This window comes from Pleurodeles waltl, chromosome 6, assembly GCF_031143425.1.
Source record: "Pleurodeles waltl isolate 20211129_DDA chromosome 6, aPleWal1.hap1.20221129, whole genome shotgun sequence".
Classification (NCBI taxonomy): domain Eukaryota; kingdom Metazoa; phylum Chordata; class Amphibia; order Caudata; family Salamandridae; genus Pleurodeles; species Pleurodeles waltl.
This window is the reverse complement of record NC_090445.1, coordinates 134833981-134906069: the sequence shown is the minus strand read 5'-3', so window position 1 is coordinate 134906069 and position 72089 is coordinate 134833981.

Genomic DNA, 72089 nt, shown 5'->3' with positions numbered 1-72089 from the left:
CACCACTGACTAAATGGCTGGAAAATCAAGATATATTGTAAAAGTTGTTAGCTGTTTTGATATGTGATGTATACAACTGTCTTCTTCCAGGCCCTCTTTCTTTTTCTTTGCTTCTTTTTTTTGGATATATTATGTCTTCTTTTGTATAGTCCTCCCCCTCTGACATATTAGAAAAATTAAAGAAAAAAAAAAAAAAAGGAAAAGCATATCCCCAAAACTGAGACCAATCTTGGAGAAATGCATCTGTCTTCAGTGCATAAGGATCTGGGCGCCAACTGTAGAATTTTGGGATCTGGAAGTTGAGCAGAGAAGCAAAAATATCCACTTTGCAATTGCCCCACTCCTTGATTACCTGGGAGAAAATCACTGGATCTAGTTTCCAGTCGCTGGGATCTGTCAGGTACCTGGAATTCCAATCTGCTATTGTGTTCTGGTCTCCCGGGAGGTATTCCGCTATGACCACCAGACGTTGAGTTAGACAATAATGCCAAAAATCCTTGGCAATTTCTGCCAAAATTCTGGATTTTGTCCCCCCCAGCTTGTTGACATATCTCACTGCTGAGACATTGTCCATCCGTAATAGAATGCAACAATCTGTCTTCTGCGGGGAAAGACTCTTTATGGCAAAAGAGCCCGCTAGTAGTTCCAGGCAATTGATGTGCAGGGTTTGTTCCCATTCTGACCATCGACCTCCTGTCACTAGAGAGTTGCAACGGGCTCCCCACCCCCAGTAACTGGTATCGGACTCGATCACCACCTCTGGGTGAGAACCGAAAATTGCTCTGCCGTTCCAGGCTTCCATGTGATGGATCCACCATTGAATCTCCAATTTCACCTCGACAGTCAATGAAATCTGTTCCGAGTAACACAGACCCTGTTGAAGATGTCTGATTTTGAGTCTCTGCAGATCACGGTAATGTAAAGGGGCTGGGAAGATTGCCTGAATAGACGAGGCTAGAAGTCCCACTACCCTGGCAATGTTCCTCAAAGATACAGTTGGACTGGCCAGAACAGATCTCAATTCCCTCTTGATGTTGCAAATTTTGTGAGAGGGAAGAATTAGTTGACATAGGACTGAGTCTATCTGGAAACCCAGGAAGTCTATCACCGGAGTCGGTTTCAATAATGACTTCTGCACATTGACAAGGAAACCTAAATCTTGCAGAAGATTGATGGTCCAGTTCAAATGAATTAGAAGGGATTGGGGAGACTGAGCCATCAGTAAAATATCATCCAGGTATATGATCAGACGGACTCCCTTGGATCTTAACCATTCCATCACAGGTCTCAGTAGCTTCGTGAAGCACCAAGAGGCTGATGAAAGGCCAAACGGAAGAGCAAGAAACTCCAGGCAATGACCTTTCCACAGGAATTGAAGAAATCTCTTGTGAGGAGGGAAAATTGGGATCAACAGATATGCATCTTTCAGGTCCAGGCGGACCATCCAGTCTCCTTCTAATAGAATATCTCTCAACATGTGAATTCCCTCCATCTTGAAGTGTCTGTACAGAAGCCAATGATTGAAGTCCTTTAAATTCAAGACTAGACGATGACCTCCCCCTTTTTTGTCTACTACAAATATGGGGCTGAGGAAACCGGAAGGGTGAGGGGTGGAAAACTGTACGGCACTTTTGTCCAGTAATGCCTGAACCTCTTTGTCTATAAAATCTTGATTTGCTAGGGAAAAACACATCTGGAGAGGAGGGTTGTGTTGCTTGGGCGTACTGATAAACTCTAGGTGAAAACCCAAAACAGTTTGGAGAACCCAAGGATCTCTAGTGATCTTCCTCCAATTTTTTTAAAACAATCCCACTCTGCCCCCAAGAGTCACTTGTGAGAAAGGAATAATGCTCACCTGAGTAACTTGTGTCTTGTATTGCTCCTTGTTGTCCCCTGCAGGAACCTCTGGGGCATGTAGGGTAGAAGGTGGAGTCATGCTCTCCATACCAACCTCCTCTGCCTCTGCCTCTGGGGTAATAGTTCTGAGGACCATTGAACGTTCCTCGGCCGGGCATGCGTCCTCCGTAACGACCGGCCCTGACAAAAAGGCCCCGTCTAAACACTTTCTTAAAAGACATCTGGGCCTTGTCCAGGGAGGAAAAAGTGGAACAGAACTTGGCCAGCTCTTTAATAAAGGAAGACCCCAAAAGAAGACCATTGGCAGAAGGGCCAGCTTCAGAGGAAGCTAAATCAGACAGTTTAGGGTCAATGCGCATCAGTATGGATTTCCTGCGTTCTGATGATATAGCGCAGTTAGTGTTACCAAGTTGACAAATGGCTCTCTGGGCCCAGCCAATTAGAACATCCGTGTCTACAGGAGAGTCTGACTCTTTCGCCAGAAAGGCCATCTCAAGAATTTTCGTCAAAGGGCCCGTCAAGTCCAGAAGTTTGTCTTGACAATTATGCCATGATCTATCCAAACCCTTTTTAGGATATTTTGCAAACTTTCTCATGAACGTAACCATAGTGGGATCAATCTCTGGGGTATCAGAGACCTTACCTTCTAGATCTGGTCTGGGGCATTACCTCTTTGTCAAAGCTTTTCCTAATATTAGACTGGACATATTCAGCCACCTCAGGAGAAGGAACCCAATTGGAAGCTCTAGGATGCATAATTTCAGTAGGGTCAAAATCCAAAACTTGGCACGGTGGAACCACCTTTTTCGCTTTTTTGCTGGGACCCGAGCATCAGAGTCATCCGAGTCATTGGAAGAAGAATCCTTATCCGAGGAGGAAGGGGAAAAGGAAGCATCCTTCTTGGAACTATAGTTGTGTTCCCCACCACGTTTCTTGCGCAGTTTATCAAAAGCATCGGCGTGAACCTCACTAGAACCTGTGAGTGAGTCTAGATTTTACTTTTGTTCCTTCGGGTTGCGAGTGTTGGCCTTGAATCCAACCCTGGGAACGTGCGTAATCAAAAAGCTGACCTGAAAAGGGCCCTAAAGCTCTCACCAGGGCATAATTCACAGATTGTTGAACCCTAGTATCAAGGGCTTCCACTAGGTTAACCTCCAGTTGGTTACCTAAGTCATCAGTGTAATATTCTGCCTCTTGGTCATTCCACTGAGCCATTATAAAGAATGAGCAAAATAAAGTATAATATAATGTATAAGTATAATATAAAGGACCAAAACTGTCCCAAAAAGTAGGTGAAGTGCAAAAACCCTACACAGGCAATAATAGAGCCCAATATAGAGTGTGGAGGGAGCTGCCTGTGAAGCACTCTAGGCTGGAGCCTCTTTTATTTTACAGCCCACGCTATTTCCTTATAGCTGGGCGTCAGGGAACATGAGAAACACACCAAAACAGGGTTCTTGTCCAGCGCGCGTAGGACAGACGAGCCGATCTCTCAAAAGTAAGAAAAACTGAGTATCGGCTCGTCTCCGACGTGCGAGGGCGCGAGGAGTAGAAATAGACGAAGGACTACCTGATCCACACGTAGTCCGCTCCCGCTCCACCAAATAAAAAATGGGCAAATAAATCGGCAAAACGCCGAATAAAACACAGCGCGAGGAGCGCTTCAAAAGGTAATACAAAGCGTGCGAAATCGCGTCGCTAATACAGCTTATAACAATACAATGCTATGAACATACATGCAAAGGTCATATTAGAAAATGAAAATATGTGTACTTATCTGCTGCGGAGCAGCAAAGAAAGAGGAAGTGACATTGTGGGTCAAGACATTTATGGACTAAGGTCGATGTTGGTGATTGGACCATATGACTAAATGTTAAGCATCATGGGATGTGTAGTTTTTTCATTTACTGTATTTTGATTGGCTGCTGTCTGGGTCAGTAAAGAGAGAGATAGCATAATCGGAGCCTCCGGTCCTGACATAGAATTACAGCCCGAGCCGTCAGGTTCCAGTCTCTGCATCTGCTCAACATCCTATGATCTGGGTAAATCACTTAATCTACCCTTGCCTATCAACAATGTATGTGACCTTTAGTAATGTAACTGGTGCTCATGTAAAGCACTCCAATGTCTTTGGGTCTTGTTTACGCTTTTAAAAACTGCAGAAAAATGCACAAAGAGGTTAAAAAAAAGCTTAGCATAAGGCAAGACAGCCATTTCCTGGCTGATTTGAACAAAGTGAATCAGAAAACCTGGATAAATCATTGCTTCCCCACTTAAATTGAGTGATCTTAGAGTGATTATTTTATTTAACTAAATCTCTTTTTTAGGGTCGAGCCTGCGAGTGCATGCGCTAGCACATGCATCTCACATGCGAGACACTGTTGTGTACAGTAAAGGGCTTGGAGCCTGCCTGTCGCTCACCATTTGTTGGTTTGCGTGGCACTCTTCTTTACAGCCTGGAGCAGGGATCAAGCACTAATTCATTTCAACCTAATTAGTGCCCGTCCGCTGATTTTGACATGATCGAGGTACTATTTTGTTCATTTTAACTTACAGTGCCCTGCAAACAGAAGGCTTGTGACTGGCAGAAACGTGCCAAGCAGGACAAACAAAATGGCAAAGTTTTATTTTTTAAAGCTAACTTAATTTAATTTTGTTAAGTCATCTTTTCTCAGTTTCCACTCATGTTTTCTTTTGTTTTGCTCGTGAGCGCTGTTGTCAAGAGATGAAAATTAACTTGTTCGAAGTATGCAAGACCTATTGCATTGCAAATGATTGTTCATTTTCATGTGTACAAGTACTTTCAAATATGTGAGTTCAGAATACCAGTTGTACAAAAGCAAAAGCCTATTGTGTTTGATTTAATAGACAATAATGTTGCTCTATAACAATCTGGGCCCCATACAGGGTTTACATGACAAGTGTTATGTCTCATAGTGCACTAATGGTTTATGCTTAAAAACTATCAGTTTTAATAAATGCTTCACAGTGCAGTGCTATAATGTGATGTATTGTCAAAGCTTCACGTTAAAGAAATAAAACATTTTCAATTTCAAAGTGGCTTTTTTACGTGGTTTGTTGTGTGATTTACATAGCAAACATTTTCAGGATTCGGCTCATGCACAGGCTCTAAGATCCAAGCAAAGCACTTGGCTCGGCTCTGGCTTGGTTCTCCCTGTAAATTTGTTGTCTCACCCACCTTTACAAAATGAGGGCAGCATTGTGTTCTGGCAAGCCTGTCTGCAACAACTTCAGTGGCAGATGCCGAAGAAAACTGATCATCCCTGCGCTAATGATTGTTTTTTTGGATTAAGACCCGAGTACAGGGTCTCTGAAAACTGGGCGCCAGTCTTTGGCTAGCTTATTAATCTTGAAATTCCATCAATTTGTTACTTTTGGGACCTTCTTCACTTTGTCTATAACTCCTCCCCTTTTCTCTCTTCAGTCCTGCTGCTATTATAACCAGTGGTGGCTGCCACTGAACGGGGGTGGGGGGTGAGACGGACAGGATGGGGCTGAGGGGGGAAGTTAAAGGAAAAAAAACAAAAAACATTTACCTTCTCCTTTGGGAGACGTAGGTCGTCTCACTTCCGTCCTCATCCTCTTCCTGGCAGCGCACAGGCTCCCAGCCAATCACAAGCATGAGAGCAGCGTCGTGATTGGTCTGAGAGGCCTACTTTGGTGCTCAGATTGGGAGTGGGAGCCTGTGCATGTTCTCCACTCGGCTGTGCAATACAGCCAGGTAGAGAACATGCAAAGTGAGCATGTCTGTTTGGTCGGCCCAACATGGCTGGCCAAACAGACATGCACACTTTATGGTGCACGTACCCCTCATACAGGCGGGTAGAAGCCTCCTACAAGCATAGTAATGATCTAGGCTCCTTCATTCAGGATAAAATCACTGATATTTACTTAGCCTTTCAGACTGACCCCACTAGCCCCCTAAACATGGAGGAACAACTTTTCAATGGCACAGCTGTGTTTTCAGATCTTCCCCCACTATCCCTTGAAAGCGTTGTAAGATCTATGGGTACTCATAAATCAGGATCCCCTCATGATCCTGCGCCTCCCTCGATCCTAGCCCAAGGATCGACAATAATAGCGCCCATTCTGACTGAGCTATTGAATCAGTTACTGGAAAATGGCATTTTCCCTTTACAATGGAAACACGCAATTGTGAAACCCTTACTCAAAAAAACTAATTTAGATCCTTCAATTTTAAATAATTACAGACCAATTTCCCTGTTACCAGCTTTTGCCAAAATACTAGAAACACATGTAAACAGCATTTGTCTGCTTATCTTGAGAACAACAATATCCTTCACCCCTGCCAAATGGGCTTCAGACCCATGCATAGTACCAAATCGGCTTTGATCGGAGTAATGGAAGAGGTAAGACGGCGCCTCAATGATGGCTTGGCCTCGGCAATTGTGCTGCGTGACTTCAGCTCCGCATTCGATACAGTAGATCATAGTATCCTACTCCGTAGGATGAGGGAGATAGGAGTCACAGGGACTGCGCTAAGTTGGTTTAGTGGGTTTCTAAGCACACGGTCATTCCAGGTACCTGATCAATCTTTTTATTCAAGTCGTTTCAATAGTAGATGGGGAGTACCTCAGGGTTCTTCTCTTAGCCCTTCATTGTTTAATAGCTATATGTTGCCTCTTGCTAAGGTAGTGGAACCCTTTGGCCTCTCCTTGATATCATATGCAGATGATACACAATTGGTGTTCTCCTTGACCTCAAGACACAACTCATTGGAAACTACACTCAGCCCTTGCCTACGGGCAATATCTAACTGGATGTCAGACTGTAAACTTAAACTTAATGCAGATAAAATAGAGGTCATGTTTTTGGGCTCTCAAGCCCCTTTAAATCTGTCCCCCCTCTGTCCTGTCTCTTCTTGGAGATCTTCCAGCTCCCAAGAAGTATATTAAGGGGGTCATTCCAACTTTGGCGGGCGGCGGAGGCCGCCTGCCAAAGTTCCCCCGTCAAAAGACCGCTCTGTGGTCAAAAGACCGCGGGGGTCATTTTGACTTTCCCGCTGGGCCGGAGGGCGACTGCCAAAAGGGCGCCCGCCGGCCCAGCGGGAAAGACCCTGCAACAATGAAGCCGGCTCCGAATGGAGCCGGCGGAGTTGCAGGGGTGCGACGGGTGCAGTAGCACCCGTCGCGATTTTCACTGTCTGCAAAGCAGACAGTGAAAATCCTAATGTTGCCCTGCTAGGGGGCCCCTGCACTGCCCATGCCAGTGGCATGGGCAGTGCAGGGGCCCCCAGGGGCCCCACGACACCCGTTCCCGCCATCCTGGTTCTGGCGGTGTAAACCGCCAGAAACAGGCTGGCGGGAAGGGGGTCGGAATCCCCATGGCGGCGCTGCAAGCAGCGCCGCCATGGAGGATTCTCTGGGCCAGGGGTAATCCGGCGGGAAACCGCCGGATCCCCTTTTCTGACCGCGGCTTTACCGCCACGGTCAGAATAGCCCTTGAAGCACCGCCAGCCTGTTGGCGGTGCTTCCGTTGCCCTCCGCCCTGGCGGTCATGGACCGCCAGGGTTGGAATGAGGGCCTAAGAGTCTTGGGATCTGGCTGGATCCGTGGTTATCCATGGATCAGCAGGCAAAGAAAATCTCGGGCATTTGCTTTGGCATATTCAGACTCCTTAGGAAGGTGTTCAAAATCCTACAGTTTATGGCAAAGAGATTAATCATACAGGCATTGATTAGTTCACGCCTGGATTATGGGAACGCCCTTTTTCTCGGGTCTCCAAACTATGTGAAAAAGGGACTTCAACTGGTGCAGAATACTGTCGCTAGACTGCTTTTTAATATTCCTAAACACGAATCAGTCAAATCTGCATTTCTCACTTTGCACTGGCTCCCATTGGAGCAGCAAATAAAATTCAAGGCCTTACGCTATATACATAGGTCCTTACATAATAAAGGGCCCCCACAGCTGTGCTCTTTGGCCACTTTTTATAAGCCCTCGCGACATCTTAGGTCATCGTCAGCGGCCTTGGCTGTAATCCCCTCCTTAAAAAAGGGCAGATGGGGCGGAAGATCCCAGTCACATCTAGGCGCGAAGCTGTGGAACTCGCTACCTCTTTCCTTACGGCTAACTGACCAGGAACTAATCTTCAGGCGGCTACTGAAAACATGGCTATACTGATCTCTTTGTATGAAAGTGTTGTGGAGGATTTGTCGAAGCGCTGGGAGGCCCCCGTGTAGCCATGCGCTATTTCGTTAACATAACACCCAGCCCTCTTCTGACCCTCTCCAGCCCAGCCCTGCCCGCCCTCGTACTACCAGGATTTTTTTTTCCTTTTGCAAAAATCGAGTGGGGAAACGCCTCTCTGCTTTAGGGGAGGAGCCGCTGCTGGTTATAACCCTTTGGCCCTTATTCCGGCTGTGAGGTCAGTTTCAGTTCAGGTGTAAACGAGGCGATGCATCCAAACTGGTTTTCAAAGTTTTGCTGTAATATATGCATATCCTCAGTTTTCCTTTGACATTTTGTACCAGGAAAAACCTGGCAAAATATGACTGCGGCAGAAAGACCGTAAAGAGGAAAAATATGTGGTAAATGGGTGCCCAAGCTGAGATACTGCTTGTTAGGCCTCACTTAGTTTTCTCTACTCCAAGTAGTGCACCTAGTGAATACTGTACACATTGGTATTTACCAGGTGTGACATTACCACCCAAGATACTAGGGCAGCGGATTGAAGTTTTATCTCTCTGCTTGTTCAGTGTTTCATAACTCTTTCATATACTAACCAGCATTACTTCCTTTACAGTGCTAGACTCTTACCTTCAAAATGTTTTCCCATTAATTACTATAACCGCAACAACTACAGAATAGAATCCAGCTGGTACACAGAAGACACAGAATGACCAAGCAACACTTCAAACAAATAGAATGGGGAACCCGCAAAAGAGAAGTGGAAAAAGATGCTCTCAACGCTGTCCAGAGGGTACCACCAGCAAATTCAACAAACAAAGAGGATGGCCCTAGTCAGACTAATAAACACCCACTTCAACAGCGGCAAAGAAATCTTCATAATTGTCAAAAACTTCACCACACACACAACTGTCACTGAAAACATCAACCCATCACAATATTTGTGTAACAACCTCTCAAACGTCTTTAGCTGCAAGATCACAACCATGTATAGCAACTTACCCCATAACCTGACCCCCAAACCATCTCCAGAAGTCTCCCAGTGATGAATGAAGACACCACAGTCACCACCTAGGACACTATTAGCACAGAGGAAACCACAACAATCATGAAGGCCATTCACTCTGGGGCCCAGGGGGACCACTGCATGCCCCACAAATCTGACAAAGAAGCATTCCTTATCGGTAAGGCCCTCATTCCCATCCTCAATACCTTCATCAGTACAGCCACATTCCCAGAACCATGGAATCATGCAGCCATCAATGCCTTTCTAAAGAAATCCTCTGCCATCCTGACCAAATTTGCCAATTACCAACCTATGTTCCTCCTTCCCTACCCAGCCAGTCTCAGAAAAAGCCATTAACATGCACCTCCCCAACCACCTCACTAAAAGCCAGCTTCTCAACACCACATAATCAGGATTTAGACCCAACCACAGCACAGAAAACACCCTTATAACAGCGGCGGGTGACATCTGGATGATTCCTGACAAGGGGAAACCACAGCTCTTAACCTTCTAGAAATATCAGCAGACTTCAACACCATCTCCCACCCTAATCTAACAAATCCACGAAGGAGGCATCCAAGAACACACATTTCATTGGATCTGCTCCTTCCTCACCGGAACAATCCAAACCATAATATGCAACATGCCCCCTACTCTTCTGAAGCACAAGATCTTATTTGCAGGGTCCCACAAGTATCCTTGCTCAGCCCAATGATCTTCAATGTCTACATGGCGTAACTAGCCAATGTCATATGAGCACACAACATAGACATCCTCACTTAGTCCACTGACATGCAACTGATACTGTCCCTCTGGTACAAACCACCCAATACCAAGAACAAGTTCACCACATGCATGACAGAAGTGGTTACCGGGATGATATTCACTTGTCTTAAACTGAACCTGGACAAGACTGAAGTTGTGTTTTAAAAAAAAAAACCTCACCATGGAACCTGGTGGCTCACAGACTTTGGACTGATCTTCAAGCCTTGCTTGCAAGAAAGAAAACACAGACTCATCACAGACAACAAACTGGACATGACTTCTCAAGTTAATGCAGAGGTGTAAGACAATGCCTATTTTTGCATGATCACCCCTAAAGTTTGGACTGATGCTTCTGTATTTTTCAACTCTGGGAATGCACTGCAGCCTGCTAACCAGACCTCAGTGCCAGTGTTCTGACCCTATATAGTATATGTTTTTTGGCTTAAACCAAATTGCTATAATTTTACTTACTTTTAAGTCCGTAGTATATCGTATCGGGGGTACACAGGGCCTGTAAGTTAAAGTGTCTCATCAAGGCTCCAGTACATATTGTGCCATCCTGGATGTAACAACTTGAAAATCTGTCCTAAGGCAGGGTGCTGATTATTAAAAAGCAAGACATGCATTTTTATATGTCCTAACAATACCAACCCCAAATTGTTGTTTTTACTGTGGAGAAGTTAGTAGCCTCACTAGCAAATACAGTGTTACACTGTGACAGTTCAGCTGTGCTAATTTCTGAATGGGACTGCTAAAGTGGATACTTCATGGTATCAAACTAATCATTATATTAAACCTGACTTAATACTCAAGTCAAATTTAATGTAAACCTTTTAGGAAATGCAACTTTTAGAAAGTTGCCACTCTGTTGCCCGGGTTTACCAGTAGACATTAATGGGTGCTGGCCACAAGACAGTCTTCTACCCTCTGGGGGGGAAGTGTGAATGGCTCACAGGAGCAAAAACAATAGAGGCTTGCCTTTGGAAAAGTTGTCATCCAGGGTGTGAGCCGAAAAGATGAGCTTCAAAGGTGAAGTCGCTTTTGAAGGGCAATTGATGAACACACACGGAAGGGGCTGCTCGTTTGTTGAGTTAGATGGGTTGGTGTCGGGAACAGAGAAGGGAGGCCAGTTGCCAAACCGATTTTTGTGTGGGTGTGTAGCCTTCATGTAACCACACCTCTAGGGTGGGCCACCATTCTCCACACTCCGAAAAAGGGGTCCTGCCGTCTTGGGAATGGGCAGAATAGTGCAATCTGGTCTCGATGTCACACATTGCAGAAAGTCATCAGGCACATAGGGGGTCATTCTGACGCCAACGACCGCGGAAGCACCGCCAACAGGCTGGCGGTGCTTCCTGGGCCATTCTGACCGCGGCGGGGAACCGGCGGTTTCCCGCCGGTTTTCCCCTGGCCCAGGGAATCCTCCATGGCGGCGCTGCTTGCAGCGCCGCCATGGGGATTCCGACCCCCTTCCCGCCATCCCCGGATGGCGGGAACGGGTGTCGTGGGGCCCCTGGGGGCCCCTGCACTGCCCATGCCACTGGCATGGGCAGGGCAGGGACCCCTAACAGGGCCCCATAATGATTTTCAGTGTCTGCTTTGCAGACACTGAAAATCGCGACGGGTGCCACTGCACCCGTCGCAACCCAGCAACTCCGCCGGCTCCATTCGGAGCCGGCTTCATCGTTGCTGGGTCTTTCCCGCTGGGCCGGCGGGCGGCCTTTTGGCGGTCGCCCGCCGGCCCAGCGGGAAAGCCAGAATGGCCGCCACGGTCTTTTGACCGCGGTGCGGTCATTCGGCGCTTCCCGCCAGGCGGGCGGCTACCGCCGCCCGCCGCGGTTGGAATGACCACCATAATGTCCTAGCAGCACATTGGCTGGTAACCGCTACCTCCGCTGAGGACACTTTGTGGGCATAAATATGGCATCCCTTTCACATAGACCTGAGATCACATCTGGACTCCCCTGCTCTTCCCTGGCCCTGGCAGAGAAGCTTCACCAACCACTGATCCTTGGGCTCGCAATAAAAGGACGTCCTGGGATGCATGCCTGGCTCATAAAAAAAATCACTCCAAAGTCCCAGACAAAGGCGGCAAACTCCAAGAGTCAGTTGGCTGACTTCCTGTTATAGCACCTTTGGCCATGGTACTATACCATGCTGAGGTAGCCCATTCTCACCAGTCAGTAGCCAAAATCACTTGACCAATGACTGTTGACATGCGTCCCAGACGACCAAGTCTCAGTGCTCAAAAGTTGCACATGCATCTCCCAGACTTGGGAGACTCGTTGAAGTGCAGCTTGGTCACCTCAGTGGACCCTAGCTGTCACCAAAGGGAAACACTGGTTTCACTATGACCAGAGACCAGTAGTCCAGTGGCAACTGGACTTTTGCTGAATTAGAGAGGACTTCAAGGGACATCAACCCCTGTGGCCACAAACATCTCACCTGGACATAGACTGAGAAGAAATCCCAGGAAGAGCCCCTTCAACCCCACAACATCCTCAGCATTTCAGTATCTTGTATTCATTGCATGAGGACCACTCCATTGAAGTCTATGGCAGTAGAGCCTCGACTGGACATGAGACTGGTGCTAAGACAACTGTCCTATTACTCCTCCCTGACTTTCCCCTGTGAGATTTGGTTGCCCAATGTGGCAAGAGTAGTCAAACAACTCTTTTAAAGTTTTACAAAGTTTCCAGAATTTGCAGTTACAATGCTGGTTCATGTTTTGGAGTAAAAAGCTGAGATTTACATTTCACTTACAACTGACGCTGTGGAGATCCAAACTGCATCAGGTCTCTCTGGAGGAGGTGAAACAGTGCTGGAAGGCATCAACCCAGCAAGTCTATGAACGTGAGGACAAATCCAGCAAACCTCTTTATTGGCTGGTGACCTTTGATATCTCCCATAGGATACTGCTGGCCATTTGGGATGCCTCCAGTGCACTATGTAAAGGATTGCCCGAGGTTGCACAGGCCTACTGTCAACACCACTGTGCAGCGCTTGCCATGCCTCCACAAGAGGTTGAATCCCCGCTAATTCAGGATATTCCGTTCCCTACTATTCCTTGTTCTCTGGGTCAGGAACTCGACCAACCCTTAACAACCGAGGAGATAGGTATGACTCTCTCTGAGCTCCAGTCAGGCAAGACCTCTGTCCCTGATGGGTTCCCCATTGAGTTCTTTAAGCACTATTGCACCCATCTGTCACTCCATCTGTTGGACCTGTATAATGAAGCAGCAAAGCACAGGTTTATTCCCCCTGACATGGATAAAGGCCACCATTGTTATTCAAATGGTGGGCCAGCATGTGGACTGTTGCTTTTCCTGCAGGCTGATTTCCTTCATAAATTTTTACATCAAGATATTCACTAAGGTACTTGTGACTAGGATGGGTCAAGCGGTACACTGTTTGATCCATCCAGACCAATGTGGTTTCATGCCTGGCAGGAGCACTCCGGAGGTTCTGACCATTTGAGGGGCACTTTGAGCCTGCTCTTTATTGACTTTCAGAAGGCATTCAATACAGTGTTGTGGATGTTTCTGGAGGCCGTGCTGCACCGAGCTGGCTTTGGGGCCTCTCTTTCTTGGCTTGTGGGTCTCTTATACACTGCCTGTACTGTCCAGGTTTGTGTAAATGATGCTCCCTCACAGCCATTCCCAATGCGAAGGGGCACTCATCAAGGGTGCCCACTGTACCCCCTACATTTGCCCTTGCAATCAAGCCCCTAGCACACCTGCTTAGATGTAATGCTCGGGTTCAGGATTGGAAGTGGGAGGGTGGCGTTGAAGACAACCTCACCCTAAATGCAGACGATGTCCTGCTTTTCCTCAGCAACCCTCAGTCCTCTCGCCCCCGATCCCTTGAGATCCTAGGTCTGTATGAGGAGACCTCCGGTTGACAGGTCAAAAAGTCCAAGTCACTGCTAGTGCCGGTTGCAGGAGATGCTGCTACCCTTACCTGGTGCCCTGAGATACCAGTACAGCACCTCTCATTTAAATATCTTGGAATTTATGTTTCTTGTCTCCCAGACCTGGCATGGTTCGTTAACTTTCAACCTGTCATGTTGGCTTTGGACAGGGATTTGTGGAAATGGGGTCACCTGCCACTTAATCCGATGTGGCACATTGCTCTATTTAAAATATTATGCCTCCCTCGCTACCTTCATGTTCTTGCAAATTTCACTTTTCTGATTCCTTGAACGTGGGTTTGTTCCCTTACTTTGAGAATGGCAACCATCATTTGGGCAGTGGGTGGCACTGAGTGGCCTTCTCCTCAATGAGGAAGTCCCCATAGGATGGGGGCCTCTTCATGATCAATATGAAAGGGTACTATCTTTCTGCACACCTGGTCCCGATTAACAAATGGTTTACGGGGGCTGGAATAACTCTGTATACCGTGCTGAACTTCATCTCATGGGCCTCGATGGTCTTCTTGGTATGCTCTATGGCAGCCCGATATCTACTGCTGTTCAATCTTGCACCAGGGTGACGTTGCTTTGCTGGAGAGCAGCCCTGCATTATATTCGCAAGTATAGTCGCTTTATGGGAATGAAGCCTGCTGTGGCAGGGGATGTGGCTCCAGCAAGTGTCAAATCTTCAGGGGTTCAAGCAGTGGGATAGGATAGGGATTACTTACCTGGAGGATATTCGCCATGGGGGACACTGCTATCCTTTCAGAAACTACGGGACCAGTTCCACTTCTCCCACATGCATTTCTTTTTCTGCCTTCAGCTCCGTCATGCCCTACTTTTCTGTATCTCAGTAGACACTCAGATCCTTGAGTATAATCATTCAGAGGCTAAACTGCTGATGGGAAGATTAAGCAAGGGAGGGATTCCATACTTTACCGCTCCATGATGCTTCATGCACCAGATCTCTTCCTCCATTTAGACACAGATGGGAGAGCTGGGTAAGTAGTTTGGATGATGATGATTGGAGGGAGGCCTGCTTGGCCCCAAGAGAATTGGTGATATCCTCATGTATTTGGATGGTTTAAATCAACTTCCTCCATGCAACAAACCTGACCCCCCTTAATGATGGCAGCAAATGGGCCTTGTTTCTCAGGCCTCTTGTGTGAGATGCACCCTCCCTGCTGCAGATTTCTTTCTTTCATATGGTCTAGTCTTGCCAGGATTTTTTGAACTTTTGGGGAGGGCTGGGGCAGGAGATTTTAGGGGTGCTAGGCCGACATGTTGATCTGCAACCTCGGATGGCCCTAATAGGTCTCCTGGAAGAAGCTGGGGGCTGCAATCTGAGAGGCTGTTCATTGGCGTGGCCTCTTTAATAGCTAATCAGGGCTTTACCCATGCTTGGAAACTGCTGGAACCCCCTTCATTGGCAGTCTGGAGATGGGGATTAGATTTGTGTGCGCACCCGGCGAGGCCGGTCTATGAGGCGAGGAACTTCCCTCAGAAGCATGATAACATATGGGGTGGATAGTGGGCATACCACAGACTGCCTATGTAATGCTGCTTTTTATTTATGTTGGTAACTTTGTCCATGATGCAACACAAGCTGTGATGTTATTCTTTGATTGTTAGTGGATGCTGCTGCTTACTGTTAAAAGTAATAAAATGTAGTTATTTACAAAAATGTATGTCTCCAGCACCCTCCTGTGGATTTTGTTTGCTTTGGTGTCTATAAATTCATAAAATATAATTTATTGTTATAATTTTGTGTTGAATTTCTTTCATGTTGCTTGACTTTCTTATTCTGTACTTTTGATAATTCTAAATGCTTTGCAGTTGTTGCTTTGTTTAAGTCTGACTGCACAAAGCCACAGCTACCCAGAGTTGAGTTAAGGTTTAGCAAACAAGCCTGATTCGACCTAAGTTTGTTTGGTGAGTGTATTCCACTGTGAGATCGCACAATCACACAAATAATGCACCACATTTCCTCACAAGTGGGCTCGTCCTGCTACAACACCGTAAGGATGCTGAAGAAAATCTTCAAGCGGCTACCAAACAACACAGAAAAACGATCACCCAAGCCCTCATCACCAGCAGCCTAGATTGATGGGACACTCTATATGTGGGAATAACCAACCAGTTCAAAAGAAGACTGCAGATCATCCAAAACGAAGCAGCCAGACTAGTCCTCAAACTCCCACATTATGCCCACATCACACCACACCTCAGGGAACTCCACTGGCTCCCAGTACACAAGTGCACCCAATTCAAACTCTCATTCACTCTTCCAAAGCAGTTCGAAACACAGGCACTGCCTACCTGGACATCCACATTCACTTCTACCAGCCTTCCAGACACCTCCGCTCTATTAAGTTCCCAATAGCACACACCCACACAAAATAAATGCAAAGCAGGGGGATGCGCCTTCTCGTACCTGCCCGCTAAAGCCTGGAACAACCTCCCACAGCTCCTGACTTTTGCAATAAGCTGAAGACCAGGCTTTTCGAATAGGCCCTCCATGGCTGACCTCTGACGCCTGGTTCAGAGCACATGGATACACTCACAGGTGACTTGCATGCTATAAAAACACTGATAACATAACATAACTGCAATCACTACTATAAAAGTAAAACTTTAGTGGCACCTATTCCTCCACTCAACATCCTCAACATTCCTGCACTGTAGGAAAAAAGAAAAATAACTTAATAAAAGGATTAACAGGTCACACACTGGCCAATTGACATAAAGATGAATAGGCAGCAATGCAACATCCAGTTCTGCAGGTCTCTCTTAACCCCTACGGTGCCTTGGACGAGGTGATCTCATCCAAGGCACTGGTTCCCGGGTGCCTTGGACGAGATCACCTCGTCCTGCACCCGGGAACTGGGGGGAGCGCTAGTGCTCCCCCCATGTGCTCCCCACCCACGCCCCCAAGGCAGGGAGCCCTTCCCCTTCCACCCCTGACCCCCCTCATTCCCCCTGTGACGTCAGCGCGCATTGCGCGCTGACCATCACAGACGGCCTCCTCCCATCGCATCGAAAGAGAAAAGCATTTCTCTTTCGATCACGTGGGGGAGGCCCATTAGGCAAGGGTCGCTCCCCTGGGGGGCAAATTGTATTTAGACCATTTCTGCCCCAATCGGCCGATTTTAGGTCAATCTGCCCCCAAGGGGGCAAAAACCACTAGGCACCGGTGATTTTTTTTTTGCGCCAACGTCACGCAATGGGAGCGACCCCGTAGGCAAGGGTCGCTCCCGTGGGGGGGGGGGGCAAATTTATTTTAGGCCATTTCTGCCCCCTCTTGGGCCGGCTGAGCTAGAGGCCAAAATCCACAGGTAGGCACTTTGCAAAAAACACCTCTGTTTTCTGTGAAAAAATGTGGTGTGTCCACATTGTGTTTTGGGCCATTTCCTTTCATGGGCGCTAGGCCTACCCACACAAGTGAGGTACCATTTTTATCGGGAGACTTGGGGGAACGCTAGGTGGAAGGAAATTTGTGGCTCCTCTCAGATTCCAGAGCTTTCTGTCACCGAAATGAGAGGAAAAGGTGTTTTTTTGGCCAAATTTTTAGGTTTGCAAAGGATTCTGGGTAACAGAACCTAGTCAGAGCCCCACAAGTCACCCCATCTTGGATTCCCCTAGGTTTCTAGTTTTCAAAAATGCACTGGTTTGCTAGGTTTCCCCAGGTGCCGGCTGAGCTAGAGGCCAAAATCCACAGGTAGGCACTGTTTTCTGTGAAACAATGTGATGTGTCCACGTTGTGTTTTGGGCCATTTCCTTTCATGGGCGCTAGGCCTACCCACACAAGTGAGGTACCATTTTTATCGGGAGACTTGGGGGAACGCTGGGTGGAAGGAAATTCACGGCTCCTCACAGATTCCAGAACTTTCTGTCACCAAAATGTGAGGAAAATGTGATTTTGTAGCCAAATTTTGAGGTTGGCAAAGGATTCTGGGTAACAGAACCTGGTCAGAGCCCCACAAGTCACCCCATCTTGGATTCCCCTAGGTGTCTAGTTTTCAAAAATGCACAGGTTTGGTAGGTTTCCCTAGGTGCCGGCTGAGCTAGAGGCCAAAATCTACAGGTAGGCACTTTGCAAAAAACACCTCTGTTTTCTTTAAAAAATTGTGATGTGTCCATGTTGTGTTTTGGGGCATTTCCTGTCACGGGCGCTAGGCCTACCCACACAAGTGAGGTATCATTTTTATCAGGAGACTTGGGGGAACGCTGGGTGGAAGGTAATTTGTGGCTCCTCTCAGATTCCAGAACTTTCTGTCACCGAAATGTGAGGAAAATGTGTTTTCTTAGCCAAATGTTGAGGTTTGCAAAGGATTCTGGGTCACAGAACCTGGTCAGAGCCCCACAAGTCACCCCATCTTGGATTCCCCTAGGTCTCTGGTTTTCAAAAATGCACAGGTTTGGTAGGTTTCCCTAGGTGCCGGCTGAGCCAGAGGCCAAAATCTACAGGTAGGTACTTTGCAAAAAACACCACTGTTTTCTTTTTAAAAATGTGATGTGTCCACGTTGTGTTTTGGGGCATTTCCTGTCACGGGCGCTAGGCCTACCCACACAAGTGAGGTATCATTTTTATCGGGAGACTTGGGGGAACGCTGGGTGGAAGGAAATTTGTGGCTCCTCTCAGATTCCAGAACTTTCTGTCACCGAAATGTGAGGAAAACGTGTTTTTTTAGCCAAATTTTGAGGTTTGCAAAGAATTCTGGGTAACAGAACCTGGTCAGAGCCCCACAAGTCACCCCATCTTGGATTCCCCTAGGTCTCTAGTTTTCAAAAATGCACAGGTTTGGTAGGTTGCCCTAGGTGCCGGCTGAGCTAGAGGCCAAAATCTACAGGTAGACACTTTGCAAAAAACACCTCTGTTTTCTGTCAAAAATTGTGATGTGTCCACGTTGTGTTTTGTGGCATTTCCTATCGCGGGCGCTAGGCCTACCCACACAAGTGAGGTATCATTTTTATCGGGAGACTTGGGGGAATGCTGGGTGGAAGGAAATTTGTGGCTCCTCAGATTCCAGAACTTTCTGTCACCGAAATGTGAGGATAACGTGTTTTTGTAGCCAAATTTTGAGGTTTGCAAAGGATTCTGGGTAACAGAACCTGGTCAGAGCCCCACAAGTCACCCCATCTTGGATTCCCCTAGGTCTCTAGTTTTCAAAAATGCACAGGTTTGGTAGGTTTCCCTAGGTGCCGGCTGAGCTAGAGGCCAAAATCTACAGGTAGGCACTTTGCAAAAAACACCTGTTTTCTGTCAAAAAATGTGATGTGTCCACGTTGTGTTTTGGGGCATTTCCTGTCGCGGGCGCTAGGCCTACCCACACAAGTGATGTATCATTTTTATCGGGAGACTTGGGGGAACATAGAATAGCAAAACAAGTGTTATTGCCCCTTGTCTTTCTCTAAATGTTTTCCTTCCAAATATAAGAGAGTGTGTAAAAAAGACGTCTATTTGAGAAATGCCCTGTAATTCACATGCTAGTATGGTCACCCCGGAATTCAGAGATGTGCAAATAACCACTGCTCCTCAACACCTTATCTTGTGCCCATTTTGGAAATACAAAGGTTTTCTTGATAGCTATTTTGCACTTTTTATATTTCAGCAAATGAATTGCTGTATACCCGGTATAGAATGAAAACCCACTGCAGGGTGCAGCTCATTAATTGGCTCTGGGTACCTAGGGTTCTTGATGAACCTACAAGCCCTATATATCCCCACAACCAGAAGAGTCCAGCAGACGTATTAGTATATTTCTTTCAAAAATCTGACATTGCAGAAAAAAGTTACAGAGTAAAACATAGAGAAAAATTGCTGTTTCTTTCACCTCAATTTCAATATTTTTCTTTTTCAGTTGTTATTTTCTGTAGGAAACCATTGTAGGGTCTACACAAATTACCCCTTGCTGAATTCAGAATTTTGTCTACTTTTCAGAAATGTTTAGGTTTCTGGGATCCAGCATTGGTTTCATGCCCATTTCTGTCACTGACTGGAAGGAGTGTGAAAGCACAAAAAATTGTAAAAATGGTGTATGTCCCAGTAAAATGCCAAATTTGTGTTGAAAAATTGGGTTTTCTGATTCAAGTCTGCCTGTTCCTGAAAGCTGGGAAGCTGGTGATTTTAGCACCACAAACCCTTTATTGATGCCATTTTCAGGGAAAAAAACACAAGCCTCCTTCTGCAGCCACTTTTTCCCATTTATTTAAAAAAAAACGAAATTTTCACTGTATTTTGGCTAATTTCTTGGCCTCCTTCAGGGGAACCCACAAAGTCTGGGTACCTCTAGAATCCCTAGGATGTTGGATAAAAAGGACGCAAATTTGGCTTGGCTAGCTTATGTGGACAAAAAGTTATGAGGGCCTAAGCGCGAACTGCCCCAAATAGCCAATAAAAGGCCTGGCACAGGAGGGGGAAAAGGCCTGGCAGCGAAGGGGTTAAAAGTGTGGGAACAATGGGCTCCAAAATTTTCTGTTGGTAATTATGACAAAGGTTGTAGGTGAACATATATTGAAAAATAATTAGTGTAAAAACTTCAAATGTTTTTAGCACTAAGATTTTTTGCTATATTTTTTGTTGGAGGGAACTGTTTTCCTAAACTTCCATGTACTTCTGATAATGGGAACAATACGTGCCACTCTCCCCAGTTCGTGACACGTCTCAGCCCAACTGTCTAATTAATTAATTATTTTGAGGAACTTTTTTCACTTCAAAGGCATTTTGCTGTTGAATCAACTCGTATATCTTATTTTTTTCTTTTTCCAAGCTAATCTTTTCACCCATGGGCATAGCTATAGTTAGTAAAGCAGGTGCAAGAGCATAAGGGCCCAGAAGTATAAAAGGGCCCGTCCATCCCAATTATGTTTGTCTTTTATAAAACCCATAAGTGCTGCTCCCTAGCCGCTAAATCTCTCTCCCAGTGTAATTTTTCTTTTTAAACATCTGAAACATTTTTTGTTTAATTTTCAATGTTTTGTATGTCTTTTTTTTGTGGAAATGACTTTGTTCCAGGAACATAAAGCTGGGAATGTGATCCAGATTTTCACCTTTGCTTCTCAAAAAGCTAATTTAATTCCACAAAGAAACGCCAACAGCACAATTTCGTCTCTAGGCTATTGTATAAAGCGTTATCGTGTCCCATCCCTTCCAAAAATCGCACATTTCTTCTCGGAAAGAACTTCTAGATTTAGTAGACATGAAAAAAATGGCGCTTGACGGGTCCAGTTCATCTGCTGCCTGAGATGTGCTGCATGGTATGGGGTACAGAATTCAGGCATAGCATAAGGATCATTTTTGGAATACTAATGCCCTCATTCTCAGATTTGGGGACTATGCCATGAGTATGCCATAGAGGAAATAGCAATACCTCACAGTACCGCCTGAGGAAATAGCAATGCGGCAGGTATCCCTTTAATTCCGGTGCAGTCTTGCATCACTATTCAGATTTCTGCAGGTTGGAATAGGGGTAGCAGCGTAATGCTGCATTTTTCCACATATAGAAGCTGCAAAGGTCAGAATGTTGCAGATTGTCCCTGCACACATTTCACCAGACTTTTACTTAGTGAAACTTGTTCGGGAGAAAATTGCTCGATCTGTGCAAAATGTGTACACAATGTGTAGATGTGGCCTAATGGCCGCGGTTGGCGACTTTGAAACTGGACATCCAGGTTTGAGTTCTTTCTTCCGCTCGACATCATGGGATTTTGGATAAACAACGTACTTTCCCCTAGCCTTAAAAAAAGTCTGACTTTATGTAATGTAATCTGGTGCTCATGTAAAGCGCGTTGTTGCCCCTGGGCCAAGTTCACGCTGTATAAAACTGCAAAAAATAATCCCAATGTGGGCATAAATTCAGGCCTAATTGCATTGAGGGCCTCAGAATAGAATTTAGGAGGGTGGGGCTAGAGTACATTTGTTGTTGCCAATCCCTTCTGGAATCCTTTAGCTGTGATTTCACCACAGATTCCCTAGTCCGCAGTTGAAGGATTGCCAACACTGGAAGCTTCCCAGGGAGATTAGCCAACCTTCCATTAATTTATAGTGTACGAAACTGATTTTATGCTAGGTCAAAAAGTGGGACATTCATACCATTTTGGTCAAACAGGCAAAAACTCTCACAGACGTGCAACGAGTTAACATGAAAGATAAATGCACAGTCCTGCAGACTTCAAGCCCTGCTGCAGATCCACGGCCCAGCCAAGTTTTTGGGAAACTCCCACAAACATGGGAGGGTTGGCAAGCAGGAGACCAGCACAGCCCAACAGCTGGTCCATGTTCTAGTTTCCTCGAACCACTCTTGCAAATGTCTCTTCTGGTTTGCAACACAATCCATACAAGCCAACCTCTGAAAATCCCAGAAGGCACATTTGGAGGGAAAGGGGATACCCCAAGTGAAAGGCGGGAGTAGGAGGAGAAGCGAAGCGTCGGTGGATAATAGGGAGGAAAGATTTTCTCATAAAGAAGGGGCTTTGGTCCATATGATACAGTGTTTGACTGGCTCTGCTGTGCATGGAAATCTTCCCTGTATCCCCCTTCCAGTGCCTCTGTTAAAACAATCTTCTGCTTCTTTTTCACGGTTTAGGATGATCTCATTAAAACTGCAGCACTGTGTGGAAAGTGCAAGAAGTGCACCTTTTACAGCCCAGTGTTGGCGGATTTAGGAAGAAAACACAGGTTGGGAAAAAGATGGAAAGGGAGAAAGTAATAAGGAATACGGTGCCACCTTTTTCGATGTTTCCTGGCAGAACTGCCAGCATGAACTCCTTGTCAGTGTTCAAACCTATGGGTTGAATCTCTACGAGAACCTAAATCTTGTATGGCGCTCAGTGCTGTGCATGGGCATATTTGAGCAAATGCAACTGTATGTCACTCTTAGGGCCAGATTTACAAACATTTTGCACCAGGTTTACATCACAAAATTGATGCTAACAGGTGGAAAATGTTTATTTGGGATTTACTTTTCTTGCACTGGAAAGTTCCCTGAAAGTAATGCAAAGCAGCTGTCTGTGCAATTGAGCATTTCATGGGTGGTACACCATGGATGCTCCCATGCGACCACGCACGTTTTTTTTATGCAAAGAGCTACTTATTAACATTATTAGACAGGGCTTTGCGTCAAAATCTAACACCTCTTTGAGGCAGGCATTAAAAGAAGAAATGTTTTTATTTCTCCAAACTTTTTCGACTTTGCGTGTCCACTTCACTGTACACCAGACATCCAAAGTGTAAAAAGTTTAAAGGTTTGTCTCGGCATAGCATTTAGTACTGGAAGGGTATACGCTTCCTGTACAAAACCTACGCAAAACATCTCACAAACACTATGGTTCAAAGGTGTGTTCGTGGTGCAAGGGTGCCTGGCTGTACACCAGTACTAGAGAAGAGAGCATGGTACCACATCTTAGTACAGATGGCCCTGTCTTGCTCTCCCTTTCACTGAGTGCAGCAACTTTAGTTTCTCTGTCTTTGACTTTCCATTGGAGTAATGTTCATTTGGTGTGGCGAAGGGTGTCTAAGTTGGTTTCTTCTACCTCTTGATTAGTGTGTTAATGCCAACTGAAATAGAAGTTGCTGGGGCTTAGTAGTAAGCACTCCTACTACCTCAGTGGTAGGCACTACAACTTTAAGTTTGTGGTCTGAACTAAAACAGTTTAACACAAAACCGATTGTAGATGTGCATCAGTTGAAATGCAGCCACAAATTAAAGCAAAAGGGGTGTTTTCATTATAAAGCACTGGGCGAATGCAAGTGGTCTACATTAGTAGCCATGTCTTCCTTATTCACTAAGGGCCACATGTACGATTATTTGGAATTGCGATTCCCTATTTGCGATTCCATGCGAATCGCAATTAGGGAATCGCAATTCCAAATGTAAGAAACTCCACTGAGTTTCTTTTGCGATTCCCGGTGGGTTGCAAATACACCTGCCTCATTAATATTAATGAGGTAGGTTGCAATTTGCAACCCACTGGGAATCGCAACAATCACAGGGATGGTGGCCTGCTGATGTCAGCAGACCACCATGTCTGTGATTGCTTTTAAATAAAGCAATCTTTTTTTCAAGTGCAGCCTGTTTTCCTTAAAAGAAAACAGCCTGCGTTTAAAAAGAAAAAAATGAAACTTTTCAGTTTCATATTTTACGAGAAGGCTGTGGTCCATGGGACCACTACCTGGTCTTAAAAATCGTTTTTGCATGCATTTACAAAGAGGAATGGGTCCCTTAGGGATCCCTTCCCCTTTGCGAATGGGTCAGCACCAGTTTGAAATTGGTGCTAACTGGGATTGTTTTGCGACCACATTCACGGTCACAAACAATCATACATACCATTTAGATTCGATATTAGGAAGGGACGTCCTGGACACGCCCCTTCCTAATACCGAATCGCAAAACCCAAATTGCGATTTGGTAACAAGTTACCGAATCGCAGTTTGTGCTTTGTACATTCCAAAAAGCATTTTTCTGGTCGCAAACGAGCAATTAGACTAGAAAAATGCTTTGTACATCTGGCCCTTAGTGATGCAATGCATTGCACACCCCTACGTAAACGTTTGCTTGTACCGAGTGAGACTTTGCACAAGTGATAGTGCAAGCTGCACCCAGGTGGAATCAGCTCCTAAGCTCCATCCAAAGGTGTTAATATTGACAGTGACGCCCTTGCATGGACCTTTAATGGCCCGTGTTTATGTTTTGATGTTGGAGTGGAACACACTTTCACCGGAAGTCCTACAAAGTCCACTGACTGGCTGCAGAACAGCCACTGGGTACACTCTGGTGCTTTACTACTCCACAGGTTGGCTGTGCAATGTCACACACAGCAGTCGGCCTCCTTTCTGAACCAGGCTCTTGCATACTTTGAGTTTGTTGCTCATATTTGCACAACCCTTTAACAATCGGACAATCTGAGTAAAAATAATTTTCTCTTTTAAAGATAGGCTTATGTCAAGGTGTAACATTGCCTGTTTGCGAATGTGATATAAGGAAAATGTGCACCAGCTGATTTACCTTCAAACAGAGAAATGTATACTTTACATGCCAGCGGTACAGGTGTGTCACAGTCCACTGTCTCACTCTTCAATGCATGCCAAAGCCAGGGGTTGGTAGTCATGTTTTCAGGGGTTCTCCATAGTTTTCCTTTTGTGCCTGAATGAAGTCCTAAAACAATAAGTGATGATAGTGCTGAAAATGGAGGACCCCAATGGCATCGAAGCACTAGAGCTAGAACTGAAAAGGTGGCTAAATTAATAAAATAAAGGGGAAGTAAACAAACACAACTTGAGCTACTTACAGAAAAAAAAGCATTGGCAAAGCCAAAACGTTTGACGTTTGTAAGACTTGATGATCTTGTGGGTGCATACCATTCAAATATCAAGCCCATTGGCATTGCCAATTTTTGCTTCCCAGTAGTACTGAGGAACAAGCACAGACAACAGTATCTGAAAACAGTAGCTATCACGGGAGTAAGTGAGATATTCCGAGTATAAACTATAGAAAGGGAAGGTCCCTGAGCGACTCTTTGGTGCACAGTGAATTCATTGAGGCACGTGGAAATAAGGTTTGGGATTTGAAGGGTTTTTACCCATGCAAAAAGTGCAAGGCATGTAAAAAACAGTAATGTTACTAAATACATTTTTCTACCTCATGGAAAAGGGACTAAGATTATAAACAAATTCCGGAGTTGTAGCTCTGATTATGTGATTTATGTGTTAATGTGTTCCTGTGAGAAGAAATACATTGGTAGGACCATTCATCCAGTTAAGAAGTATAGGAAGTTGGCTCTGTATGTACTATTTCAAAGTAAGAAATAGCATGCAGAGTCCAAGGGTTCCCCTTAGAGGTAAGATAGTGGCAAAAAGAGATAATTCTAATGCTCTATTTTGTGGTAGTGTGGTCGAGCAGTAGGCTTATCAGAGGGTAGTATTAAGCATTTGTTGTACATACACACAGGCAATAAATGAGGAACACACACTCAAAGACAATTCCAGGACAATAGGTTTTTGTATAGAAAAATATATTTTCTTAGTTTATTTGAAGAACCACAGGTTCAAGATTTACAAGTAATACTTCAATGAAAGGTATTTCACTTAGGTAACTTAGGAACTTTGAATCCGCAAAATAGCATGTACAGTTTTCACAAAAATGGCAATAAGCTATTTTAAAACTAGACAGTGCAATTTTCAACAGTTCCTTGGGGAGGTAAGTGTTTGTTAGTTTTGCAGGTAAGTAAACCACCTACAGGGTTCAAAGTTGGGTCCAAAGTAGCCCACTGTTGGGGGTTCAGGTCAACCCCAAAGTTACCACACCAGCAGCTCAGGGCCGGTCAGGTGCAGAGGTCAAAGTGGTGCCCAAAACGCATAGGCTTCAATGGAGAAGGGGGTGCCCCGGTTCCAGTCAGCCAGCAGGTAAGTACCCGCGACTTCGGAGGGCAGACCAGGGGGGTTTTGTATGGCACGGGGGGACACACAAGTCAGCACAAAAAGTACACCCTCAGCGGCACGGGGGCGGCCGGGTGCAGAGTGCAAACAGGCCTCGGGTTTGCAATAGGTTTCAATGGGAGACCCAGGGGTCTCTTCAGCGAAGCAGGCAGGCAAGGGGGGGGCTCCTCGGGGTAGCCACCACCTGGGCATGGGAGAGGGCCACCTGGGGGTCGCTTCTGCACTGGAGGTCGGATCCTTCAGGTCCTGGGGGCTGCGGGTGCAGTGTCTTTACCAGGCGTCGGGTTCTTAGAAGCAGGCAGTCGCGGTCAGGGGGAGCCTCTGGATTCCCTCTGCAGGCGTCGCTGGGGGGGGTCAACTCTGGCTACTCACAGGGTCGCCGTCGCCAGGGAGTCCTCCCTGTAGTGTTGTTTCTCCGCAGGTCAAGCCGGGGGCGTTGGGTGCAGAGTGCAAAGTCTCACGCTTCCGGCGGGAAACGTGGAGTCCTTTTAAAGTTGTTTCTTTGTTGCAAAGTTGTTTCTTCTTTGGAGCAGAGCCGCTGTCCTCAGGAGTTCTTGGTCCTTTTAGATGCAGGGTAGTCCTCTGAGGCTTCAGAGGTCACTGGACCCTGTGGAGCGCGTCACTGTTGCAGTTTTTCTTGAAGCGGGGAGACAGGCCGGTAGGGCTGGGTGCAAAGCAGTTGGTGTCTCCGTCTTCTCTGCAGGGCTTCAGGTCAGCAGTCCTTCTTCGTCTTCAGGTTGCAGGAATCTATCTTGCTAGGTTCTGGGAGCCCCTAAATACTCAATTTAGGGGTGTGTTTAGGTCTGGGGGGTTAGTAGCCAATGGCTACTAGCCCGGAGGGTGGCTACACCCTCTTTGTGCCTCTTCCCTGAGGGGAGGGGGGCACATCCCTAATCCTATTGGGGGAATCCTCCACCTGCAAGATGGAGGATTTCTAAAAGTCAGAGTCACCTCAGCTCAGGACACCTTAGGGGCTGTCCTGACTGGCCAGTGACTCCTCCTTGTTTTTCTCATTATCTCCTCCGGCCTTGCCGCCAAAAGTGGGGCCGTGGCCGGAGGGGGCGGGCATCTCCACTAGCTGGAGTGCCCTGGGGCGCTGTAACAAAGGGGGTGAGCCTTTGAGGCTCACCACCAGGTGTTACAGTTCCTGCAGGGGGAGGTGAGAAGCACCTCCACCCAGTACAGGCTTTGTTACTAGCCACAGAGTGACAAAGGCACTCTCCCCATGTGGCCAGCAACATGTCTGGTGTGTGGCAGGCTGGTAAAACTAGTCAGCCCACACTGGAAGTCAGGTATGTTTTCAGGGGGCATCTCTAAGATGCCCTCTGGGGTGTATTTCACAATAAAATGTACACTGGCATCAGTGTGCATTTATTGTGCTGAGAAGTTTGATACCAAACTTCCCAGTTTTCAGTGTAGCCATTATGGTGCTGTGGAGTTCGTGTATGACAGACTCCCAGACCATATACTCCTATGGCTACCCTGCACTTACAATGTCTAAGGTTTTGCTTAGATACTGTAGGGGCATAGTGCTCATGCACCTATGCCCTCACCTATGGTATAGTGCAGCCTGCCTTAGGGCTGTAAGGCCTGCTAGAGGGGTGACTTATCTATGCCATAGGCAGTGTGAGGTTGGCATGGCACCCTGAGGGGAGTGCCATGTCGACTTAGTCGTTTTCTCCCCACCAGCACACACAAGCTGGCAAGCAGTGTGTCTGTGCTGAGTGAGGGGTCCCCAGGGTGGCATAAGACATGCTGCAGCCCTTAGAGACCTTCCCTGGCATCAGGGCCCTTGGTACTAGGGGTACCAGTTACAAGGGACTTACCTGGATGCCAGGGTGTGCAAATTGTGGAAACAAAGGTACAGGTTAGGGAAAGAACACTGGTGCTGGGGCCTGGTTAGCAGGCCTCAGCACACTTTCAAATCATAACTTGGCATCAGCAAAGGCAAAAAGTCAGGGGGTAACCATGCCAAGGAGGCATTTCCTTACAAGAAGTGAATCTTGAAACATATGAGAGCGATGGACAACAGGGACAGACATTACCCTGTGGCACGCCACTTTGCTGAGTTCCACTATAGCAACAGAGACCTGTTACAGTTTTTTGAAAAAGATCAGATACAAATCCACATCCAGAAACACTATACTGTTAGTAATATAGTTTGCTGTAAATTCCAAATTTAGGTTGTTGTCATTCATTTAGCTACAAACTCTCTGGCCTCTGTTTCAATTCCTTGCCTTCCTTTTCTTCTGGCACTTGAAGCACCGGGGTGATGGTTTTGCTTCTTTCTTTTTGTATTAAAAGATATTGGACAAGACCTGGTCTTTGAAGGATGGCTAAATATGACCCGCCTGTCATTTTGTATTACGTTGTATTTATCCAATTATGAGGTAGTTACAATAAAAATATGCCTCTGGGACTCTATGGCAGGTATTGACAACCTTGAAAAAATTTGATAAAACATTTTTTGGGATATGGCTTACTTTAGAACTTTTTGTATGTTTTTCATTGATGTGATAATTCAATTGTGTGACAATTGAATGTTGAGAAAGAATCACATAAGTATATGTTTATGGTACTAGCCCACTGGGGCTTAGTATTTAATGGGAAAGTGTAAACTCCTGTTATTGATCACACTAGTTGAGCCATTTGCCCCCTTTGTAAATTTCATGATTATTATTAATAACTACCTATCACTGTGAGGAACGAACACTTTGCCTTATAATAGGCTTAGAGAATGACCAATACACTATGAGCTATGGGAGCCACTGACTTATTAATTATGTTTATAATGAATTAATGAAAGAATGGACGGGTCAAATTTATTTAGCAGGATATTCTAATATTAGTTTAATAATACTTGTGATAGATATTGATCTAGGTGTGAGTATTTAAGTATGATTATACCGATGTTAACATCATTAGCCCAGCTCCAAACTGGCAGGTCCTGTTTAACAGTGAAATAGAGGAATTTCCTAGTCCTTAGAGGTTTTGTGTGTCATGCTGGTATATGTTGGTTGAAATGCACTGCCACCCCAAGCGTGAACAAGGCTGTTTAACCGAAACGTGTTGCTGGTTAAAACACTTCATAATAACCAGTTGAATTGACCCTGAGTGCGCGTTCTCTCCTGAAGTGGGAATCGAAGATGGAGTGTGTGTGTGTGTGTATGTGTTTGTGCATATCTATATATATATATAGATATATATATATATAGCTACCCCTGGAGTAGAACTGATTTCTAGACGGGTAGCTCAGTAGTCTAGAATCCCCATTACCCATTGTTACTTATTATTCACAATCAAAGACAGGGTTTATCATGTCATTCCAGAATAAAGTCCTCAATCGCTGACATGCTTCTCATGCAAGTTTGTGTAATTAGTGTCATTCATATTTGTAGGTCGGTCATGTGCACAGAGACGATGGGAAAGGTGGATGATGGACACAGACACATCTGCAGCAGGATGCCCTCCTCTGATGCAGCCTGGGGGGGACTCTACTTCTGTATATTGGAGACTGAGTGATCAGGAGGCAGCGGGGAGCACACAGGTCATGGAGTAATACTATGTGTCTCTAGTCACATCTGATCAATGGCAGAAACATTACAATGGAGTCATCTCTGGGTCTGCAGTAGAGATGCTGCCCAGTACAAACATGGCTTGGGCACTCATTCGCATTGATGGACTTTGTTCTTTCACAAAGCCGTTTTCATTGAAGTGAGTGCCAGATGTGTCTGGGTGCTCAATTTTTGAATTGTGATGCCTGGAGCCTCAACTAGGAGTGAAACTCATTTGGAATTTTAAAAAATGGGTAGTCAAAAAACGTGCTCTGCTCTCAAACCTTTAATCGAGATATGTAATATTTAATAATTGTAACGATGTGCATGTTTCACCAAAGCAAGTGCTAAACATGGGCCATGAATGCAACTAGTTATCCCTTTAATTTCTGCTTCCTGCACAGAAGTGCTGGTACTTCTATGTGGGACAATATTACCAGCACTCCTCAGGGGGGTCATGGCTGCTTTGCTGGCACTGTCCAACTAAAAGCAGAGCAACTCTGCTGAGAAGAGCTGATGCTGCCCCACTCTGGCTTGTGGAGTCAGGCCAGCTCCAGCGCTAAGCCTTGATGATTGTTTAACCCATGCTTGTTTAAGACTACAAGAAGGGGAAATGCTGTTTGTGCCATCCATATTCCTAGTGTCATGCTGGCATGAGCTGCACGTGGATGGAGATGCATTCACTTTGTCCTGGTGAAGACGTCGTTTTTAATTAGGGGTAGGTCAAAACTTCAATGACTTTAAGTTTTGAAACGGGTCAAATGCATTCTGTAGGATGGGCATTACAGTCAATGAAACCGTGACGCATTCTGACTTTCTGGGCACCAGCCAAGCACATTTACTTCTAAAGTTGTTTTAAAGATTGTGTTGTTTGCTCACATTTTTCTTTACTAACAATGCGCTGTTGTAACACTTGGAGCACCTTACCTGTTATATCTTGAGAATACTGATTAATATTGTCTAAAATATGTTTGCATTATTTGACTGAGTGGTTCCTTTCCTGGGTTAATCATTTTGGGGATACATTCATGCATCCCCTCAGAGTTAGGAAGATTGCAGTTGAATGAAGCTGAAAGAACTATTGTTTTTGTTACTCCCACTAGAACTATAGTTCCTCTCTTTAGAAGCGCTGGTGCTGCCCAATACGTCAGTAGCAGCGACCCTGCAGATAAGAAGGGGTGCTGTCCACTAAAAGCACAGCAGTTCTGCTGAGGAGTGCTTTTGCTGCTCATTGCATCAATAGCAGCAACCCTGCCGATAAGTGTGGGTACTGCCCACTAAAAAAACAGCAGTTCTGTTTGGGAGTGATGGTGCTGCTCACTACATCAATAGCAGCAAGCCTGCAGAAAGAAACGGTCGACTGATCACTAAAGGTACAGCAGTTCTGCTGAGAAGTGCTGGTGCTGCTCATTACATCATCAGCAGCCACCCTGCAGAGAAGTGCGGGTACTGCCCACTAAAGGGATAGCAGTTCTACTGAGAAGTGCTGGTGCTGCTCATTACACCAACAGCAGCAGTCCTGTGGATACGTGTGGGTGATTGTCCACTAAAGATACAGCAGTTCTGAGAAGTACTGGTGCTGCTCATTACAGAGATAGCAACAACCCTGCAGGTAAGTGCGGGTAATGTCCACTAAGGGTACAGCAGTTCTTCTGAGAAATGCTGGTGCTGCTCATCACATCATTAGCAGCCGCCCTGCAGAGAAGTGTGGGTACTGTCCACTAAAGGTGTAGCAGTTCTGCTGATAAATGCTGGTGGTACTCATTACATCAATAGCAGCCACCCTGCAGATACGTGTGGGTGACTCCCCACAAAAAGTACAGCAGTTCTGCTGAGAAGTGCTGATGCTGCTCATTACATCAATAGCAGCTGGCCTGCAGAGAAATGCAGGTACCGTCCACCAAAGGTACAGCAGTTCTGCTGAGAAGTGCTGGTGCTGCTCATTACATCAATAGCAACAACCTTGCAGATAAAAGCGGTTGGCTGTTCACTAAAGGGATATCAGTTCTGCTGAGAAGTGCTGGTGCTGCTCATTACATCATTAGCAGCTGCCCTGCAGAGAAGGAGGGTCCACTTTGCAGGCAACACCTTAGGGGTCGTGAGTGCCAAGTGAGGCCACTCCTCCTACCTTTTGTGTGGTTTCCCACCTTTGCTCCTGCCATTTGTGGGAGTTTGCAAAGGGGGAGGCCATCTGCTACTAGGAGCAGGCCTGGGGGTCAAGTTTCAAGGGCGGTAGCCCTATGAAGCTCACCACCAGGGCAGTGCACATTCCTGAGGAAGGAGGTGTTAGCTCCTCCACCCAGGAAGAGCATTGTCTCACAAACCAGAGAGACATGGCTCTCCCCCAAGGTTTGTATATTGGGTGTCTGGTGGTGGCATGCTGGAGAGAACCAGTCAGCAACCATGCTAGGATAGTTAGCTTTTGCAGGTGGCACCTCTCAGGTGGCCCCTAGGTACGTTTAGAGATAAATCCATTATGGGCATAGTTTGGATTTATCATTCTGAGTTGTTTGATACCAAACAACCCAGTGTTCAGAGTGTCCATCATGTAGCTAGAAAACTCGTGTTGACCAGTGTCCAGCACATGTACTAAACTGGCTGCTCTGTCCCAGGTTTGGTAAGGACACAATGGGGACATATTGCTCATGCAGCTATGCCCTCACATATAGGGGGTCATTACAACCCTGGCGGACGGTGTTAAAGGTGCGGCAATACCGCAAACAGGGCGGCGGACCAAAAAAGGGAATTATGACCCTGGCGGAAACCGCCAACAAAGACAGCCACTTTAACACACCGCCCGCCACGACGGTACAGACAAGCAGCGCGGCGGTCACCGCCAACAGACAGGCGGAAGACAATGTACCGCCCATAGTATCACAACCCGCCAATCCGCCACCTTTTCCGGGGCGGATTCACCGTGGATAAAAACATGGTGGAAACAGTTACTGCAATGGGAAAACGCTCACCTCAACACATCCCACGAGGAACGAGGACTCCATGGAGCCCGAATTACACATTCTTCCGGCCCTTGTATTCCTACTCATCTACGAAGACCAACAGCGGCGCGGCCGAAGACAACGGTGAGTACAGCACCTACGACATGGGGTAGGGGGGAGGCAAAAGTTAGGGGGACACCCACGAAACACTCCCAACTCCCACCCCCACCCTCACATATTACAACATACACACCAATGCATCCAAAAAAATCACAGTAACAACCCACAATCCCCCCGGAAGAATACAAAGACAAAGCGAAATCTGATCAAACATTGTAATGTATCAATATACCTGTCTGTCAAAAATATACAGATATATAAGAAAATCAGCCAGAAATATATACATTACGAGAAGTAGTGCAGATATGCACATAGCAATGTCCGTGCACCACTAGTCCAAAAATGCATGGGCGAGGCCCACAAAAGATACCTGTCCTCAATCGGAGAAAACACTGCCGGGGCATCAGATAGAAATACTACAGGCACCTTAGGGGGAATGGAAGGGGGGGCACCTCAGCCGGATGACTGCAAAGCCAGATCCACGACGGGGATCCATGCCCATTGATGTATCCTGGGGAGTGCAAAGCCACAGTCTCTCAAGTCTCACAAGTGGGTGGCTTGCCCACTGATCAATCCTGGGGAGTGCAAATCCACAGTCTCACAAGTCTCTACAGTGGGTGGCTTGCCCACTGTACCATCCTGGGGAGTGCTAAGCCACAGTCTCTCAAGTAGATAACATCCGCCAGTGGCTCTGGAGGGGGACTGGTGGCCAGACTGGATCAGTCTCCCCGTGAAAGTTCCTGTCCCGTCACTGTCCCAGATGCACATGGGATAAGGATGCTTGATGTGGCGGTCTTTACATTCTTACCCGGTGCATGCCCTGTTCAGCGGTGCTTTGCCATGGCGGTGTCTGGACTGTTCAGCGGTGCTTTGCCATGGCGGTGCTTGCCCTGTTCAGCGGTGCTTTGCCATGGCGGTCTCTGGACTGTTCAGCGGTGCTTTGCCATGGCGGTGCTTACCCTGTTCAGCGGTGCTTTGCCATGGCGGTGTCTGGACTGTTCAGCGGTGCTTTGCCATGGCAGTCTCTGGACTGTTCAGCGGTGCTTTGCAATGGCGGTGCTTGCCCTGTTCAGCGGTGCTTTGCCATGGCGGTCTCTGGACTGTTCAGCAGTGCTTTGCCATGGCGGTGCTTGCCCTGTTCAGTGGTGCTTTGCCATGGCGGTGCTTGCCCTGTTCAGCGGTGCTTTGCCATGGCAGTCTCTGGAACAGACATTGGTGTGTAGCATGACGATCCCTAGACTGGGCATTGGTGTGTGGCATGACGTTCCATGGACTGGGCATTGGTGTGTGGCATGACGATACCCAGACTGGGCACTGGTGTGTGGCATGACGTTCCCTCATAGCGCACCGGGGCTGTGGCAGCCGGGTCCCTCCTGGGCACTGACTCCGGCGGTGGTCTCCTGACCAGTGACGATACTTGGGCCCTCCTGGGCAATGACTCCGGCGGTGGTCTCCTGACCAGTGACGATACTTGGGCCCTCCTGGGCAATGACTCCGGCGGTGGTCTCCTGACCAGTGACGATACTTGGGCCCTCCTGGGCACTGACTCCGGCGGTGGTCTCCTGACCAGTGACGATACTTGGGCCCCCTGGGCACTGACTCCGGCGGTGGTCTCCTGACCAGTGACGACGGTGCTGGTGGTGGCGTCTCGACCGCCGGGAATGATGCCGCCCTTCTCCGCCTTGAGACTCAGAACAGGCTGGGCAGACTTCCTCTGGCCCTTCCCCACCTTTGGTGGAGTCACAGCTGACTCTCCAATCCCCTTGGGACCCCTGTGAGTTGTTTTCCCACCAGGAGTCTTCACACGGTCCCGTCGTCCACTTTCCAATTTCAGAGCCTTTACAGGGGGTGGGCTGCCAGTGCCTTGGCTCCAGGTCATACTGCCTGCCCTGGTGGCCGGTGCACTCCACATACCTTGAACAGGCACCACTGGTATTGGAGGCTTTTTGGCTGAGGCGCTACGACAGGACTGATGAATTGGGGGGGTTGGGGGCAAAAAGGTCAACTTTACAGAGGGACAGTTTCTGACGAACACTGGGATGGGTAGTTGGAGGAGGTCTGGGAGTGGAGGAAGAGGAGGTGGTTGTAGGAGGTGTCACTTTAGGTGTTTTGGGTGCAGGTGCAGGTACTGGAGGCTGTCGTGAGGTGGATGGATGTTGGGTGTGTGGGTGCCCGCGTTTGTGTACTTTGGGAGGGGGCGACACAGACAAATTGGGAGAGGACACAGGGGACGTGTAAATGGCAGTGGAGGTGGTGAGTGCAGGTGAGCGGCTACCTGTAGATGTGGTGCATGCAGGTGTATGTGTAGACGAGACTGGGAGGGAGGAGGGAGAAGAGGAGGAGGGGGACACAGTGGAGGCAGTGGATGTTGCTGTGTCTGTATGTGTGTGATGCTTGCGTGAGTGCCTGTGGGTTGTGTGGTGCCTATGTTTGCTTGAGCTACTTGTGTGTGCTGACTTGTGTGCATGCTGGTCTGTAGGTGTGCTTGGGATGGGCTGGGGTACAGGGGATTGGGTCTGGGTGGAGGAGGTTGGAGGGGGGAGGCTAGACACAGGGACAATGGCTGCCACCAGTGCTGAGGCCAGAGATTGCAGGGTTCGCTGAAGGACAGCCTGACCAGAATGAATGCCCTCCAGGAATGCATTACCGTGTGGCAACTCTCGTTCTACACCCTGGATGGCATTCACAATGGTAGACTGCCCAACATTGAGTGACCTGAGGAGGTCAATGGCCTCCTCACTGAGGGCAGTAGGGGTGACTGGGGCAGGGCCTGAGGTGCCTGGGACGAAGGTGATGCCCACCCTCCTGGGTGAGCGGGCACGGGGCGAACGCTGAGGGGCTGCTGGGAGGGTGGTGCTGGTAGGGGGGGTGGCGGCTGTACCTGTAGTAGTGGGGCACACAGATGGTGCCGCCACCACAAAGGAGCCCCCATCGGCGGACGAGTCTGTGTCGTTGGTTGGTGATCCGGTGGCCGACGTGAAACTCCCCTCGCCCTCCGTCCCACTGGTGCATTCTGAGTCCGTGGTGTGGCCCTCCATGGCCATGTGGGATGCAGCTCCCTCGTGCTCCGATGCCACTGTACCTCCGCCTGATGATGCGGATGCACAAAAGAACAGGGAGAGCACAAAAAGGGGGGGGAAAGACAGAAGAAGAACAGGTTGAGTGCATGGCATACCGCTACCGTTGGCGGACAAGACAGACACAGCAGCCCCCTGCATTACGCCGTGCTCCTGGCCTCTGCATATGCAATTCCTGGGATATGGCCTACATCGCTATGGTGGACATCTGCACACATGGATGCCACAGGGGCAGCTATACCTGTACTTGGCACTGTACTGAGGTGGGGAAGAGTGCCATATGGGCTGCATTACAGAGGGGCCTAGTCTACGCATTAATGGCTGGCCTAGGTACACCCACAGCCCTCCTCCCCCACCCAGACCCCTCTACTGTGCGAAAAGTCCGCAGAATGAGGTTGTACTCACCCCATTGTGTCTGCTGTGATGCCCTCAAGCGCCCATCCAACTCCGGGTAGGCCACCGCCAGGATCCGGAACATCAGGGGGGTCATAGTGCGACGGGCACCCCTCCCACGTTGGGAGGCCATCCCCAGCTGAGCCTTCGCCGTCTTCTTGCTGCAGCAGCGAATGTCCTCCCATCTTTTACGGCAGTGGGTGCCCCGTCTCTGGTGGGCCCCCAGGGTCCGGACGTGCTTGGCGATGGCACGCCAAATGTCCCTCTTCTGGTGGGCGCTGACCTACATGACATGCACAAGGGAAGAAGAGAAGTCATTACCAACTGCACCGTCGATGTGAGTGGCCCCCCTCCCTACTCTAGCCATGTGGCCCATTCATTGACATGCATTAATGTTCCCTGAACTCTGCCCCCTTCCCTCTTCCACCCAGCCCTCTCCACCCAGGCCTAGCCCATACAACGTGCTCCCTGTGTACTAACTTGTTGGTCTGGAGGACCGTAGAGTAGCGTGTACTGGGGGAGGACCCCGTCTACAAGTTTCTCCAACTCCTGAGCAGTGAAGGCAGGGGCCCTTTCCCCAGACGCAGCAGCCATCGTCGCTTCCAGACCGAGGTCACAGCAGCACTTGCAGTGTAGGTCCTCTCCTGTCGAAGGTCAGGTATCTAGTGATTGAACAGATAGAAAATGGCGGTGACGTCCGCGGCGGTGACATCCGCGGCGGTGCGTATCATCACCGCCGGCGCACCTGTTCATTGGCTCCTGGGACCCATAGGGTCCTATGTGAACCAATGCAGCATTGCGCCGCGGTCTACTACCGCTAACCGCGACGGTGTGCAACGCCAGCGCAGTTACCCCACAATCCCATTGTTCCAGTGTAGAGGTCAGGCAGCCGCCATTTCAGGGGCCCACATGGCTTCATTTAATTCTGCGTCACACATAGCTAGGCCTACACTCAACACACATACAGGAAGGGTTTTGTGTGTGGTGTCGTGTTCTGTGTAACTGTGGGTACATACCTGGACGAAAATTGACTTTATCGTCGCTCTTGTCCTTTGTAGGCGCCGTCAGCTGGGACATGTGAGAAGATAGCGGAATCCTCCGGTGTACCGACCGCTGGTGGACCTGTTGACAATGGAAGAGCCACATGTCATCGTCACCTACAGGTTTGACCGTGCCACAATCCAGGAACTATGTACCCAGTTGGAGCCAGACCTGATGTCACCAATCCGCCATCCCACAGGAATCCCCCCTGACGTGCAGGTGCTGTCAGTGCTCCATTTCCTTGCAAGTGGCTCTTTTCAGACAACAGTGGCCATGGCATCAGGGATGTCCCAGCCTATGTTTTCCAACTTCTTGTCCAGAGTGTTGTCTGCCCTGCTGAAACACGTAAGGAGATACATAATTTTCCCTGAGGTGGAGGATTTTCCTACAGTTAAAGGTGACTTCTATGCCCTTGGACATATCCCCAACATCATAGGTGCCATTGATGGGACCCATGTAGCTCTGGTCCCCCCCCCCACAGGAGTGAACAGGTGTACAGAAACAGGAAGAGTTATCATTCCATGAATGTACAGATGGTCTGTTTGGCAGACCAGTACATCTCCCAGGTTAATGCTATGTTCCCTGGCTCTGTGCATGACGCCTACATCCTGCGGAATAGCAGCATCCCTAATATGATGGGTCAACTCCAGAGGCACCGTATATGGCTATTAGGGGACTCTGGCTACCCCAACCTTTCCTGGCTACTCACCCCAGTGAGGAATCCCAGGACCAGGACCAGGGCAGAGGAACGCTACAATGAGGCCCATGGGCGGACTAGGAGGGTGATCGAACGCACCTTCGGCCTCCTTAATGCCAGGTTCAGGTGCCTCCATATGACAGGTGGTTCCCTATTCTACTCACCGAAGAAGGTGTGCCAGATCATCATCGCCTGCTCGATGCTTCATAATTTGGCTTTACGACGCCAGGAGCCTTTTCTGCAGGAGGATGGTCCAGATGACGGTGTTGCGGCAGCTGTGGAGCCTGGGGACAGTGATGAGGAGGAAGCTGAGGAAGAAGACAACAGGGAGTCAGTCATACAGCAATATTTCCAGTAACACACAGGTGAGAACATTTTCAGATTTTACATTACATTCACTGTCACACGTCTTCCTCTATCCTGTGTGTAATTACTTGGGATTATTTGGTAATTGAGTTGTTTCTTTCCATTACGGTTTCACAGGTGTGGTTACAAACATGTGTCATCTACTTGCATCCTTCAAGGACTTTTGATGTGTGACATTGGTATGTTGCTTTTACATCTCACAAGGCATTTTCACACTGTCATTGATATTACATTTTAACAAATCATAGATTGACTCCAGATTGTTTTGTGTTTCAAGGGTGTTTATTGCAGTGCTCAGAATTGGGAGGGGGTTGTTAAATGGTGATGGGTGATGGCGGAGGAATGTCCATGGCAGAGTCCAGTCTACTAGTCTCACAGGTGCACTGCCCATCTGGGCATAGGAAGAGGAGCTGGGGCAGTTCAAGCATGGACAGGGTAACAAAGTGGGGCAGTGGGGGGACAATCAGGGTGGTCTCATTTCCTGGCGGGGGTCTTGCCATCTTGCTCTGTCCTGTTCCTGGATCTCAGGGACCGCTTGCGGGGTGGTTGTCCGTCTGCAGGGGGTGGGGTGCTGGTGTGGTGGTCCTGTGGCAGGGCGTCCTGTCCACTAGCGCCAGCGGAGGTGGTGGGCAGTTCATCGTCCATGCTAGTGTCAGGGGCCCCTGGGAGTGCCACGGTGTCCCTCAGGGTCTGCTGTATGTCCTTCAGCACCCCTACGATGGTGCCCAGGGCGGAGCTGATGGTCCTGAGCTCCTCCCTGAACCCCAAATACTGGTCCTCCTGCAGGCGCTGGGTCTCCTGAAACTTGACCAGGACCGTGGCCATCGTCTCCTGGGAGTGGTGGTATGCTCCCATGATGGAGGTGAGAGCCTCGTGGAGAGTGGGTTCCCTTGGCCTGTCCGCCCCCTGTCGCACAGCAGCCCTCCCAGTTCCCCTGTGTTCCTGTGCCTCCGTCCCCTGGACCGTGTGCCCACTACCACTGCCCCCAGGTCCCTGTTGCTGTTGGGGCGGTGGGTTTGCCTGGGTTCCCTGTAGTGGTGGACACACCGCTGATTGACCTGTCCTGGGTAGGGAGGTTTGGGCCCGCTGGGTGGGGGCTGTGCTGGTGTTACCAGAGGGTGGAAGGTCAGTGTTGGGCTGTGCCTGTGAGCCAAATAGCTGTGGCTCTACCTGGACAATTTCCTCCACCATGACCCAGAGCTCCTCCTCGGAAAAGCGGGGTGTCTTTGGCGTGCCATGGGGTGGTGTGTGTGATGTGTGGGGCGATGTGAGTGTTGATGTGTGTGGTGATGTGTCGTGGTGTGTGGTGTTTTGTGCGTGGATGTTGTGTTGGTGATGGTGTTGTGTGCCTCTGCATGGTGGGATTGTCTGATCTGTGCTGTGTCTCTGGCCTTCGTGATAGATTTTTTGTCGTAGGGTTTTGTGGGTGATGTGGGTGTGTGTTTTATATTCGTTGGGTGTGTGGGAGTGTTGTTTGTATGTGTGTCAGGTGTGTGTATTTGTAATTGTCCAATGTGGCGGTGTTTTGGAGATGTGTGTGTATTTTGAGTGTGGCAGTGTGTACCGCCAATGGAATACCGCGGTTGAAAGACTGCCGCGTGGATCTGTGGGTCGTAATAGCATTGGCGTGTTTCTGTTGGCGTGGAGATGGAGGTTTTGTTTTCGCCAGTTTATCACTGACCTTTGGTGTGGCGGACTTGTGTGCGTGTCTGAATTTCGGCGGTTTCCGAGATGTGTGTCATAATAGCTGTGGCGGAATTCTGCGGCCGCGGCGGTGTATTGGCGGTCTTCTGCACAGCGGTAAGCGCCTTTTACCGCCAATGTTGTAATGACCCCCATAATATGGAGCACCCTGCCTTAAGGCTCTAAGGCCTGCCAGAAGGGTGTCTTACCCATAGCAAATGCGGTGTCATGTCAAGTCTGTGTTTTAGTTTTGCACCAGAACACTCAGCCTGCAATGGCAGTGCTGGGTGCATCTGGATGCATGGCCCTAGAAGGTGGCGCAACCAGTGCTACTGCCCTCAGGGGCCTACCCCTATTACCGCATGCCCTGGGCACATAGGTACCCACTTACTAGGGACTTATAATGGTAGTTAAGAGTGTATCCGATTGTGCCACTGCATCATAACAGATTTAGGGAAAGAGCTCTGGCCCAGGGAACCTGGTTATCAGGGGCTCTGGGCACTAAAATTTATAGGACACATCAACATCTGGCAAAAATTGGGGGCTAATCATGTCAGAAAGAGGCCTTTCCTCACAAGGGTACTGTCGAATAAAGGTTCAGCATTTCTGGTGAGAAGTGCTGGTGCTGTTCATTGTACTTAAAGCAGCCCGGAAGTGCAGATACTGTCACTCCCATCCCACAGGTGAACCCCCTTTCTGACTGTGCCACGGTGGGCACCCATTGTAATTTGTTTCCATTTCCAGCACAGGCTTCCGGAGTCCCTTTCACAATATATCTACTACCAGTTCAGCACCTGCTCTCCACCCTATGAGGGCAGCCCTCTCTCTCTGGCTCTCATCTATGTCCACATTTATCATGTATGCAATTGGATGTTCTCTTCCACCACTCTCTTTAGATTAATGTTTGGCACTGCTTTGCTAGCGCTCACTTCTTCACCATGGGGTTGTTATATTATAAGACTTAACAAAGAGAAATTAAAATCTTTTCCAACATGTCTTGACCAGCATTGTACTCTCTCATGTAGGAATGGCGGGTGCCTGCTTGGTGCTCTGATTAGCAGATCTTGTGCCCCGGCAAGGCAGTTAAAATGCCCCTCTACCAATGGACAGGGCCCAGAGGCTGGTGAGCCCAGCTCTGGCTGGCCTTTAAACACCACCATCAGTCTGTTAATACCAGCTTACCATTGGAGCTACATCTTAGCTCCATATTTAATGGTGGTGTTGGAGATAGCACCTCCATGGCTCCAAGAAGTACTAGAGGGCTTTACTGAGAACATTTTTATTGGAGCTGGAGCATCTTGCACATCGGGTGCTGGACTAGAAGAGCATTGTGCGTGGAGTCTGGTTGAACCCAGTGTACTGTATCCAAGATGGAACAAGAACATGTACACAGGATGTCACTAGAAAGCACAATGTACAGATTTTTCTGTTCATTTTTTCCAATTTCACAAATCCCGACTCGAGTGATTTGTCGAGAATTCTGAACCTTTTTGCTGAAGAGTCTTAGTCATCCCTGGTCTCCTTGTTCCGAAGTCCCCTACTTAGGCTCGAGACCACATCTCCTCCTGCACCGTGCCTTCGGAAGCTGAATCCGTAATATTCTGACCACTCTGTGGCTCAGGCCAGATCTTAGAATACATGCTCAAGAGAGATGGTCTGCTTCTGCCATTCGTAGTTGTAATTTGGGAGGTAGAATTATACAGATTTCAAATTCTGAGAAGATTAATTTGAATTATTTAAATTATGTGTTTCCAGAAATGTTCCACTTTGGTGGACTCACCTCTTCAACATCCATCGGGTGGCAGTTTAAATCGGTGAAAGGAAGTAAACAAAGACAAAACACCACTGCCAATACGGAAAGGAATCCCACGTGACAGATACTTACACAGTGGATGAAGGCTACTGTCCCATAATTGACCTACCTGGCCCCGCCTTTCAGACATTGAGGGGTATATGTACAAGAAAGTGGTGTTTCAGCTATGATGCACCTCTTTTCTTGCTCCCCCTAACGTCACCTTGGTAGTGCCATATTTACAATACAGCGCACCATGGCACATTTTAGTACAATAGCGTCACAATTTTTGATGCTATTGTGGTGCATTGGTCGACTAGCACCAAAAATGATGGCTAGTCCAGCAATGCATGGGGAGGCTCATTGGAAACAATGGGAGTGTCACTTTAACACCTGCCTAGGGCAGGTGTTAAAAATGACGGGGAAAAATGGCACAGTGAAATCTCGTAAATTTCACTGCGCCATTTTTCTGGGCCTCCTAATGGGGAAACGCCCCCCTTGCATACATTATGCCTGGCTCAGGCATAATTTGGCGCAATGGGTTATAAAGTGACGCAATGCTTGCATTGCACCACTTTGTAAATATGGTGCAGGGAATATTAATAATATTAAAATATGTTTTCTTTAAACTTACCTGCACACTGCACCGTGGCACCTCCGTGTCCTCAGCAGGCAGGCACAGGCTCCCAGCTTGCCCTGCATTAGTGTTAAGATTGGCTGGGAGCGCCCAGCCAGGGCACTCCCATGCGGACTGGGAGCCTGTACCTGCTCTCTCGAGCCCAGCAACACAGTGCAGGGCTGGAGAGAGCAATGTGCGCATGTGTGCTTGGCTGGCCCAAGACGGCTGGCCAAAAACATGCGCACTCAGGGGATTGCACAGTGCACTCCCCTCACCCCCGTCATCCCCAATGCCCCTCCCCTTTAACAACGAAAGGATAATAAACTCTGTTTATTATCCTTTCGTTGTTAAAGGATTTGCAGCGGCTGCTGCTGGCAGGGGGGCGACGCTCCTCTGCCATAGCAGAGGAGCCCCCATGGATACATTAGCCATCTGTATTTTTACATAATGTCCCACTGCCCCCAAACCTTATGGATGGGTCAGGGTTTATTATGTACCTAGTGGCATTAAATGCTACCAAGCACAACAAAATACTCAGGTGGGAATAGGTGGGACCTCTGGCAAGACCAATAGAAAAGCACTTAATAAGCAGAGAAAATAGTAGTATGAATGGAACATGAGTCACTCAGAGACATCTTGCAACAACCTCTGATACAAAGACAGTACGTGACGACCGCCATCAACTGGTCGTGCTGATGCTAAAAGGAGCAAACAAGCTATCATTAGTGGAGCGGGTGCAGTAGCACCGGAGCCCAGAGGTATGGATGCCCCAGAGATCCCCATTTATGACTATCTTTTACTACCCAGCAGGAGACTGACAGGCAAGCCCATCTTCTGTGCTTGCATTAGGGACCACGATGAACAGCATAGATTTATAAAGCGCACAGATGCTTCAAGGAGTGTCCCGGCGCTAGCAGTGCCCATAGCACCCTAGTTGCCCTACTGGTTGCAGCTGATCATCTCCAAGTACACAATTCTTAGAGACTGAAACGCTGGAAAAAATTTACCAAATATCACAAACACACAACGCACAAATGAACACAGGACCTGATTAAACACTTGGGCCTCCGAGAGGCAGCACTGGTTTTATACGTCAGAATACTTTTATACGTCAAATACTCTTTCAGGAAGATTTGTGTTAACACACATCAGAAAGCAAGTATGAAGAAACCCCACATAGAAAGCTGACAAAAAAGTTTAAAGTGCTGCTAGGACAAGCAGATAGCAACACAGTTATTTAAGCTGACAGAAAAAGTAGCTCAGACGAATGAGATATTAAAGTAGCCATTTCCATGAGGGATGAGTCGTAAGTAGCAGGCACAAGGTGGGACCTAGCAGGCAGTGAACAGAAGAAGCAGACCTGACACACTGACCCGAAAGGCACTTTGACACTACTCTGTTCTCAAGATCCAGATAACACAGAACACAGGAAATAGCCAACTTAACAAGAACTCACTATAACATTGGCAAGAAGTCGCTGCATAGCTGTCTTGTGACCTGCAATTTTGCAGTGCTGCAGATGTGTTAAATTCTACAAACTATCTGCCTGGCATTTGCCACACAATTTATCACCGTCTGATTAACAAAACAATTAAAAACCAAAAGCCTATTTCTAGCACAAACAGATCAAACGTTACCAAGAACTGGTTACCTTTCAGCTATTTATAGCTGTTTCCAGGGATTCTAGAGCTGAGAATCATTCCCAGATGGTGTTAATAACCATTAATGCACTTTAGCTTCTGTGCTTTTGTCTCCAGCAGGAAATAAAACACAACATATTTTTTTTAAAAATTCAAACAAGGGGAAAATAATGATTCGTTCTTTGTTGTGCATGTTTCTCATTTCACTGATGCCAATACTTCTTTCAAGGACATCAGGGCAGAATTCATTTCAAGAGGACATTCAGACTTGAGATGAAGCCAAGGCATTTTGCAACATTTTTATTAAATCAAATAACTAATAATATCTACATGTTAATGTGCCTCCTAGTGAGCCCCATATACAACTGTTCAGCAGGGCTGTTTCTTGTTAAAGAGAGAGGTTTCCAAAGTCCTTTGCTGTAATCAAAGAATATGTATCTCCCTCCAGGAATAAACGCTTTAACACCTAGGGCTTGGTTTAAAGTTTATACTTGGGACGTTCATGCTGCTGATGGGGTGGAGGAAACACCTCGGCCATACTGGCAGAGGAAGAGCAGCATCTATTCAGAGTGATTCTACCGCTATGACTGGAGCTTCTATGTGTGTTTTATCTTGGCCCGTCAGGAGCCCTTGCATGGGATTCCTGTGCGTGAATCCCATGGTCTACTTGGAGGTGTTAAAAGGGGTAGGCAGCACTGAAACTTCTGACTGATGCTCCATCCTAAATTCAGCATCTGGTCCAATGGCAGAGTTAACATTTCCATGCTTATTTCAGTGCATTATATTACTTGGTGGAAGTGATTAACAGTCATTTTCAGGTATTTAGATCAACAAACTCTTAGAGGAACAAAAGGGGTTATCCTTTCTTTGTGCTCACACCACCAGATCAGAGACTAGAAAGTAGATCAGACTGTGACCTTCAAAGTAGCACCACCTGAATAAGGACTAAGGCCATGGGCACAGCTATTTCTAACACACTAACAATGCTGAGTGCTCACCCCACCCCTGTGGTCAGCGCTGGCAGAAGAGATCTGAAGTCAAACCGCCATACCTGATTGATTGAAGGGTTAGAAGTGAAACCCATCATCTTTATATCTTGGGCTAGCTAGCATCATCATAGAATACGAAAAATGTATGCAATGCTTAAAACTAAGAGGCCAAACTATACTAAGAGATGCACACGAATCTCATTGAATCGCCAAAAGAATTCACCAGTTCTGGCTGGCTTGTTCTCCCTCCGCCCACTGCCTCTGTGTGAGAATATTAGATGATCTTGAGCCAGAGAATGTGTTCATCTTTGAGTTCCAGTGCACCTGCACCCAGTCAGAGGAAGGAAGGAAAAATAACACAGGAGGCAAGATGTCTGCCTGCCTTCCCATGATTCGGGACCAGATTCAAAGAGCCAATGGGAAGCCTTTCATTGCTGTGATCTAGAAAAGGCAGTAGGAAGGAGGAGGCAAACTGACATGGTGCTGGTTGCCTGCCCTACATCTAGCCTTGGACCCACGGCCCGACTGACTATCAATCATTCAAGAGTTCTGGAGTGCGGATAATCACCCATGAAGGTATCTAGGTGCTAGGATCCTGTTGTGGCTGGTCAAAGAGCCAAGTCTAGAGTCCCTTTCTAACTTCTGTGAAAGAGGGTGCTGTTCAGAGGAAAAGTCATTCCACCCCTTGGTGGTGAGGTAGGAGAAGTGTCCTCTGCTGTGTCTCTGATGGATGCAGTAGTGTGAGCGAGGGTGAGGGAGGCAGAGCACAGGTGTCTGGAAGGCTGGTGGTAGTTCAGGCGGTGGTTGATGCATGCTGGTCTTTGGTTGTGAAGGGGCTTGTGGGTGTGCATCAGCATCTTGAATTGGCATGTTTTCTGGATGGGGAGCCAGTGGAGGTTCCTGAGGTTGGGGGGGAGGGTGATGTGGGTCTGTTTGGGGAGGTTGAAGATAAGTCTGACAGATGAGTTCTGTATTGTCTGGAGTCGCTTCAGGAGTTGGGGGGTGATTCCTGCGCAGAATGCGTTGCTGTTGTCGAGTCAGCTGGTGACAGGCTTGGGAGACGGTTTTCTTGATGTCGACAGGAAGTCACCTCCAGATATTCACTTAAGCACATTGCTGTCAATTAGACAAGTGCTGCCTAGAGAACGCCTACCCAAACAATGACTGATTCCAAGATCAGAGATTTGTTGCTGCTGTCCAGCCCTAACCCAAAGCTGATGGAGAGTGAAATCAAAGACAGCTTTTGTCTGCTACATAAGGGAGAAGGTCAACATCAAGCATTTTTGGAGTGAACTGGTGTGCTGCTTGCTCCAAGTGCTCCACTTCTTGAGAATGGTGTGTGTCTTTGTGTGCCAACAGCCACATTGCAGACCTCGTCACACCCACTGCGTGGCTCTCTAGATGTGGGACAACCAAGCCATGAAGGTTACTTCATTATCATGAAGCCATTCACAATCTTTCCAACCCTTCCTGTGTCATCACCCTGTTGCTTTCTTCAACAGTTGGGGGCAGTGAATGCAATGTGTCTAAGTGAATATTTGTGTACCAATCTACTATTACATTTATCTGATCGTTCTTCCCTATCCTACCCTTCAAGACTAAGCGCTGAACTCTCCCCTGAGAGTCAAAAACTAAATACAGGTTCTCTAGAATTTAGTGATTCTGAGGGCTCACAGTAGTATCTGGCTTCTCTGGATCCTGGGATAATCGGTAATACTTGTGAAAAAAACTACCCTGATGGCCCTTGATACATATCAATCCTGCAAGGTTCTAGGGCGAACACTGTAGAATGCCCTCAACACCAAGATGACAACTAAACCAAACTCTATGAAGTTCAGAAAAGTCTTGTAAAAGAACATTTCTAAGTTGCCCTCAACTCAACACAGAAAAGACGTATTTAATGAACACTGGTTCTTGATCATAGCTCACCGACTACCTCGATCGAAAGCACCTTCTCAACACCTCACAATCAGGATTCCAGGCCAACCACAGCATGGAGACTGCTCTGATTGCTGCCATGGACGACATCAGGACCCTCCTCGACCGAAGAGAGTCGGCAGCTCTGATCCTTCTGGACCTCTTTGCACCGTTCCATACAGACTCCTACCACACTCTTCTCAACAGACTCCACAACATAGGCACTCAACAAAATGTCCTTAAGTGGATCGCCTCTTGCCTCTTAAGCAGCATGCAGAGCATCCGCCTTCCTCCCTTCATTTCTACACGGAAGAACATCACCTGTGGCATCATGCTCGACTGCCAACTATCCATGAATCAACAAGTAAACTCAGTCACGCCCTCCTGCTTCTACTTCCTCTGTATGCTCTGCCGAATCTTCAAATGAATCCCTCTGACACCAGAAAGGCAGACATGCACGCCCTGGTCACCAGCCACCTCAACTAAAGCAATGCTCTCTACGCCGGAGTGTCATCCCAGCTACTTAAAAGACTCCAGACTCTACAGAACACTGCAGTCAGACTTATCTTCAACCTCCCCAACCACTGAAGAATCACTCCACACCTCAGAAACCTCCACTGGCTCCCCGTTCAGAAGAGATGCCAATTCAAAATCTTCACTCGCATTCAAGGCTTTCCACAACCTAGGGTCATTTTGCATCAACCATCGACTGAGCTTCTACATCCCAGGAAGACAACTACGCTCCACCTTGCTAAACTTCGCACACACCCCGCATCCATCGCAGATGCGGCAGAGCCCGCTCCTTCTCCAACACAGCAGCCAAGTCCTAGAACAGCCTGCCCCTCCACCTCCGAAACAGCTCCCTCCTTGGCAGACTTCAGAAGGAAACTCAAGACATGGCGTTTTGACAGAGACACGGCACCATCAGCGCCCAGATACCCTTAGGGGTGATAATGCTGCGCTTTACAAATGCTATGATTGATTGATTGGTTACCTACCTTACCCAATTGGACTTTATCGAGCCACAAGACCTTCAAGTCAAACTTTCCTTTTCTGCCAGTGCTCTGAAGTTAAAAAAAAAACATCTTGCACTTTATAAAACTCTTCAATAAATAACGAGTGTGACTTTCAGAAAATATTTTAATCGTTTTGGGGAAGGGGAATATAATTATAATTTTCCCCCAAAAGTGTATTTTTTGCTCCATTAGGTGGATCCACTTTGGCACGATAAAACAACTGCTTGCAATAGCACCCTGTAGGCTGCCCAACAATGTCTGGTCCTCTCGAGTAATTAGCTCATGTTGCAGAATGTGCACCCGGTGTAGACAAATCGCCACCACCCAGTAACTTTCATCCAACAGAAGCCAACCACTGATTCCAGTTACAGATGCACAGCGCCACGCACAGGAAATTATTTCACACAACTGGATAGCAACCGTTGAGCAAAACCTGTCCCCAGGTAAGGTATTGTTGTGGTTATTTAGCATTTGTGTAGTCCACAATCTGGCATTAGTAGAGCATTGAAATGTCTGTGCATTTGTGTTGGGTTTACCTTATCTGCCGAAATCACTCCTCAACCTCTCCATCAAACTAACTCAACTCCAACCGGATTTTTAGATTTGTATCTTTCCTATCAAGTTATTGAACACTAGCATGTTGTTCTATAGAAATCGACTAGTCCAGTGCACTGCAAACCGGAATTTAATCTTAAAATTATTATCAGCTGCATGCTGCCTATAGGAGCACTGCTAGGTGGATGGGTGGGAGATGAATAATTACTCTATGGGATGGGGGCAGGTAAGAAAAGGACCACTGATAAGAGGGAGGTTTTGTGGTTTGAAACAGACTAGGTAACCTGGCAGTGGATGAAAGGCGGAGTAGGATAGGAGCATTGTCAGACATGTTGTAGGTCATGGAGTTCATCAGAGGGCTTGGTGTGTGCACATCCCTAGCTTTCCAAATCTTCAGACCCATTTGTGCCGTCACCGCCCACTCTGCCATCCAGAACTCAAACTATTCTTTGGAGAGGCAGGAGAATCTCTACAAACTACTCAAGACCTGTTTTTGTATTTTAACTAAGCAGTCAAAGGAGTTAAAGAAAGACAGAAAGACAACTGAGGGCTTTATTAGAAAACCCAACAAGCTATTTAAGATGTGTTACAGAAGAATGATCAGTATAGACTACTAGCAGTCAGTTGCAGCCCAGCCATAACCTCTCATCTTCATCGCTCCCATTTGATCCGGATAAGCTGCTTAATTGCTCAAGTTCACGTCAAGGCATATGTCTGATGAATATCACAGATACTATCAATCTATGTATGCCTCTCCTCCCTTTCTGCAGGCTTACAACTTACCTGCCTGTCATTATTGAACCAGAATGGCCTGCCGTGTCAGGTTTTGGGTCTTTAAAAACTTGACAGGCTGTGATAAGGATGCTAGACATATGCTAAATGTAACAGGACTGCCCCAGTGCCAGTATGTCTGGTTTCAGAGACACCAATCTGCTGTAGATTACCTTGATTGCACCATGGGCTGGCCCACTTCTGCCCAGGCCCTGAGAATCCTTTCCCAGAAAACTAAAATGATGGCTGCAACCTTGTCAAACGCGCATTCAATAACAAGATTAAACTATGGTCTCTCGTGGTCCACGATGTATGGTTATAGTTTTTGCATGGACACAAAAACATGGCCTTTATGACAAAAATGGAAGACAGTGAGCGGGGATGGTGTGGGGAGCGAATCAGCAATGGCAGAAAAAGAACTGCATTCCCAGAGGGGTAGAAAGCAGGCCTGGTGGTAAGGGAGGGTGGAAAGCACCATGGCCTGCCGAAGAGAAAGTGATGGAGAGATGTTGAGAGACAGATGAAAAACGAAGTCAAATGTCAACAGAAATTTAAATGGAGATCCATGCTTCTTTGCCAACCATCTCTCGCTGGCGCCCTGTTGTTCACAACAGGGTGGTTCTCTCTCCCTTTTTTGGCTTGAGGCACTTGGCATGACTAGCATGTATGAAGCTCTGCCATCTCCTACAATGACATCGAAATTGTTTTCACCTGTTGGGCTGACTTCCTGCAAAAACATTTTTGGTCTGCCTTTTTACATGAAGTCAGGGACGGCGAAGATTGTCTGCAACCTGAACCAACCCCAGATGTCTGACAGAGTTCCAAGCTCCCAATGGCTGAGGTATAAGGTCTAAGCCTTTCGTGGCGCCAACACTCATGCACCGAGCTGGCTGTCTCTACCAAGGACACATCTCCCGAATGAAACAATCCCCCTGGTAGCTCCTTCATTTAAATAAAACAGAGCAAATCAGGACCTGCTGTTAGAAAGGAATCCAGCACTGGACTTAGCATGTCACATGAAACAACTTCAAATGCCTCCATTTCATGGCAGCTACTCCTTCACACCCCACAAATCTGGCAGCCTTGGGGCTCGTCTTTGTTAGATGTCTATGGTACTCATGAACAAAGGGCTGGTGGATGAATAAGATACACTGAGCGCCTCCTTCTGGCAAGTTGGGGAACAAAAGACAATGGCTAAAATTTTAACAGTCACTACAAAAGGGAGCAGGAACAAACTAGGGGCCAGATGTACAAACCGTTTTGCATGGCGCAAACTGTGATTTTCGCAGTTTGCACCATGCAAAACGGCCATCGCATTGCACATTCCCATTTTGCAAGTCGGTACCGACTTGCAAAATGGGAATGCGACTCGCAAATAGGAAGGGGTGTTCCCTTCCTATTTGCGACTCGCACGTGTCACGCTGCGGCTCCCGCGGCGGCCGCGGCCGTAGGCTCGGGTTGCCGCGGCGCGGCATTTGTTTAATACCGCGGCCTGTGTGCGGGCCGCGGGAGAAGTCGCGGCTTACACACAGGCCGCGGGAGAAGCCGCGGCTTGCGCACAAGCCGTGGGAAAAGCCGCAAGCCTGGTCGCGGCACTCGCCGCGCCCCCTTCTTTCAGTTCTGCCGCAAAGGCAGACGCGGCAGGGCTTGAGACCCCGAGTGGGTTTCAGACCTGCTGCGCATAGCGCATTTAGTGCGCTTTACATTTCAGACTATTTAATATAAACATCTGCTCACCACTTACCAGTATCTACAGGCAAAAGCCGAATACTTGCACATGGTGGTGTTTTTATGCCTGCCTTTTCCCTTTCCCAGCATGCTGCCCACTTCCTCTCTTCCCAGCATGCATTGTTCTTTGTTTGGACGCATGTACTTTATTCACTATTATACTCTTTTCCCCAATCCAAGATGGTGGTGTTTCTACTTCCTGTTTCCTACTTCCTGTTTAGGGGTATATAAGGGGAATTCAGCTGCTTGTTCATTGCGTTGCAACACTCCTTTGGTAGTAGTCACGCTCCGGCTGGTTTCTTCTTGTGAATCCAGTATTTCCTGACCTGTCTTCGTCTCCAGTCTTCCTATACCCTCGGATCTTCAGCTCTAACGCCTTGGTGTCCTCCTTCTGTTTCAGGGAGTTCCTGTTGGAGGTTTTTTACCCTATTGGGGTTTTTCCTCTGGGACTCCTTCTGGAGGGCACGGTCTGTAGTGGCTTGCTATTGTCAAACAGCACCGTGGCTACCGGAAGGGGTCGCCCCTACCTCGGCCAGAGCAGAACCTGCCGGAACCGGGGTCGTTCCCCAACCCTCATCAACTTCGACGGTAAGCCCATTGAAAACCGTGACAGCACCGCGATGTAGAATTGCTTTGTGACTTCGAAAGCGGTCGCAAAGAAATTCGCAGTTAGCACCCACGTGAAGTGGGTGCTAACTCATTCGCAAAAGGGAAGGGGTCCCCATGGGACCCCTTCCCCTCTGTGAATGTCGCACAAAATGTTTTTTCAGAGCAGGCAGTGGTCCAATGTACCACTGCCTACTCTGAAAAAACGAAACCAAATGGTTTCATTTTTTATTTTGTATTGTAACTCGTTTTCCTTTAAGGAAAACGGGCTGCAATACAAAAAAACTGCTTTATTGAAAAAGCAGTCACAGACATGGAGGTCTGCTGTCTCCAGCAGGCCACCATCCCTGTGAGTGCAGGGAATCGAAAGGGGGGTCGCAAATTGCGACCTACCTCATTAATGAGGTGGGTCTTTGCGACCCCCTTGCGATTCGCAGAAGGTGTCTGAGACACCATTCTGCATATGCTTTTGCGACTCGGAAATTGCGAGTCGCACCGACTCGCAATTTCCGAGTCGCAAAAGCATTTCTTGCTACATCTGGCCCTAAGGACCATATTTAGGAAAAAGGGGCGCATCACCTATTTTGCGCCACTTTTCTTGTACCCCACAACACCATGGTTGTGCTATATTTATAATACAGTGACCATGTAGGTCGTTAGCAAAATAGCGTCAAACTTTTTGACGCTATTGTGACTCTTTGCTACACTTGCGTCAAAAAATTTTACGCTAGTGCAGCAAAGTGCAAGAAGTCCCATAGGTTACTATGGGAGCGTCATTTAAAAAATGACACCAAAAATGGGACAGTGAAATCTTTTAAATTTCACTGCGCCATTTTTGCGGGCCTCCCAGCACTGGAATGCCCCCCCTTGCATACATTTTGCCTGGCGCAGGCATAATGTGGTGCAAGGGGTTACAAAGTGGCGCAATGCATGCATTGCGCCACTTTGAAAATATGACGTGGCTGAAAAGCCACGTTAGTGCTGCCTTAGTGTCAAAAAAGTACGCTATGGTGGCGCTAAGGGCTCTTAACTGTGCCCCTAAATGTCTCCTAAACAGCCTAACAACAAGCACACTGCGCTCAATGTTTTTGTAGAGCACGTTTGTCCTATGTAGGTCCAGTTCGGTCGAATCCAGGCCATATTTTAAGGATAACTGCTGACTTTGTTAAATTAGTTCCATTTAACTTTGTTCCGTGTAACTTTACATGGATGTCCTAATACTCTGCCATTGATCCTATCTATACCTGCAACAGATGCCAGGCTCAGGCCAGCCCTAGAGAGTGTTTAAGACAAGAGTAAAGTGGGAAAGTTCCCAGGGCCCAAACCCTCAAAAAGCCTACCTCAACGTTTCTCTCACTTTACTCCAGCTCTGTCGATTTCTTTGGCAGAATCTCTCTCCCCTCAACTTCCCACCTCTACCTCGAAGTCTTTCCCTACCCACTGTCACTTTAAGGATTTTGGGCCCCAGGCAAGACCTATTTCAGCTGATTTTTTGTGAAAGTTTTAAGTATAATTCAATGTAGTTTTACATCATACGCTCAATTATCAGACATTATGTATAAAAATTGAAAGTTGTTCCTAATGGGGGGCAAAATATGTCTATTGCAGAGCCCCAAAAATTCTTAAGATGAAACAGGACAGTCCAGCACCAAACACACTCCGCTCCTTGTTCATGTATGGGAAAAATTTTTTTAAGTGTTCACAGCATAAAGTAGCGCTGGCTGTCATGTCTTGCTAGCCGTGCACATACCTTACCTGCCCACATTAATAATAGTATTCTGTCCTTTCAATTGGGGTGAATTGGCTGCAGTCAAACATCTACATAATTTCCATCTTTTTGGTAAAACGACACTGTCTAGATTTTTTCTGTCTAGTCTCATGTAATTCAGTAGGCTGCAGTTAGATGATATCCGTGGGGGGTAACATCAGTGGTAAAGAGCTATTGCTGATGGGTGAAATAAATTAAGAAGAGTCATTCTTCAGTGCCGGATTGAACCCTGTGGAGGCCCCTAGGCAGTCGAAATTTCAGGGCCCCCTCGCAAACTATCTCCTAAAATGTTTTTAATTTTCCAACCAACAGTTTTGATAAACCAAGTTTATTACACAAAACTAAACATTACATGTACATAGTTTGTACCCATTTTTGTTTACAAACTGACAAATGACAGAAGATGAGCTTTTAAGAGGCAAACTGTTGTGGGAATCTGTCTATGGTTTATGTAGTTTAAATTGTTAATGTGTACATTACATTAATATTGTATTTTCTCTATAGAGTCTTTAATGTAAAGTTTTGTTTATTTGAGTTCCTTCATTGTTTTCTTTCGTTTGGAAATAATTTAAGAAAGCTTGATTGTAATTTTCTTTCAAGATCAAATCACTATATAGCCAGTGCCTACTTTGCCTAGTTGGTAATCCGGCACTGCCATTATTGAAGGGTGACATCAATGTAGAAAAAGCATTGTAAGAGGGTGGTGTCAGTGGAGAAAAGCCATTCTAGGAGGGTAACATCAACAGAGAAAAACGGCTGGATAAGAGTGTTGTAGAGCTATTTTCGTGTTGTCTGTGGACGCATTATTTTAGCAATTAGACCTGCTGCTTATGTCCTTTAGCCTAGCAATGTTTCATTTTATTCTATTTTATTCTTTTAGAATCGGCCACATTCGTGCTGGTGTTTTATTTTCCTTTATCTTGTTGCCCTTTCGCCTAGGAAAGCATTACATTTCTTAGCACGACATTCTTTCACTCTGTGCTTTCTTCAAGGCTGCAGTGAGGTAAGATTGTGGGCACAAGTGGTACACTGCATCTCTAACATTCACAGAAACACACTTATTTTTATGTGGGGTCACTTTCTCAGAACATCAATTGTTTTAGTATAAAAACATTTCCTTGTTTCATGAACATTAGAGGGAGGTTCCAGCCAGATGACCACGATCACATGCGATCTGACTTTGTTACAGCAGCTCGCTGAGACCACCGGTTCCCTGGCCAACATGGGGATGGTGTCTCTATAGCTAACAGGATTCTCCACGACTGTCTTACTCGGGTTTGGGGGATGATGTCTTCCTAGGGGGGAATCCTGAAGGGTGGATTAGGGCTTGTCCTGCTGTGCTCTAACACAGCTTAGGTAGGAATTACATATATTGTGCATAGTGACAGAATGGTGGGACTTTTTCTGTATTTCACTTTTCTTGTCACCATGTTGCATCTAGTATGTTTCATCATTCTAATTAAGGCATTTCATGTTATTTTATCTAAGACGCAGCTGATTCAATAAATCTTATTGAATCATCTCCTGCCTCCTTTTTACTTTGCATTTGTGAGACTAATGTAACTGAGAGAAAAGGATGAGATCTGATCCACCACAATTTCCCTGAGAAATCACAATATCATGCGCCCGGTTGCCACACATCATCCCTACTCTTGGGCAGAGTTTATGAGCTGTTAGCTGGCTAGAAAAAGATTAGGCTGACAGTTGTCAGATGGTTTGGGATTGGACTTAACTCCCTGCAATTCAGGTGATGCTGCTGTCCAAATCCAGCAGCCTCATTGATGCAATAAGAGCCAACGCAACAAGAGCTAAATCAATGCAGAAGAGCCATTGCAGCTGAGAAAGAAACGCTGTAACTGAGCTACATCACTCCAGACTCATTCTAGGAGGATGGTAGAATAATTCTAGGAGGATGGTATCAACGTAGAAAAGTCATTGTAGGAAGGTACCATCAATGGAGAAGAACCACTGTAAGAGGCCTATATCAATAGAGAAGAATCATTGTAGAAGGGTGGTGTAAGTGGAGAAGATTAATTGTAGGAGGGTAAAATCATTAGAGAAGGACCCCGGTAAGAGGAATAAATCAATGGAGAAGAGCTATTGTAAGAGGGTGGTGTCAGTGGAGAAGAGTCATTTAGGAGTATGACGTATTTGAATAACAGCCATTGCAGAAGGATGATGTCAGTAAAGAGGAGTCTTAGTAGAAAGGTGACATCAATAAAGATAAACTATATATCTACAACAAGGGCAACATTACATGCCCACAGGACATGGGTCGATATGTATATACATCTAAACAATATGTAACATGGGCCTCATTCAAAAGGAGGAAGACCTCATACATGGATTTGTGGGCTCTATTTTCTATTTAACATAATTCAAATACAACTTGATTGTGTGTATAAATAGAATTGCTGTTGTAGGAGTGTGACATCAATGGAAAAGAGCCGTTTAGGAGGGCGAGAGCAATAAAGAAGTGCCATCGTAGGAAAGTGATGTTAATGGAGGAGAGTCGTAGGAAAATGACACCAGCGGAAAAGAGTCAAAGAGCCATTGTGGGAAGGTGATATCAAAAGAGAAGACCCATTGTGGAAGGATGACATTAATGGATAAGAGCCGCTATAGAAAGGTGATGTCAACAATAGAGTCTTTGTAAATTGGCGACTTCCGCGGAAAAGACCCATTGAATGTGACTTCAACGGAGAAGAATCATTGAAGGAAATTGATATCAATGGAGAACAGAGAAGTAATGGTTGTCCAAGCAGCAAGTTTTAAAGCCTTAAGCTTATTGACTTCACCAGAGAGCTGTGGAACCACCAAAACCACCCAGCACCAGCCTTGCCAGCACCCTCAGGGCACAGTGACCTCTCACAGAACATGAGTGATAACACATTCCTGTGACTCTGAAATACACTAAGGCCCTCATTACGACCTTGGCGGGCGGCTTCAATTCGGCCGCACCCCGCCGCAGCCATTTGGAGATCCCCGCTGGGCTGGCGGGCGGAAACCTAGTGGGGATCTCGGCCGCAACACAGGAGCCGGCTCCAAATGGAGCCGGCGGTGTTGCGGCCATGCGACGGGTGCAGTTTCGCGCTTTTCACTGTCTGGATATGTCAGGGGGCCCCTGCACTGCCCATGCCAGTGGCATGGGCAGTGCAGGGGCCCACAGGGGCCACGCTACTCCTTGTACCGCCAGCCTTTTCCTGGCGGTTCAAACCGCCAGGAAAAGGCTGGCGGTAGGGGGACTCGTAATCCCCTGGGCAGGGCAGCGCTGCCCTGGCGGATTACTACCGCCAGGGCCATTGTGGCAGGAATCGGCCGACCCCGGCGGTGCGACCGCGGCGCTTCCGCCACGGTTGTAATGACCTTGGAAGCACCGCCAGCCTGTTGGCGGGGCTTCCGTCATAACAGCCCTGGCGGTCTTGGACCGCCAGGGTTGTAATGACCCCCTTAGTGGCTAAGTGAAGGGGCACCTGCATTTGGAGTAACATACCCCAACAAACCCAACACACCCCTGGCATAATATTCAGCCTTCTAGAGGGGGCACTGGCACACTTACTGCGAGTACAAAAGATCTTATACTGTGTGGCAAGCAGTATGAACACAATGGCAGAGGAGCCCCGTGATCATCCGGTTATGACGGTGGACCCTTGAGTAAACACTGTGAACCTGTTTCTGCTGCTTCTAATAAAGATCGTTCAGAAAGTTGCGATGTCCTGTCATCATCATTGAAAGCCGCGTGGTATCATTTGCTATTATGACGTCAAGGGTCAGAGTTCTCGCATTGTCACTTTCAATGTGCCTTTGATGAAAGGGCGCCTCCGACTTGCTGTGGTTAACGGCGGTAGCGCTGCGTCTCCACGAGAATGACAATTTCTGGTCTCTGTTGAGGCGCCTCCTGCCCAAGTCGGTCGGAGGCATTCGCGGCTCAGCCAGTCATTCTTTCAAGTGTTAACACACTTACTGCTATTTTAGCACTTGCAGCCCGCGACTTTCAAGCAAACCACAGTGACATTTCAGAGATAGACGTAGAGGAAAAGGTCATTTCCTGCTCGGTGCCAGCAGGCTGGGCCTGTGAGCCCCTCAGGCATGCAAGCCTTGCAGCTCCCATAATCCCTCGCTGCTGCCCTGTCCTTTCATGCCTCTTCTCCTGGGCATACAAGACGCAGCAGTTGGGCAGGGCAGCGTGTGCAGACACTACCACATATCACGTATCTGGCATTCGAGAAAGGTGGATGCAGCCCGCTGGCACAGTGCCATAGCGCGCATCCCAGATTCTAGAAGCGGTGGCCCAATGTGTGCAGAGACTCAGCGCTCCTCTGGTCCTGCCAACGCCACTTACGGCTGCGGGAGAGACCAACTCCAGTGCACTTGTGCTCTGCCACTCTGGTGCTGAGATCCGCACGGAGCCCGTCAATTACTGCACCACCTGCTAGCACTAGGACTGCAAATACACGGCCCAGATTTACTAATGCTTTGCACAAAGCGGCTCATGGTATTTACTATCCAGCGCAAAAGGTGTTCTGCTCTGGAAAGGAGCCCTTTTCTCAGCATGAAACCAGCGTTGAATAGCTTTGTGTCGAGTGGGCCGAATAGGTGCGATCAATTATAGGCTTTCACCAGTGGCGTAACGGAACTGGAGTGCCCACCCCTTGCAAAGAACATGGAGGTGGCCCCTCTTCCATATTCACTAGGACAGGTGCTGTGCTCAGGGGGCCTCCTGGAGATATCCCCCCCGCGCACCGCGAAGCCTTTTATTACGCCACTGGTTTCCACATAAGGCTGGATACACTAAGATAGGCCAGGCTCTGTCATACCCTAAAGCTTTCGTTTGACTTATACCTGCTACATACTGACAACTCTACCTATACCTACGTCTGAACGCTTGTGCTGTTCTACCTCAGCTGCCGCCACAGCCTATTCACGACTCGTTTGCACGCTCTTGGCCGCTGGTTGTTCAACCAATGTCGGCTTTCTTTATTTACCTGCCGCTGTGGATTGTACAACACCAACAGGATTCAGCAACCAGACAAATTTGTTGCAGTAACCAGTGGTCTCAAGTCTCCTCTACTGCATCGTAAGGCCTCACCTTTTACCAGTGGTTCTCTTGGTGGTACAGCCTATTGTTCCCTCGATGAGCCGGAGGCATGGTCAGAGGGAGTTGAGTTGCCCAATATGGTAAGCACGGCGAAGACCAGGCAGAAAAGCGCGCCATGATATCAAGGATCCTTCTGCACACCGGCGAGGTGTTAGCTCTCTTTTGTTGCCTTTACCTACATCCTTCCTTGAGGTATTGTTTGAGCAGTTCAGCTCATTCTTTGGGCAGCAAGCAGGCAAAAAATAGTAAACTTTCTCCTCTGTGAACTCTAGCTGATCCTCTTTCTCTTTCATCTACTTCTATTTATTAAGCTCTATCAAGCTGTAATTGATTAAAAAGCATTAACCTCTTATCACAGAATTTACAGCAGCACAACCGGACCCATCCCTTTGCATGAACGTTTCACAAAGAACTAATGCCTACTTGGAGCAGGATTAAATAAGAGGAAAGGTGTCCACTTCTCAAAAACAACCAAACACTGCTTGTGTGCTGCAGAGCACAGCACACATCCAGTGTGTTGGATCCTTCTAGTTTGTCTAGGCATTGCATTTTTTACTGAAAGGTATGCTTCTGGTAGAAATCCTATCAAGTGCACATTCACTTCTGCATCAGGGTGTGTGGTTGTGCATCTCACAAGGAAGCCTTGCAAGAGGTGCCACAGCAAGGGAGACAGCAACAGCAGGTCACCATCCCTTATTAATGCAGCACTTGCATCACCTACCAAGAGCTCTGAAAATACAAGCCCCCACCAATTCTTGGTAGTGCCAACAGCATCCGAGAACAGACTGATTAATCAACCTACATGGACCACATCAGGCAGGGTCGGACTATTTATTAGTGTGCAGTGCCAGGTGGGTTGCTCTGACAGATCAGTGTGTCTCCTATTTTTTAGCAATTTGTGGGCCTGATATTAATATTAAAATAAACATTGCCTGCAGCAAGCTGAAATCTATGCAGTCTTCCATACTTTGCAAAACGCTTATACTGTGTGGTATTACAAGTTAAAAACTGCCCACTTTGCAAACATGCAACACTTTTTTTAGCTTTCCAATTGACTAATGGGAGCCACTTTTATATTGGTGCCTGGGCTTATTTTCTGTCCCAGTCTGACCCTGATTCCAGGCCAAAGCTAGCCCAGATAGACCTTTAATAGCCTGAGTAGGGTCTCTTCAACAAGGGCCTGGATTACAACCATCGTTTATTTTGAAAATAAATGCACATACCAAATTTAAGTCGAAAGCACACCTTAACTTATTAATCATGGGCAAAGTGACAAATGGGCTACAGACATTACTTGAGATTAAAGGGGAGGCAGGTGGAATGGCAATAAACTATCATCCCTAGAGAAATACAGAAACATTGTACTGTGTGTAGAGTGACTTCTGTCCCCAGTAGAAGGGAAATACTTGTAGCACTGATTCTTCTGAATCAGGTAAGGTGGGTGCTCCGACAGGGGAGGGGGTGTTGTGTGTGGGTGTGTGTGTATGTTGGTGCATGCGTGAATGCGAGTGTGTATTGCATGTTGTATGTGTGTGCATGTGTGAGTGCGTGTATGTTGTGTTGTGTGAATGCGCGTGTGCTTGTATGTATGTCAGTGTGTTTGGATGTGTGTGTGAATGGATGTATGCATGCGTGGGTGCATGTGGGTATGAGTATGTGTATGAGTGTGTATGATGGTGCGTGAAGGTGCGTGTATGTTTGGGGGGGTCTGGAGTGGGAGGGAGGGGTGGGGGGATCCTGGGGAGGGGGGCGGATAAGACCCCTATCAGTGACAGGGAAGGAATTCCCTGTCAATGATAGTGCCTACCGCCATGGTTTTCGTGGTGGTAAGGAAGCCATGACAACCATGGCGGTAGGCGGGGTCATAATCCCGCAGGGGGGCTAGTGACGGCCGACTGCCTGGAGACTGAAGTCTCCAGCCCGGCTGCTGTTACCGACGTGGCGGACGTAGTGGTAAATTGGCGGTTTGGCTTGAGCCATATTATGGGGAAAAGTACCGCCAGCTTGTAGGCAGTACTTTTCTCCATTATACCGTCGTCCACCAGGGTTGTAATGAGGGCCTAAATGTCTATTTTAAATTTTGTATAGTGTGAACGGGTTATTCAAGGACAATATACCAACCATAAATCAACATACAATTACTTTCACATAATAATCAATGCAAACCTGTGCCATACTCACAACAACCAGTGAAAAACAGAGTCATTCTTGGCATTGATCAAGTCTGGCACCTGTACAACTAGGTATCTCATTTCAAGCAAAATGTTAGACCCATAGTGAGATACAGGTATGTTACCATAATACGGAGATAGAATATTGTGGAGGAATGTATATATTTGCTAGAATGCATTTTATATACATAACTCTACGTATATGTATCTTGACAATATATAGATTGTCAAAGCACGTAGATGAGAATTTAAAAGTAAATGGGTACTTATTTTATATATATATGCGTAGCTTCACAATATTTTGGTAGCGAGTAATGTTTGTGCTCGTTATTATGACACACAAGTGCGATACAAGTATGAGATACAGACAGGAAAAAAGCTTGTGGGGCTTGTCTGGGTGATTTAAAAAAAAGGATACAATATGGCATGTCCTGTTGATAATAGGGCATGCACATATGGAGGTCTCAGCTGAACATGATTTTGTGAGTGCCAAGGACGTACAGCTTTGCTGAGTAAGACAAGTTGACATGAGCTGAGCTGGGGGCCAGATGTTAGAAGCAAAGAGACTGTCAAAATGTATCAGTGTGCAGAAATATGGCAGGTAAGGATCTAGAGTATGCTTGTGTATCTAGGACCTGAGCGCCCTCGGAGTATTAAAACGTCTTGCCCGTGCGGCATATTGAGGACATATATTTAGGGCCAGAGTTAAGAAAAGTGGCGCTGCACCCAGTGCAGCACCACTTTTCTTGAGCCCCTTAGTGCCCCCCCTAACGCCACCATGTGTGCGCCGTATCTAAGATACGGTGCACCATGGCGGTAGTTAGGGAACTGGTGTCAGAATTTTTTACACTAGTTCGGAGGTTTACAGGATTAATGTAAAAAATGTTGACGCCAATCCTGCGAAGCCCATTGTAAACAATGGTGTGCCTCCTTTTAACACCTGCTCTAAGCAGGCGTAAAAAGTGCCAAAAAAATTACACAATGAAATCTCTTAGATTTCTGTGCGCCATTCTTTGACCCCCCTAACCAGGGAACGCCCCCTTTGCATACATTATGCTTAGTGCAGGTATAATGTAGTACAAAGGGTTACAAAGTGGTGCAATGCATGCATTGTGCCACTCTAAATTTGACACAGTGATTTTGGCCTCGTTGAGCCACATTAGCGTAAAAAATTACGCTAACGTGGTGCAAGGAGGCGCTATGGGCTCTTTAATCTGCCCTTTACAGTATGGCCAAAGAGGATGCTGAGGTGATGCTCCTGAGTCGTCAGGGACTGCTCAGAAACCACCACAGCCATCACATCCATCTTGTCTGTTTATCCGTATCCTGGTAGTGCTGTTCGGGCAGAAAGCTTGTGAAGGCCTCAGGTGACTTTCTGGGCCATTTAAAAAAATGGTATGATCCTTGATGAGATTACTTTATTTGTCTTATGTGTGTCAATATAGGGTGGGTCAAGCCATAATATATCAGGATTCTTTCTGAAGAACACCTTGAACGTGGAATGGATGGCAAACAAATGCGAACCTGCTGCAATGCAGAGAATGTAAGAGTAGTGGAAAGAACTGAGAGGCAAGCTAGGGGAAGCAGAGAAAAGAGTAGTAATTGATTAGTGATAAAGGTGGTTGTATGGGGGGGTCACAACACAGGTAAAAGTTTGTACTTACAGTTGTGTATGGAATATCTATTTTCATCATGATTTGGCAGTGCAAATTGCCAGTTCGGTGAGCATTATAGCTAGAAAGCCCAAAAGGCAAGAAGTAATGGGTAAGAGAGGCTGGTGAAATTGGGGAGCAGGGTAAAGTTAGCTGGTAATGGAAGTTTTGTAAAGATAGGGCTCCTCAAATGTATAAAGATCTAGTACACATAGATATCAACAGGAAGGCATTCAGACTCATAACCATGCGCAGACAAAACTTGTGTCAAGTTTTGGAATTTCATAAGACAAGAAATAATCCTCTTGGAGTCAGAGCAAGCCCTTGTTGGGTGTGGTAGCCAAGCATCCCAAGATATGAAGATAGAGACTAGATAAGGACGGGCTTATGTTTTCAAGCTTCGACATTGATGGAAACTGAAGTGGGATAGGGTAGGAAGCCAGTGGAAGTGAATAGCATCTGGATTTACGTGAAGTCTTTTACAGCGAAGGTCAGTCAGTCTTGTAGTAGGTCGAATGATTGTGTGGGTGAAGAACAATCAGAAGAGGAGGCCTGAGGAAAGCCCATTCCCTCCGTTCCTAACAGTGTTCCAGACATCGGATGGTGAGGCACCATATTTAATTTTGCTAAGCAGCCTCAGCTTGAACAGGAAGGTTTAAAGACTTTGCCAAGATGTTGTAGGAAGGACATGGTAGGTTGAGGGTGAAGGCCAAATAGTTGATTAAAAGACAAAGGCCCTCATTACAACCCTGGCGGTAAATCCCACTTACCGCCGTGCTGATGGCCGTCAAGATACCGTGGCTGCGGTGGAAATCCGCTACAGGCATTACGACCCACAGCTCGTAAGCCGCCACAATACAGACACCCACACAAGTCCGCCACACCAAAGGTCAGTGATAAACTGGTGATAGGAAAACCTACACCGTCACACCAACAGAACTGCGCCCACACTATCACGACCCACGAATCAACGCGGCGGTCATTCAACCGCAGTAATCCATTGGCGGTACACACCGCCACGCTCAAAATACACACACATTTACAATACACAACCACATTGGACAATTCAAAATACACACACCTGATACACATACAAACACCACACACACACATACCCACAACACTATAAAACACACACCCACATTACCCACAACCCCTTACAACGATGTTCTTGGAAGAGGCAGAGAGAGAGAGAGAATAGCAAACACAACCCCAGCATCCACAGGCACACAACACCATCACGTATACAACATCCACGCACCTCATACAACACACACCCACACCACATAATGGCACCTCAAAGACACCCCAGGTTTTCTGAGGAGGAGCTCAGGGTCATGGTGGAGGAAATCTATTCGGATCACAGGTGCAGCAGCCATCCATTGCAAGGAAGATGGAGCTATGGCGGAGAATTGTTGACAAGGTCAATGCAGTCGGACAGCATCCAAGAACACAGGATGACATCAGGAAGAGGTGAAACGACTTATGGGGGAAGGTGCGTTCCGTGGTATCCAGACACCAGGTAGCAGTACAGCGGACTGGCGGTGGACCCCCAGCTCCTCCCCCACAACTAACAACATGGGAGGAGCAAGTCTTAGCGATCATGCATCCTAAGGGCCTCGCAGGAGTAGCAGGAGGACTGGACTCTGGTAAGGCAAATCTTTAGTACTATATCACCCCCACCCTACCTGCATGTTATCACAAACTCCTAGCCCAACCCTCACACCCATCACCCCAACACCCCACAGATACCCCACTATCACAATCGACACATCCCAATACCAAGCCCTGCATGTTACACCAATGCATGGACCCCCATCACCAAAGCATGTCCAGTACAGATACTCACCCAGGCCCCAAAATTAACAATCACACAAGGCCAAAGACAATAAGCCAAGCACAGGAGTAGAGGGTAACTCACACATTGGACAAGATGGCACACACAGATACAATAACTATGCATTTACCCCTCAACAGGAGCCCTACCCAACATCACCGGACAGGAGGTACCAGACATATCCAGTCCCCCCACAGAAGAGACCCACAGTGACGACAGCAGCTCTGCACACCTGGATCAAGATGACCAGCCCATCAGGGACCTCTGGACAGTCGGTTCCCCTGCCACTGTCACAAACAACCACTGAACCTCCCCCCTCATGAAACACCACCATAGCACCCACCCAGCGGGCCTATACCTCTGTCCCCAGGACACATCAATCAGCAGTGTGTCCACCACTACAGGGACCCCAGGCAAACCCACCAACCCAAGACAATCAGGGACCTGGGGTCAATGGCAGTGGCCACACGGTTCAGGGGACAGATGCACAGGATAACAGGGAAGCTGGGAGGACTGCTGTGCGACCGGGGGAGGACAGGCCCAGGGAACCCACTCTCCACGAGGCACTCTCCAACATCATGGGAGCATACCATCATTCCCAGGAGACCATGAGCAGGGTACTGGCCAAGTTTCAGGAGACCCAGCGGCTGAAGGAGGAACACTACCTGGGGATCAGGGAGGACTTCAAGTCCATTAACAACACCCTGGTAAATATTGCAGGGGTGCTGGCAGACATGGTCAACACCAAGAGGACACAGTGGCACACCAACGGGCCCCTGACTCTAGCCTGAACGATGAACAGCCCTCTACAGCCGCGCTAGTGACAGGAGGTCCCACCACAGGACCAACAGGCTACCAGCACCCCACCCCCTGCTGAAGGAGAACCACCACGCAAACGGTCCCTGGGATCCTGGAACAAGACAGAGAACATTGCCAAGACCCCCGCCAGGAAATAAGACCCTCCTGATTGTCACCCTTCTGTCCCCCTCTGCTACCCTGTCCACCTTGAACTGCCATTACTCCACTTCTTATGCCCCCTTGAACAATGCACCTGTGATACCAATAGACTGGACTCCACCATGGACATTCCTCCACCATCACCCTAGCCAATTGCACAGCCCCCTCCACTTATTAGCACAGAAATAAACACCCTTGAATCACAAATCAATCTGGAGTCAGTCTGTACTTTCACAAATGTGGAATTGCAACCTATCTGAAAAATAGCAATGTCAATGTTCATTTCCACAGACCAATGTTAGTTAGACAGTTGTTGGCTTGCAGTAGACATAGCAGAAGGCAGAAAGTGGTACACAGATCTGTAAAATGGAAAGTCAAAGTGAACTGTCAGGGTCCATACACAGAGGTAAAAAGGCAGAATCATACAATGTCCTACAGTAGTATGCTATGAGAGGAGCAGTGCCAGTCTCTTACCTGTATCTCACTGGAAGTTTTGCATGATGATGTTGTTTCGGTTGTCTATATCTTCTTCTTCTGCCTCCTCTTCTTCACTGTCCACAGGCTCCACAGCTGCCACAAGACCAACATCAGGCCTATCCTCCTGCAGCAAAGGCACCTGGTGTCGCAAAGCCAGGTTGTGCAACATACAGCATGCCACGATTATCTGGCACACCTTCTTCGGTAACTAGTATAGGGAGCCACCTGTCAGATGAAGGCACCGGAAACTGGCCTTCAGGAGGCCGAAAGTATGCTCAATTATCCTCCTTGTTCGCCCATGCACCTCATTGTAGCGTTCCTCTGCGCTTGACCTGGGATTCCTCACTGGGGTCGGTTTCTGTACACCTGTTCATTCATGCTGGGGGGGGGGACAAATGCCACATGTGTACCATCATTTGCCCCAATGATGTTGGGGATATGTCCCAGGGCATAGAAGTCAGCTTTCACTGTGGGCAAATCCTCCACCTGGGAGAAAACGATGTAGCTGCGCATGTATTTCAGCAGGGCGGACAACACTCTGGACAACACGTTAGAGAACATTGGCTGTGACATACCTGATGCCATGGCCACTGTTGTTTGAAAGGACCCGCTGGCCAGGAAATAGAGTACTGACAGGACCTGCAGTAGAGGAGGGATTCCTGTGGGATGGTGGATAGCTGAAATCAGGTCTGGCCCCAATTGGGCACACAGTTCATGGATTGTGGCACGATCAAGTCTGTAGGTGATAATGATGTGTCTGTCTTCCATTGTCGACAGGTCCACCAGGGGTCTGTATACCGGAGGATGATGCCATCTCATCATCTGCCCCAGCGGACGTGCCCTATGGAGGAGAAGGGTGAGCAGAGGTTCATACAACACATAGCTTGCACAAGGGTGTTTTGAACAAATGTGATGTAATTGGTGTTTTGCGCTGTATGTCCGTATTCCTGCTCAAAAGTGCTGTAACGCAGTTAGTTGCCCTGCCATGTGGCCCCATGAAATGGTGGCTGCCTGACCTGTAAGGAGGGACAAGGGGAAATGAGGTAACTGCGCTGGCATTGTGCAGCGTCGCGGTAGGCGGACGAAGACCGTGGCGCAATTCAGCATTGGTTATCATTGGGCCCTATGGGTTCCAGGAGCCAATGACGACGTACGCCGGCGGTGATGGTACGCACCGCCACGGACGTGACCGTCATTTTCTATCTGTTCACTCAGTTGATACATGACCTTCAACAGGAGAGGACCTACACTGCAAGTGCTGCTGTGACCTGAGTCTGGAAGCGACAATGGCTACAGTGTCTGGGGAAAGGGCCCCTGCCTTCACTGCGGAGGAGTTGGAGAAACTGGTGGATGGGGTCCCCCCCCAGTACACGCAACTCTACGGCCCACCAGACAAACAGGTGAGTACACTGTGAGCATGATGGATGGGGCATGAATGTATGGAGTGGCGTCAATGGAAAATAGAGGTGGGGGGTAGGCAGAGTCCAGCATGTGAGGATGGTCAGTGTATGTGTTTGTGGGCAAGGGTGGGAGGTTGTGGCCAATGAGTAAGAATAACTGGACGGGGGAGTAAAATCCATTCTTACTTTACATTTCCTCTAGGGCAACACCCACCAGAAGAAGGGTATTTGGCGTGCCATCGCCAAGGAAGTGCGGACCCTGGGGGTCTACCATAGATGGAGCACCCACTGCCGCAAAAGATTGGAGGACCTGCGCAGCTGGAGCAAAAAGACGGCGGAGGCCCAGTTGGGGATGGCTTCCCAACGTGGAAGGGGTGCCCATCGCACCATGACCCCCCTGATGTAACGGATCCTGGCGGTGGCATATCTGGATTTGGATGGGTGCTTGAGGGCATCACAGCAGCCACAAGGGGGTGAGTACAGTCTCCTGCAGCTGACTCTGCGCGCTTTAGGAGGTTTCTGGGTGTGGGAAGTGGGCTGTGGGTTCCCCTAGGCCAGAGCAAATGTACCAGGGTAGATCCATAAGTGGTAGTGGCCCTCTACACCTAGTCAGGCTCCTGTGGGTTCCAAGTGTGCATCAAATGGGTCTAGGCACAGTTCCCCATGGGCATGTGATTTTCCCCAGAACTTTTAGTGCATGGCCTAGTGCATAGGGCTGCTCCCTGTGTGTTGTGCCCGCCAACGGTGGTCTTGTTGCAGGCATTGACCATTTGTCTCCTCTGTCTTTCCCCCACTTTTTGTTTTGTCACCCTGTCCTTGTGTACATTACCATCATCTGGCGGAGGAGCAGTGGCACCGGAGCAGGAGGGTGCTGCAACCCACATGGCCCTGGAGGGTGAATGTACGGAGTCTGAAGGCACCAGTGGGATGGAAGGCAAGGGGAGCTCCACGACGGGGACAGGAGGAGACACCAGCGACTCCTCCTCTGATGAGAGCTCCCTTGCGGTGGCGGGGCACCTCTGTGCCCACCGCATCAACAGGTACAGCCACCACCCCCCCACCAGCACCGCCCTCCCAGCAGCCCCTCATCAAGTTTCCTGTGCCCACTCACCCAGGAGGGTGGGCATCTCCTTTGCCCCAGGCACCTCAGGCCCTGCCCCAGTCAGCCCTGCTGCCCTCAGTGAGGAGGCTATTGACCTCCTGAGTTCCCTCACTGTTGGGCAATCAACCATTTTGAATGCCATCCAGGGTGTCGAGAGGCATTTGCAGCAAACAAATGAATACCTGGAGGGCATTCATTCTGACGTGGCAGCCCAACAGAGAGCATTTCAGGCTCTGGCCTCAGCACTGATGGCAGCCATTGTCCCTGTGTCCAGCCTCCCCCCTCCAACTTCCACTACCCCTACCCAATCCCCTGTACCTCAGCCTGTCCCAAGCACACCATCAAACCAGCATGCAAACTCATCAACACACAACAGTGGACATGGCAAACATAAGCACCACACATCCCACAGGCACTCACACAAGCACCATCCCCATGCAGACACACCAACATCCACTGCCTCCACTGTGTCCCTCTCCTCCATGTCCTCCTCCTCCCTCACAGTCTCGCCTCCACTCACACCTGCATGCACTACATCCTCAGCCACTACCTCCATCACCAGCACAACCATCACCACACACCACTCACGTACAATCACCACCCCCACTACCATGCACACGTCCCCTGGTTCCTCTCCCAGTGTGTCTGTAAGCCCTCCTCCCAGAGTACACAAACGCCGGCACACACCAACTCAACAGCCATCCACCTCACAACAGCCTCCAGCCCATGCACCCTCACCCAGACTCAGCAGACGTACACCTCCTACAACCACTACCTCTCCCTCCACTCCCAAACACCCTCCATCTTCCCGTCGCAGTGTGTCTAAAAAAACTTTTCCTGGCTAACATTGACCTCTTCCGTACACCTCTCCCCCGTCCTTCCCCTAGGGCCAGGATGTCCAGATCCCAGTCCAGCACCTCAGCCACAAAATCCTTCGAGCACTGTGCTCCCTGCAAGTCCAGTAACATTGCGGGCCGCACCCATCAGGGCTGCCAGTGTGCCACCTTGTGAGGCCAAGGATCACTCTATTCCGCCACCTGCCAAGGTGAAGAAGGGGACAATATGCCGTAGGGAAAAGCCGCACCAACCACCCAGCAAGGCCTCCTCCAAGACAAAAGAAGACAGTGCCATGGTCCCAGCAGCGACTTCCAGTCGGGAAGGAACACAAGGCTAAAGGGAAGTCAGCTCAGGGCACGGAGCCTCCGGGTGAGGGACTGGTGACACCCCTTCTGCAAGACAGAACAGCAACATGTACAGCGGTGGCCACTTCCGCAACCACCGCCACCTGCACCGCCACCTGCATGCCCACCTGAACCGCCACCTGCACGCCCACCTGCACGTCTGCTGCCTCTGCCACAGTCCCCAGCATCATCCCCAGTGGGCAGCCATCAGAGGCTGCAGGAGACGTCCTGGTGTCTCCCTCCACAGGTGCTGACACATGCACCACCGCCAGCATCTCCGCCACTGACACCGCCGCAACCAATGCCACTTGCCCCGCGACGTGCTCAGACGGTGCCACCACAGCCGACATGACCATCATCCCCAGTGGGGCAGTCATCCGTGGCTGCAGGAGACGTCCTGGACCCTGCACTGAGTACATGAGGCACCACAACCAGCACTGGCAGTACCAGCAGTTGGCAGGCTATGTCGCCACAGGGTGGAGCGTGTCTCTGCCTCCATGGAGTATCATGCTACCTCTTCCCAGGATATCTCGTGGCTCTGACACCCAGATACGGGAATGGGAACTACCACACACCATGTGCAGCACTCTGGGCACAAAACCCCCTCCAGAACCAGTGGAGAGATACATCCACTACCCCAGTCCTTGGCAGGATGAAGCACTCTGGGCACAAAGCCCCCTCCAGAACCAGTGGAGAGATACATTCACTACCCCAGTCCTTGGCAGGATGAAGCACTCTGGGCACTAAGCCCCCTCCAGAACCAGTGGAGAGATACATCCACTGGAGAGACTATGGCCTTGCACTTCCCAGGACCAGGCAGTGGGCAAACCACCCGCTTGAGAGACTGTGGCCTTGCACTCCCCAGGACCAAGCATTGGGCAACCCACCCACTTGAGAGACTTGTGAGACTGTGGCCTTGCACTCCCCAGGACCAGTCAGTGGGCAACCCACCCACTTGAGAGACTTGTGAGACTGTGGCTTTGCACTCCCCAGGGGCAGACAGTGGGCATGGAGCCCCCTCGTGGAGCAGTGGCGTTGTCCCATCATCCGGCTGAGGTGCCCCCCCTCCCCTTCCCCCTGAGGTGCCTATGTTTATTTCAACCTGATGCCCCTGCAGTGTTCTCTCTGTTTTGAGGCAGGTATCATGTGTGGGCTTCGCCCATGCATTTTGGGACCACTGGTCCACGGACAATGAATGGAACACTATCCGGACTTGTGTAGTTGCTATACATATTTGTATATAATGATCTGTAACAGACCTGTTTCCCTATCTGTATTTACGATGATTACACTCATTAAACTCATTTCATTTTGTCCTTTCGTTCTTCCAGCGGGTTACGGGGTGTATATGTAATGTTGCTGCATGTATTTGTGTGTATGGTGTTGTGGGTGAAGGTGGGGGTGGGGGTGTTGCATGTTGCGTGTGTGTGTCACTCTCTTTTTCCTCCCCCCCTCTCCTGTGTACTAGGTGCAGTACTCACCGTGGTCGTCGCCGCCGTCTTTGATGATCCTGGTAGAAGAGGAGGTAAACCAACATTGGTAGCACCTGTAACTCGGGCTCCATAGCGTTCTGGTTCCTCGTTGGGTGTCGAGAGGTGAGTGGTTTCCCTTCTGTGTACTGTTTACGCCGTGCTTTTGACGGTGTTGGTACCGCCCCGGAAAAGCTGGCAGATTGGTGCCTTGTAATACAGTGGGTGGTACATTGTCTTCCACCTGGCTGTTGGCGGTTACCGCTGCGGTGTTTGTTTCTACCGCTGTGGCGGTCGGAGTGTTAAAGTGGCTGTCCATGTTGCCGGTTTCCGCCATGGTCATGTTTCCCTTTTTTTTTTTACCACCGGCCTGTTGGCGGTATTACCGCCGCTTTAACACTGACCGCCAGGGTTGTAATGAGGGCCAAAGTGCAATTGTCATATGTAGAGAGCGTTCAGTGTTCATATCGACATCAATACTTAGCTTTATGCCAAAGTAAACAAACCAGCATGTTCATCAAAGACCCCAGGACCTTCGATGCTGAGAGATAGTTTAATGCGTTCCCTCAACTAAAGAGCAATTTTAAAAAAATGCTCCCTAAGAAGCGAAGTTTGTTTTATCTGAGCACTCAGGGAAGAGAGCGGGAGTGGTAAAATTTGCCAGAAGAGCAAGGTAGAACTGGAATTCATTCAATGAAGAGAGGAAGACATAGTAAGTTCCAGTAACTATGAAGAGAGCAAGGAAAAGGGAGAAGAGGCAGAACATTAAAACATAAAAAGGATGCAAGAAAAAGGATGAAATAATTTAAGGAAAGAAAAGAAAGAGGACGTGATAAAAAAACGAGATATAAAAAGACAGCGATGGCTAAAGTCGGAGAGGGGAGGCAAAAACAGAGGCTGAAAATATTTCCAGGTGCTTATATGCTGTCCTCACAGCGAGACCAGAGGTACGTACGAATGTATTGCTGGGTTACTCTTTTACATACTCTAGTATGCCTTTTTGAATTAGGCCCAAAACATAAAAAATGGCAATAAGTGGAAATATACAGGAAATATTCATATACAGTTAGCACAAACAGAAAAGACCATGTTCTCTTTACACTTTTGCTAAGGGGGTAGTACATTTTATGGAGCCAATTCAAAAACACATGTAGGAGTAAGGAAAAGAGTACTACAGGAGTACGTTTTCCACCCCCGTAAATGCCTTTTCGAAAATGCCCTTGAGGTGCAGGATTTGACCTGTCAGTGTTTTTACCTCACCTCTCCAAGCTTCAGATGCTTTTGCCCTCTCTTTTTTGGGGGGGAAAGAGGGAGATGAAAGCTGGTAGTTAGTAAG